The 61,556-nt window shown below is 49.2% G+C and overlaps 1 protein-coding gene across 1 annotated transcript; it reads left to right on the forward strand.

Annotated features, from left to right (window-relative positions):
• The first annotated feature begins 7,578 nt into the window (after positions 1-7,578).
• LOC308465777 (sodium/potassium-transporting ATPase subunit alpha-2) lies at positions 7,579-52,594 on the forward strand. Its single transcript, XM_080986001.1, has 23 exons — positions 7,579-7,828; positions 16,588-16,692; positions 17,952-18,011; positions 19,144-19,347; positions 22,766-22,879; positions 26,713-26,847; positions 28,200-28,317; positions 30,166-30,434; positions 31,771-31,969; positions 33,396-33,505; positions 34,215-34,349; positions 36,554-36,743; positions 37,968-38,143; positions 39,105-39,241; positions 40,773-40,923; positions 41,964-42,132; positions 42,477-42,631; positions 43,808-43,931; positions 45,436-45,581; positions 46,528-46,658; positions 47,828-47,929; positions 50,016-50,107; positions 52,477-52,594. The coding sequence occupies exons 1-23, from the start codon at positions 7,817-7,819 to the stop codon at positions 52,503-52,505; spliced, it is 3,063 nt and encodes a 1,020-aa protein (XP_080842127.1). The 5' UTR covers positions 7,579-7,816; the 3' UTR covers positions 52,506-52,594.
• The last annotated feature ends 8,962 nt before the right edge of the window (positions 52,595-61,556 follow it).

Consider the following 61,556-nt stretch of genomic DNA (forward strand, 5'->3'; position numbering starts at 1 on the left):
GCCTTGCAGGTTCACAAATTGGTACAGGAGCTAAATGGAAGCAGGGCATTTTCTCCTTGCGAAGAACCTCAGGAGAGCCTGGCTGCAGGATCAGGCCAAAGGGGGCCCAGGATCCTGTTCTCACAGTGGCCAAACACCCTCAAGAACCTAGTGTTGTAAACAAAAATCTGCCCTTTTTTCCCTTATGGGGGACGCAAGAGCCCATATAGAGTCCTTACATAGGTTCCCTATTGGTAGGAGAGAATAACAGAGGCCAACCAGAGAATATTGAGAAGCAAAGCAGCTCGTAAGCCTGATCTTTATTGATCTGTTGCAACAGGGTGCTCCCCTCACACGCAGGAGAAGGAGGAGGACCCAGAACCAAAGTGTGTCCGCCCTTATATAGACATTTAAAATTGCCCGCCTTGGAGTCCAAGACCACCCCCAGAAACATCACACCTACATCACAGAAAGGGTGGTCTACAGCAGAAATCTGAGTGCTTTGTTTACCTCCTGTCTGGCAAGTTACCTGTTAATGCTTTCTTGATTGGATACCCTGGGAAGCCTGGCCAGTCTTTTGTAATGATAAATACTTAGTTCCTGAGCCAGGTCACAGCTCACACCCTATTCATATCTTAAATGTGCCCTTAAGACAGGATTTGTGAGGAAAGAGACAACGGAGAGGTTTCCCACTTTGACCTTGCAGAGAAATAATTGAGGTCAGTTTGGGAATCAAAAATGGTTCCAGGTCGGTCTTCCTGTGCTGATCTATGTATGTGCTTGGTTGGTACACTTATGAACATTTAACATATATCTAAGACCTCAAAATTCCTATCACAATAGGAATCAAGATAGACTGCCTCTAGACCTGGAGGCTCCATAGGCATGTAAGAAGAGCCTGGCTGCTGGATTAGGCCCAAGGGGGCCCATCCAGCCCAGCGTCTTCTTCTCACAGTGGCCAACCGGATGCCCCAAAGCGAAACCTGCAAGGCATCCGAACTCAAGTCTCCCCTCCTGCAACCGGCAGCCAGCAGGGATTGAACCGGGGACGTTCTGCATGCAAAGCAGGTGTTCTCCCTCCTGAGCCACGGTGGCCGTTCTTTGCTGAGCTGTTCTGGGCCGGGAATGTAGGGAAGGAAGGACAAGCGCCAAGGATCAAGGTTTTGGTTTCCTAAGTTACGAAACCCCGGGGGCTGAGGAAGCTGCCCACGCTAAGGTCAGTTCAAGGACTCAGGGAGGGGAACTCGGGCAAGAAGCAAAGAGCTCTCACGGCTTGCTTTCGTCCCTCTTCGAGCTGTAGAACTGGAGAGGTGAATGGGACCCCCAAAAGTCATCTAGTCCAACCCGCTGCAAGACAGGAGCCACGGCTAATGTTCGCCTTTCTCCCGAGGGTCTGTGCGTTCAGTGTTTCTGTGCAGAACCGGTCGCTCCATTTTACCTCGGGGACCTTTGGCAAAAATCTGTCACCTCTCGGCCTCCAGCTGCTTTCGAATTCGCGACACCAGGCTCACGGCCGCCTGGCATTTGGGGCAGTGAAGAGGGCTGGGGAGTCAGGCCTGCCCTCTCTTGAAGTCCGGCGTTCTCAGAGTCAGGCCTTTGCCCATCTAGCCCACTCGGACTGGCAGCAGCTCTCCAGGTGAATGCCAATAATAATAATAATAATAATAATAATAATAATTTATTTATACCATGCCCATCTGGCTGGGTTTCCCCAGCCACTCTGGGCAGCTTCCAACAGAATCTTAAAATACAATAATGTATCAAACATTAAAAGCTTCCCTAAACAGGGCTGCCTTCAGATGTCTTCTAAAAGTTTGGTAGTTATTTTTCTCTTTGACATCTGGTGGGAGGGCGTTCCACAGGGCGGGTGCCACTACCGAGAAGGCCCTCTACCTGGTTCCCTGTAACTTGGCTTCTTGCAGGCAGGGAACCGCCAGAAGGCCCTCGGAGCTGGACCTCAGTGTCCGGGTAGAACGATGGAGGTGGAGACATCATAATCATGCCTACCACAACCTGCTGCTGGATTTCTTCTTTTTCCACTGGCTATTCTTAAGTTCTTGTGGCCAAACCAATAGCTGCTTTTCCTCCTCTGTGAATTTGCCCCATCCTCTTTCAAAGGCTTCTGGGTTCATGGCCATCCCTGCGGGAGCAAGTTCCACAGGTTAATTATGCACAGCTCCCAGTTTGGCACTCTAACCACTAGACCACACGCCCTCCCTGGTCTTGTTGCAGGGCGGAGGATCTCGGGCACTTGGGAGGCAAAACCCCACCAGCGACCCACACACCGAGGGAGCGGCACGTACACGCTGAGATCGCCGTGCAAAGGATGGAAAATCTCAGCCTTCCCCGTGGCCCTGGAGGGAAACACATTACAGGAGGTTTTTCCTTTCCCTCCGAAAACACATTAAAAAGAGATTTGAGGGAGAAATAATTCAGCAATCCCTGGAGTTTAATTCCTTGTGGGCCAGCAGGGGAGGATCAGAATTCATTAAGACCGGGGAAACTTCCTTGGCCAAATTCTCTCGTCCTTTTCTTCGCATGAGAAACCGTCTCCGCCCCACAGGGTGCTCAAATTTTCCTTCTGGCTACGGATCTTAGCCTCCTGCCGAAATATGGCCTGCGTCCAGGATCCCTGAGGGACCCCCCTTCCCCCCCAGAACCCCCCCCCCCCCCGTTCTTGTGGTCTATTAGCAGGACCCAAAGGACAAGGCTTTGCCCCTCCACCCCACATGGAGAGTTTTATTCAGCTGAGGCAGTGTGGTGTAGCAGTAACAGGCAAGGACCTAGGAGGGACCAAGGTTCAAATCCCCACTCGGCCATGTCTCAGTGGGTGACATTGGGCCAGTCAAAAATTTATGGTACCAAAGACTTAAAGTTTTGGAAGAAGCCCCCTGGGTCATCTATTCCACTCCCAGCTGAAGAATCTCTGGCAGGTGGCCCCCCAGCTCTGTTTAAAAGCCTCCAAAGAAGGAGAGGCCATCGTCTTCCTGGTGTTTGGCTGGAATCTCCTTTCTTGCCACATTTGAGTCCTGGGTTCGAGTTCTCTCCTCCCGAGCAGCAGAAAACAAGCTTGCTCCATCTTCATCATCAACATCACATATCCTTTCTTAGGCATAGCAAACCACACATTATCAAACAGCCACCGTATACAAATTGTGCGAAATACGAGCTCAGCATAACAAGGTTTTTCCCAGTCAGCTCTTTAACTCCAGATGAAATTAATTTGCATAAATAATACAACACTACCACATCACCGATCAATGAAGAACCACTAAATCTCTTTATAATGGCCCAGTCTTTCTCCATGGACAGCACTCAAAAATTCAGCCACTACTAAAGTCATCTGACCATTCCTGTCCGAGAGCAGGGTCCTGAACCGTTGGTAGCGTAGAAATCAGCCTACTGAGCTGTAAGGCCTCTAATAATTGTCTTGTGGCATAAATGCCAAAATCACAAGAAAAGAAAATATGCTCCAAAGTGTCAGGTTCCTGTTTACTACATTTGCAGAGACACTCTGATTCTGGGAGAGCTAAATATCTTCCTCTCACTCTCATCGAGGGAAACGTATTAAATCTGGCTAACATAAACAGCCTGCACCATTCATGATCCTTCAGATTTGTCATGTATCTCCCTCTTCAATGTGGTGACTGTTCAGAACTTTGAAGACAGGCTTCTCTGCCTGGCCTACCCCACAAGGCTGTTGTGGGGGGCTGTTGTGGGGGGAATTAAGTGAGGAAGGGGAGACCCACATTTGCCATTCCTTGGAGTAGGTGAGATATGAAAGCAATAACGAATTAAATCCTACCCACTGTAGACACATCGAAACGAATGAACCGAAGTGAGCCAAGCCCATTAACTTCAATGGGTCTACTCTGAGTAGGACGAGGATGGAGCACAACCCATAGAATTCAGCCGGACCGCCAGGTGAATGGAAAAACCACCTAATTTTTTAATGAGAAGCTCCCCCATTCGCTCTTCTCAAACCAACGTGTGAACTTTAACACAGCCTTCCTTTGAAATTTGCATTTTTCTGAATTTTGAGATACAGTTCTCCAACCAATGTAGCTGCATATATTTAGGGAAAGTACGCCTAAATATTTTGTTCACACCCTCGTGAAAATTCACCAGCATTTTAGTATGAATTTCTCCTTAACAGACACATCTTCACACACAATTTTGCCTAGGATACTTTTTGCAAAGCAATTTCCCCAAATACACAGCGCATTCCTGGCTGTTGTTTTCAATAATATACGCCTTTATAGGCATGCTTTACCCAGGTGGGTGCGTTTTCGCACACCTTCATCGGCAAGAGAACCACACTACAAAATTCGGAGCAGCGCAAATCTTGATGGACGGCTGCATTTCGGTTCAGGTATTGTGGCGAGAAGTGTGAATGGGGTAAGTCTGCCTTGAAGGTGCAAAGTAGACTAAGCTTCTGCTGCAGGCAGAATTAGGACTGGGCTTTTTTGTGTCAGGAGTTTTTGCTCCAGCCTTGCGCTCGTCTCTGGCAAAATACCTCTGACATGCCTCTCCGCCACCTCCTCTCGCTGCCATTGATAAGAGGAAGGATCTGTATCATCCCGGAGAGAGCTAATCGCTTCCCTCAACCTTTTGCAAGCTCCTTGTCCCCGGGGCCTCTGACTGATCGCTTGGTCCTTATCACCCAGGCAGCGTGATTCCCTCCTGACGCACACATCCCGCTCAGAGCCACAGTCCTTGGTTTTTGAACCTAATCAATTCCTTTTGGAGTCCTAGATTGCCGATCCATCTGAATTCTATTACTGCCTTGAGGATTAGGCTATCTCTGTGTGAAGCTTTTAATGGCGCTTATCTTTCGCCACGGCCTTGTGGGGAAGAGGCCTTGACACGTTCGTGCCTCAAAAAGGGCTTCTCTGACAGCTTCACCAGAAGACACACCGGGCTCATCTCATGCGCCCTGCTGGGCTTTTCCTTGCACCGGCTGTGTGGGCACACAACACTAAAACCATGATTTGTTTTAACCAGGGGTTGTTTCACAGATGAGCATAGTGACCGTCGCATGGATAACTGTGGTAGAGTTGGAAGGGACCCACGGGGTCATCTAGTCCAACCCGCTGCAATGATGGCAGTGGTGATGTGGGCACCGGGTTGGGAAAGGCTGGACTAGAGAGGAGAACTCTGTGCACAACACGGGAGAGGAAGAGAAGCAGGAGACGTTTGTGTGTGTCGTTGGACGGATGTGACGAGCAGCCTTTCCCAACCCGGTGCCCACATCGCCACTGCCATCATTGCAGCGGGTTGGACTAGATGACCCCGTGGGTCCCTTCCAACTCTACCACAGTGATCCATGCAACGTTCACTGAAAGAGAAAAAAAAACCCCAGAAGAACGAAATAATAATTTTTTAAAAAAGAACACACACATACACTACTGTTTTTGGTTGTTGTTTTTAACCATTCATATTAAATTCTTAGTGTGGGATTACTTGAATCCCTCGACTTCCACCAGCCTTTCTCCACCTGTGGGTCCCCAGATGTTGTTGAACTACAACTCCCATCACCCCTGGCTAGCAAGGCCAGAGCTCGGGGATGATGGGAGTTGTAGTCCAACAACATCTGGGGACCCACGGGTTGAGAACCGCTGCCCCTGCCTGGTTCCATTTTATTATTTTCATTTATGCACGTCCAAAAAATCTTAACTTCTGTTTTCTTCCATTTTTAAGTCATTGTCTGACGTGAGAGCAAGTTTTGACCACGCCAAGTGTTCAGCTGTTTGGGGCCTGAGTCGTTGAGGACTTTTAAACACAAAGGTGAGCACCTCGAATTGGGCCTCGAAATGAACCAGCAACCAGTGCAGCCGTTTTAATAATTCCTGCGTCTGAAAATGTGGAGAGTTCCTGCTAAGGGAATCCTGGGCAGGAGCAGCTGGTGCAATGAGGTGAGGCTGCGTCTGTTCATCTGAAGCTTGCCCACAGCACCGCACAACAGCTGACCTGGCCAGCAAATGGTCTTCGGCAGAAAAGCGCCAGGAGGTTTCCCTTTCTTGCTTTTCTTTTAGCGTGGGCTCTTTGACAAAACAGGGACGCGGGTGGCGCTGTGGATTAAACCACAGAGCCTAGGGCTTGCCAATCAGAAGGTCGGCGGTTCAAATCCCCACGACGGGGTGAGCTCCCGTTGCTCGGTCCCTGCTCGTGCCAACCTAGCAGTTCGAGAGCAAGTGCAAGTAGATAAATAGGTACCGCTCCGGCGGGAAGGTAAACGGCGTTTCCGTGCGCTGCTCTGGTTCGCCAAGCGGCTTAGTCCTGCTGGCCACATGACCCGGAAGCTGTACGCCAGCTCCCTCAGCCAATAAATCGAGATGAGCACCGCAAACCCAGAGTCAGCCATGACTGGACCTAACGGTCAGGGGTCCCTTTACCCTTTACCTTTGGCAAAACTGTCACACTCACTTTCTGAAGGCTTTGGGGAACAGCTGGGGATCCTTTTACTCTTTTGATCAAGATGTGCTTGAATCACCACCTTCTGAGGTAATAGAATCAGAATTGCAGAGTTGGAAGGGACCTCCACAGGTCATCTATTCCAACCCCCTGCAATGCAGGAATCTCAGCTGAAGCCTCCAGGACAGATGGCCATCTGACCTCTGCTTAAAAACCTCCAAGGAAGGAGAGTCTACCACCATCTTGTGGGAGACTGTTCCACTGTCTAATAGCTCTTATCATCAGAAAGTTCCTCCTGATGTTTTAGTCGGAATCTCCTTCCTTGTAACTTGAAGCCATGCGTTCGGATTCGTGTTGGAAGATTTCCTGCCCTGCTTATATCCCAACTTTGCCATCCGAAGCAGCATCAAGATACAGTCTGTTGACGAACATCTCAGTTTTAGAACGCCAGAAGTAAATGCTTCGGTTTTCGAATGCGCCTCGCAAGTCAAACATGCCATGCAGCTCCGGCTAAGTGCAAGATCCTGTCAGCTATTGAGTTTTCGGTTTTCGAACGTTTCAGAACTCGAACGGTCTTCCGGAACACATCACGTTCGAAAAACCGAGGTACCACTGCACTCAGTCTCATTCACTTCACGTAACAAACTGACCTTTCTTTATTCCTCTTGCATGAGAACTTCTTGCGGGCATAAGGGCAAACGTGTGGTCATAACAAAGGGCACATTATAATGCTAGCGAAAGGTCCCCAACCTCTCGGTGTGTGTGTGTGTGTGTGTGTGTGTGTGCAGGACGACACTTGGCACGCTGGACATGCACGCGGGTTCAGACACACACCTCGCAACAGCAGCTGCGGAAAGGACAGGTGTGGCAGGGACCCAGAAAGTTGGCATGGGTCACCTGCCTTGGAGATACGCCTCTCACAGCTCCCCAGCGCAAGGGGGAAAGAAATAGAGGGGCACTTTTTGCACAGCTGTCCAGTTTCTCCTTGGCCAAGGGACTGGCAGGGGGTGCCGCTTGGCAAGTCTCCCCTGGCAGAAGCAACTGCTGGTGGGCAGAGAGCCCTCCCGCCTGAGGAAGGGAGGTGGGGTTTCTCTGCAAAAGGAGGCTGGGTCTATGGGGCAGGAGAGCTGGGGAAAGCAGGAGGGAAAAGAGGGAGGTTTCTGGGAGGAGGGGCTTCCCTCCCTCCCTCTCTCTCTTTCTCCCCTCTCAACTGGAGATCCAGTTTCAACAAGTGGCTCTGTCCAGAGAAGGAGCGGAGGAACCGAGCCGTCTATTTAAAGACAGGAAGGGCCCACCCCTCTGAATGTATATCTCCTACATGTGCTCCCTATAGGCTACCCCCACCCCTTTTGTTGTTGTTGTTGTCGTCTCCCCCTCCCCACCCCCTTTGCTCCTGTCCCCTCCGTCTCCTGCACCAGCAGATATGGGGAAAGGGGTAAGTACCGCTGCTTCTGGGGCCCCCAAAGGCCATCTCTGGGGGTGAGAGAGAGAGAAGTGGGCCTTCAGGGGTGCAAACAAGTACTGCAAAGGGAAAGTAATGGGGGGCACCTGCAGGGATCCCTGAGAAGGCCAGGGTGTGGGTGAGTGCCTTGTGGGGTTTTGTGGCGCGCAAGGAGGAAGGGTCCACAGACAGAGAAAAAGCAAGAGTCGGAGGAAGGAGATCGGAGCGTGTTTGCGCAGCCTTCTCTGGAAGATCAGAAGGTGCGTTTGGTCCCAAAGAACCGTTTCCATATCTCCCACCCACCTTTGAAGGCAGATTAGCCCCACAGGCCGTGGCTGGGCTGGGCAGATTGCGGTCCTCTCTGGGCGTGGTCCGCTTTGGCAGAGAGGGGAGTGCAGGATCGGGTCCACGGGTTGCATTTAATAATTTTAGCTCACATAGACTGGCCTTGGGCGTCTTGTTGCTTTGAGCGGAGGAGCAGGGCTGTAAATGTCATGGTGCTGAAATTCACCAGAGTCCAGCGTGCTGCTTTCTGCTGCCCTCTGTCTGTCGTACTTTGAGGAGAGGGGTGTTTGGGCTCCTGCTTTGAGTTCGGAAAAGTTTTTTTTCCTCGCCCCTGGCCAGGAGGTCTGTGCTGTTGTTCTTGCGCCTACAAAGTGTGGCCTTCGCTTTGAGCCTCTAGGGAGAACCTCGTGGCCGGTGGCGGCGGCAGCTGGCAAAATCTGCCACCCCAGCTGTCAGAAAAAGTATTTCGCTGTCAGATTTTGCAGGGTGGCAGAGAGAGGTGCAGGAGAACAAAGTTTGTTGTTACATTCATGTCACAGGATGTGCTGGTTTCTCACATTCGGTAGAAAGGCATATTTAAACATAATATTCTGTAAGACAAAAGCGTCTGTTGGGGTTTCTTCCTTTTAGACTGTTGATAATTCCTTGGGAAATGTGACTGCCAGCTTCCAGCTTCCACAGAACTGTTTGCTGAGTTTCTCTCCTCCCTGATGCAACGTTTGGTGCAATTTGGTGGTTGGGGGAAATGCTCCCTTCTCTGCACCCACAAAACAGATAAAAGAAAAGGCACGCATCTGCCTTCGCTATAGATCGCTTTTCCCACAGTCATGGTTCTCACCCGCAAAGGAAAGAGAAAGGGGTGTTAGCATTTGTTGACCCAGATGTTTGGGACGCCGCTGAGGATTCACCTGTGATCTAGCGCAGCTGGGACTCCTGGGGTTCATTTTCAGATGTATAATTCAGCGCAGAACTCCCGGGGTTCCTATCAGTGCACATGACTATGATCCTGTGTTCTTTGTCGGAAAGGCAGATGGTGAAACATCGCTGCGCGGTCACTCTCCGTCATCTTCCAGGAGCGTTTGTCGTCATTCACTTTTAATCCTCTCCTAATTAAACAAGATCTTGTCGCCGTGGGAAGATCTGAATCCGTGTCCGGTACAAGCCAGGGGGTGGATTAGTCGGTCTGGATCCCATTCAGCGTCTTCATTTAGAATCGAGCCATGCAGGGTAGATCCCACAACCTTTCAAAACCTCAACCGGAGAAAGAAGATAGTTTTTGTTTGGATTCTGAATTGTAGGTTTTCCGGCGCAACCTTAGGGTCTAGAAACTTGAAACAATACACCATCTCCTGCCACTTCATGAGAAGCCACCAGGGCAGAGAGGGGTGGCAGGAGGCCCCCCAGCTCCTGTCAGTCACTAGGCACCAGCCCTCCCAGAATGGGGGCTCGAGCTCAGGGATTTGGGGGCCACTGCAAGGTTGTTGTTTTTTATGCAGTGGAAGCCGGAAAGATACAGAGAGGATTGGAAGAGACAGAGGCTCTGGCTTTCTTCATTATTCTGAATAGTTCTTTTATGCTACTTGCTTTTTCCTATGTGAAGTCTCATGAGGAAGAAAAAAATCAAAACAACCAAAGCAATATGAATGTGCCAGTCTTTATTGATGGTCAGATTTGGGTAATTAGAGCAGTGGGTGTTGATTGAGAGAGATTAAAGCTTTATTGATCATACACACCATACTTGGCTGATTGGAGGTATTTCTCCAGTGCAATTAACCTCTTTTTTTCTTTCTGCTGCATAGCTACGCCCTGGGCTGGCCACCTGAATAGTGAATAGTGAATAGCTTGCATTTTATTCAGTTTATTTTTTTTTCTTTGTGTTAATTGTACTTCTTGACATGTATCTTTAATGAACCTCAGTAAAATAATTTTTTTGGGGGGGGGGAAGAAAAAGAAAAAGAAAAAGGAAGAGACAGAGGCTGATTTCTGCCCCCTACATTCAGTGGAATGAAACATGAGCTGTGATTCCTGTGGGGGGTTGGGCTGGATGACCCTTAGGATCCCTTCCAACTTTGCACGCCTAGGATTCTGTGATTGCCCCCTGTCCCATTTCCACGCACCCTTTTGCCACAAAGCGGGGTGCAGCCAGGGCCAGGCTGTGTGAGCAAACTGGACCCCTGTTGCCAAAGATTTCTCAGGGCTTGTTCCCCATAACCCGCCTATTGAGGGTTTGCCCCTGCCTTTCTTTGCACAAAGTTTGCTCCAACATCTCTGAGGCTTTGCCGCAAGCAGGAGGTATATGATTCCTGTGAAATAAAACAAAGGTCTGGATTGGGATCAGAAAACAGTCAGCTGTTCATCAAGCAGTGGTTCTGATTTGCAGACCTTCTGAGTGTCCCTATTTCCCAGGGATGTTTCCAGATTGACAGAAGCTGTCTTGGTTTCTGATTTGATCCCAGAATGTCCCACTTTTCCTTAGGACATCCCTGTTTCAGTTGCAGAAATGTTGGGGTTGTGGAAACCCCGAGCCACGGAAATAAATAACAACACAACTTTTAGAAGAAATCTGAAGGCAGCCCTGTATAAGGAAGTTTTTAAACGTTTAAGTTTTTATGTATACTGGAAGCCACCCAGAGTGGCTGGGGCAACCCAATCAAATGGAAGAGATGATGATGATGATGATGATGATGATAATAATAATAATAATAATAATAATAATAATAATACAATAATAATAATGGAATAGGATGCCCCTATTTTCATTGGTGACATGTTGGAGTGTATACAATCCACTTTTAAAGCCATTCAAGTTGATGGTCATTGTCGCCTCCTGTGGCAGGGAGTTCCATAGTTTAACGATGCGCTTCATGAAGAAGTTCTGAGACCCTGGAGGCCCAGTGCCCGTCCGTGTGGTCAGTCCTGAGCTAGAGAGACCAAGTGTCCAACGTGGATTAAACTGCTTCCCACTTTCCCATGTTTGTGTTCCAAAACCAAGCCTCTTTCGGTCCCTGGCCTGAGAGGTTCTGTCAGTGGAGCCTTTCCAAAATCAAACGGTCTCGTCACACAGGCAGTGGGAGAGGGGTTCCCGACATCGTTGGACTGGGCCCAACCCCTCGCTGGGACCTTTTGGGATCGCAAGAACCGGGCCCAGGAGATGCAGATGTTTATTCAGGAGCAGAAAATAAAAAGAGGACCTCATCGCAACGCTCACGGAAAAGTTCCCCCGTTGCCAATAACAACTCTTGTTTGCCAGGGGTCGTGTTACAGAGAGACCTGGGAACAGGGTGCTGTGTGGCCATGGGGGGGGGAGATGGGGGAACCCCAATCCTCACTGTGGGGTCCCCAGCTCCAGCACCTTTTGCACAGCTGGCCCCCTGGTTACCATGCTGACCTCTATTCGAGGGAGGTGGGAATCGACTTCCTAATCACTTGACCCCTGATGCATTTTCCCTCGTTTAAAAATAGTTGAAAATGTGTATATATAGGACCTGGGGCTTTGGAATGACAAGGCCTGGCCTCGCAGCAGGAGGAATGGCCGGGGGCCTGGGCTGACCGTCGGCTTCTCCATGCAAAACGGGGGCATTGTGAGCAGGTCCTCACACCATGCGCTCAAAGCACATCCATTGAAATGTGCTGGGAAATGCGGCTTCGCCGGGCGCAGAGCTGCCATTCCTGGCAACCTTTGCAAACGAAAGCAAAAGCCGGTGTGCAAATGTGGAGGACAGAACTTGGGAAAATGAGAAAACAGCAGCAGCACATTTGTCCACCCTGTAGTTCCACAAACTGTTATGAAACTGCCGTGGCCTTTGGCTATTTCAATAAACTTATTGATGATGATGATGACGACGATATTTGTCCATTCCTATAGTTTTTACTGATCAAAGGGCAGGTGCTGAAAGCACAGGCCTCCTGGGGCGTGGAAATGAGCAATGCCTGGCCTTTTCTCAGGGAGAAACAACCACTTTGCTTCGTCCACCACAACCCCCCAAAAGCTACCTAGATACCAGCTTTGCACTGCAGGGGGTTGCACCAAATGGGGGTTGGACCCAGCCCAGTTTTCCCTTAAAGCCATCTCTCATTCTGCACTGTGTCCCCAACGATTGATATTCAGAAGCGTGAATTCCCCCAGTCCTCTTTTAAAGCCATCCAGCTTGGTGGCCATAGCTGCCTCATGTGGCAAGGAGTTCCACAGTTCAACTCTGCCCCGCATGAAGAAGCCATTGCTTTTCTCTGCCCTGGATTTTCCAACGTACAGCTTCACGGGATGCCCATGAGTTCTAGCGTTAGGACAGAGGGGCGCAAACATTCCTCTATCCACTTTCTCCATCGTTCTATAAACTTCTACCATCTCACCTCTCCCTGGCTGTTTCCCCTGAAGCAGAAATCCCCAAACGCCACAGCCCTTCCTCGCTCCATCATTCCCTGCATTGTTTTGTGCCATTTGATCCGCCACGCAGTTGTCCCACCTCACCTCAGCCGAGGGAAGGACTTCGCTCAGGGAGTTCCTGCCTGGCCCAATTCTTTCTCTCCCTCCTTTTGGGCCAGGATGGGGAAAACACCCTTTCTCCCTGTCTCCGGGGGCCCAGAGGAGAGGCGTGCCAAGCCCAGAGCCCGGCGGAGGAGAGAGAAGATGTCTCCCTGGGCACTGAATGCCCAAGCAGGCGGAACAGAGGGGTCTTTCTGCCTCTTGAAAAGCCCCGGAGGCCTGAATAGGCAAGACTTGGAACAGGAGTGGTTTCGCTCTCTCCCAGCCTTTTCTCTCGCTCTCCAGGGTCCCTGGCTGCGCCAAGACATGCCCCGAGTGCTAATGACATTGCTCTCCTCTTTCAGTGTTGTGGAATGGTGTGGCTGGCATCCCGTCCCCTTTCCCGGTCAGGCCCCAGCAGTGAGTGATGGTGGCGCAGGGCAGGAAGAGAGGTCCGAGAGTCAGGGTGGCATAATGGTTAGAGCGTCAAACTGCAAGGACCTGGGTTCAAATTACCACTTGGTCATGAAGCTCCCTGGGTGGCCTTTGGCCAGTCACGGCCTCTCAGCCTAGCATCCCTCACAGGGCTGTTGCTATGAGGATTAAATGAGGACTTGGACCGGGGTGAGACCAGAATTCGAATCCCCACTCAGCCACGCGTCTCACGGGATATGACAATACTTTGCAGGGTGCTCCTCCAGCCCAAAGGCAGGGAAAAAATGCATGTATTTGGCTAAAGAGTGCCCCAAAATGCATTCATTATTGAAAATAACATATGAAAAGCTATTCTGGAAAATTGCTTTGCAAAAATGCGTATGTTAGGCAAAATTGCAAATAGGCATGTGCAATCTAGGAGAAATTTGCCTTAAGTGTTGATGGATTTTCGTGAGGACTCTTAAAAAAGGTAAGGGTGGGGGAGAGTTGCATTTTGATGCAGAAACGTAAACAGCTGAAGACAGAAAAGTGAGAAACTGAGAAACTCAAACCTGCAGATTTGCCTGTTCCTATTTTTACTGATGCTGGAAGCACAGATCCTTTGGGTTGGCAGAATGAGCGATGCCTGGTCTCCTTTCTGGGAGAAATCGAAAGCTCTGCTTCCACCTCCCACAAACTTATTCTATACAAGCGAACAACCAGCTGTGTTGGCCACCTTCCTGGTACGTCCAAATCTCAAGAGTTTTGCTGAGGTGGGGAAAGAAACATTTGGCCTCCTGTACTTCCTGCGTCCCCTCAGTCCGGAAATGCCGTGACAATAATAGCTTCCCCTGGCACTCTGTCCAGGGCTGGCCAAATAGGATCAGTAGCTCAGTGATGGTGGTGATGGAGGAGGAGGAAGACATCAAAGCTTTTGCGTCAGGCCATTCACGGCCTGGGATGTTTGGCAAAGGCTGCTTTGCTGTGAGGCCACTGCTCAATGCGCACTCAGGGCTCTAGAAGGAAGGTCGTTGCCTGCTGTTTTGCTGAAAATGAGACTCATGGAGTTGCAAGGGACCCCCGCGGTCGTCTCTTCTAACTCCCTGAAATGCCGGGATCACAAATGAGTCTTCATTCAGGACCTGTATATCTCAGCAGCCGCTGTAAATGTCCCAGATTTGTTCACGATGCTTTTATTTATTTCATAAAATCTATCCACCACTTGCTTGTTTAAAAATGTCCCCAAAAGGCTAACAAAAGAAGAAAAGAAAACAATTACGTTATCAACAAGGTGATAATTCAAGACTTCAAAACATTAAAACAATGTTTGTCTTGCCAGAGTGGTGCATGCTCTAGTTATCTCCCGCTTGGACCCCTGCAATGTGCTCTATGTGGGGCTACCTTGGAAGGTGACCCGGAAACTACAACTAATCCAGAATGTGGCAGCTAGACTGGTGACTGGGAGCGGCCGCGGTACCATATAACACCGGTCTTGAAAGACCTACATTGGCTCCCAGTATGTATCTGAGCACAATTCAAAGTGTTGGTGCTGACCTTGAAAGCCCTAAACAGCCTCGGTCCAGTATATCTGAAGGAGCATCTCGACCCCCACTGAGGTTCAGATCCGAGAGCCTTCTGGCAGTTTCCTCCCTGCGAGAAGTGAGGTTACAGGGAACGAGGCAGAGGGTCTTCTTGGTGGTGGCACCTGCCCTGTGGAACGCCCTCCCACCAGATGTCAAGGGGATAAACAACTACATGACATTTAGAAGACATCTGAAGGCTTCAGGGAAGTTTTTAATGAATGATGTTTTAATGTATTTTTAATCTTTTGTTGGAAGCTGCCCAGAGTGGCTGGGGAAACCCAGCCAGATGGGTGGGGTACAAATAATAAATTATTATTATTATTAAAATAGACTAAAAACAGATTGAAACTTGCATCAGCTCTCAAACAAGGCTTGTCTAAACAAGAGTGTTTTGAGCTGAAAAGAGTATGACGAAGGCTCCTGCTGGATGTCAACAGGCAGGGAGTTCCAAAGTTTAGCTGCTGCCACACTAAGCAATTGAGTTCTTACAAATTCAGAACAGATATGATGTGGCCCCAGGAGCAGTGCCAGTTCCGCCCATTGAAGCAGTCATGGATGGGGTAATAATGGCACAAGCTTATGCATGTCTACTCAGAAGTAAGCCCTACTATGTCCAGTCATGGCGCTTCCTCCCAGGTCAAGCCTGTATATAAAAGGGACGTGGGTGGCGCTGTGGGTTAAACCACAGAGCCTAGGACTTGCTGATCAGAAGGTCGGTGGTTCGAATCCCTGCAATAACGGGGTGAGCTCCCGTTGCTCGGTCCCTGCTCCTGCCAACCTAGCAGTTCGAAAGCACCTCAAAGTGCAAGTAGATCAATAGGTACCACTCCGGCGGGAAGGTAAACGGCGTTTCCGTGCGCTGCTCTGGTTCGCCAGAAGTGGCTTAGTCCTGCTGGCCACATGACCCGGAAGCCGTACGCCGGCTCCCCCGGCCAGTAAAGCGAGATGAGCGCCGCAACCCCAGAGTCATCTACGACTGGACCTCATGATCAGGGGTCCCTTTACCTTTACCTTTAAAGCCTGTATATAGGGCCACAGCGTAATGGTCTCTGAAACAGCCACAGATTACACACTCCCCAATCAGGTGATCTCGCAGGGAAACCGGTCCTTGTATACTAACAGGAGCACCTTAACTTGGGGTATATGGCATGTTAGGGGAGGGGTAGCACTTCATGCTCCTTCTGGGGTCGTTCGTCCACCTTTGCCCCCCCCCCCCGCACACAGCTCTCAATTGAAGCTCAGAGAAACTGTCAGCATGTAAGAGCAGCCACGGCCCGGGAACGGCTTCAACTGGCTGGCTAAACCAGGTGAGGGCAGCCAATGGGTCTCTAACCTTCTGTGATTTAGGGACTTCCCCTGCAGGAGAAGACAGGCTCTAGCACAGGGGTCAGCAAACTTTTTCAGCAGGGGGCCGGTCCACTGGCCGGACTATCTTTTAGAGAGAAAAAATGAACGAATTCCTATGCCCAGAGATGCGTTTTAAATAAAAGCACACATTCTACTCATGTAAAAACATGCTGATTTCTGGACTGTGGCCTTAGTTTGCCTACCCATGCTCTAGCGCATTGAGTGGACAAGACCAAGAGGGTGTCCAGTGGTCAAGAAGGTGGCTTCTGCGTGTGCTGTAGAGGGAAGTGATGGAGAGACGGGCCTCACACACCTGGAAAGGGAACCCCTCTAGGAGAAGGAAAACTCTGAGTGTAAACCCACCAGGTATCCCCAGATCTCCCAGCTTTGCAAGCAGCTTGGATGGGATCTGGTGGAAATGACGAGAAGTTTGGGGTTTTAGCAACTGGTTTTTTGTTCCTGGGAATGCAATGCTACAGAAGCAGCAAACTCATGTGGGATTTCACACACATCCCATACATACATTTATTTATTTATTGTACATGGAGGGTCACGAAACCGACAGATTCGCCCGTCCTTGTCTGAGAGTGCTCTGGGTCTGCCTGGTGGTGCCTTTTCCCTCTTGCCCGCTGGGGCTGCTAATGCCATCTCTGCCCCCTCAGGCGGGACGAGAGTCTGCCCTGCCGGGGGCGACGGCTGAGAATGGAGGAGGGAAGAAGAAGCAGAAGGAGAAAGAGCTGGATGAGTTGAAGAAGGAAGTGAATTTGGTAAGTCAAAGCGCTGGCGGGGTGGCTGTTTGGGGGAGCGCTGGGGTCAAGGCATAAAGACTGGTCAGTGGCCCCTCTAGTCCAGACTCCCCACAGTGGCCAAGTACCCCTAAGGAACTAGGGGTCCAGATAGACTGCCACTGGAGCTGGAGGCTCCATAAGAACAGAAGAAGAACATGCTGGATCAGGCCAAAGGGGGGAGTCATCTAGTCCAGCCTCCTCTTCTCACAACGGCCAACCAATGGGAAGCCTCCAAGCAGGACCTGAGTGTGAAAGCAGCACTCGCCACAGGTGTTTTTCTGACAGTGGAGGGAGAAGATATTGTATTTGGTCGCCTTATTATCCTCCGCGATAAGGCTCCATGCTCAGGGATCTGTCAGGGCCCACAGCAGTAGGCGGGAGAGAAATGAATTTTCACTTGCATTTTAACGAGGAATGACCTTATTTGCACTTCTCAACCAATATGCGAAGCAAAACACAACTGTCTTTCAAAATTCACACTTATCCGAATTTTGCAATGCACTTTCCTACAAAACGAACCAGTGTGCAAAAATTCATATATTGGGGGAAAGCATGCTGGGGTGGGGGTGGGGAATAAATATATATATATACTAGTGAAAACAGCAGACATTAAATTTGGGGGAAATGGCTTGCAAAAAATATGCACCTTAAAATTCCATAACACAAAAATACTGTACATGAAAGAGAAATTTGTACTAAAATGCTAAGGATTTAAAAAACCTCTCTCTCAAAACTGCTGCAGAACTGAAATTAATATTGCAATAATAATAATAATAATAAAGAACAGGGTTTTTTTCCTCCAGCTAAGTCCTGCTCAGTATAGACTCAGTATATGAAATGGATGAAAGCAAGTTAGTCATGCCTGCTAACTTCAGTAGGTCTACTTGGAGTAGGAATAGCACCACAAACAACTCTGAGAGAACTAAGATTGACCACCGCAAGCCGGAAGAAGCCACCCCTGTCCCTGCTGTGATGAGGGGGCAAAGTGATGGAGGGTGGGGGGACATGGAGGGTGGTCGGCCCAAGGACTCCCTCTCTCTGTGTGTGTCCGTCTCCTTCTCACAAGAGCAGCCAGGAGGAGAAAGATGCTTTGTGCGCTGACAGCGAGAAGGAATGTCTCTCCTCGGTTTCCCGGATCCTGTTCTTTTTCCGAGGACGTTCAGCTCTTCTGCCCCCTGTGACTAACAGCCTTTCACTGCCCCCCCTTGTCCTGTCCTTCTTCTCTCTCTCCTTGCCAGGATGACCACAAGCTGTCGCTGGACGAAATCAGCAGGAAGTACCAAGTGGATCTGTCCCGGGTGAGTCCGCTGGGGACATTTGCTGCTCCTCTTTGCCTTGTACCCTCTTTTTGTGACTCTTGTGTTTCTGCATGGGGAGGGGGGGTGAGTGGGTATCAAGGCATCCTGGCTTTCATTTATCCCATGGGGGGGTGTTATATGCCGGCCTTCTGACTGGGGCTGATTTCGCACCCATGTCCGGTGGCTCAATATGCCCAAGAACTTAGGGATCGAGGTAGACTGGCCCTGGAGCTGGAGGCTCCATAAGGACATAAGAAAAGCCCAGTTCAGGTCAAAGGGGGCACACCTAGTCTAGCATTCTGCACTCTCCTCTTCTGCAATTTCCAGCAACTAATATTCATAAGCATTGCTGGCACCATTTTGGCTACTAGCCTACCAGATTTTTTTCAAGGAATCTGGGGACACATTTCAACTTCTTTTTTTAAATACACATAATTTTTTCTTAGTTTTTCAACATATCATTTTCAACAGTAATTAAACATACTTTCATATCTATACCATCTTTTTTTTTTTTTTTGCTTCCACCAATCACATCTGAAAATTTTCCAATCTATTCACTAAATATACATTTCTTACTTCCACAATTACGTTTAACTCATAACTAATATCTCTCTTCTTTCTCTACTTTGCAATGCTTCGTAAATTTCTCCTTACAAAGCTTCTTGTAGTCCTACTGGGACACTTTTCAACTTCAATAGGAATGATAGCATTTTGTATGGGGATTGATTTGTAAATCCGGGGACTGTCCCCAGGAAACGGGGACGTCTGGTAACCTTAGTCTCCTCTGTGAAGTCTTATCCTCCGTAAAACGCATGAATGCCCTAAAGAATCCTGGGAAATATACAGTAGTTTGCCCTCTCACAGAACTACAATTCCCAGGATTCTGGGGTGAGGGGAACAATTTGCTTTAAGTGTTTATGCAGTCGATGCTTCTTGCTTGCTTGTAGAATGGAGACATTTTGTGTCTTTGGAGAAACCTCTGAATTTTGCATGGTTGGAAAGTCAACAGCTGCAGCCATTGGCCCCCAAGAAGTTGCCTACGAGGGAATGTGGCCCTAGGCCTCCCCCTGATTCCACCACACAGGTTAATATGCCCTCTCTTTTTTCCTTTCTCTGTCTCCTTCCATGCCAGGGCCTGACCAACACGCGGGCAGCAGAGATCCTGGCCAAGGACGGCCCCAATGCCTTGACCCCTCCTCCAACCACACCAGAGTGGGTCAAGTTCTGCCGCCAGCTCTTCGGGGGGTTTTCCATCCTGCTGTGGATCGGGGCCATTCTCTGCTTCCTGGCCTACAGCATCCAAGCGGCAATGGAGGATGAGCCGGCCAACGACAACGTAAGTCTTGTGGCCCCAAGACAGGCATCCCTGAACTCAGCCCTCCAGCTGTTTTGGGACCAGGGATGATGGGAATTGTAGTCCCAAAACAGCAGGAGTGCCAGCAGGTTTGGGGATGCCTGCCCCAAGAGGATAGGATCCCAACCCGGGCTGGCAGCAGCTCTCCAGGGTTTCAGAGAAGGGACATTGCCAGCCCTACTTGGAAAAGAGGATTCTAGTCCTCATGGTTCTGAGTAAAAGGTTGAAATAGGAATGTAGGAAGCTGCCTTAGATTGCATCAGATAATTGGTCCATATAGACTAGTTCTGCCTACACTGACTGGCAGCAGCTCTCTGGGGTTTCAGGCAGGCGATGTTCACAGCAGCACCGGGATAATTATTAATTTATTTTACAAATCTTACACACCACTTGGTTTAAGAACAAAACAAAACTCAAAGCAGTTTTTTTTAAAAAAAATAAAACAGTAAAATTAGCAGTAAATAACAGTTAAAAGCAATTATTTAAAACATGCAAAAAACATTAAGATCAACAATAAGCTAAAAAAACCAGGTTAAGGCACATGTCAGCATCCCTACATAGGCAGGCTTGCCTAACTAGAATGTTTTTAGCAGAAGCAGTACAGGGAAGGCGCATGGATGGTGTCAAGAGGCAGGGAGTTCCAAAGTCTGGGTGCTGCCACACTAAAAGAGTGATTTCTTATGAATGCAGAACTAGTGCAGATCAAAGCAGTTGCGTGAGCCCAGATGAGGTAAGGCAATATTGCAAATTGGTCCTTGCATCCTATTTGTAACACCTCAAACTTTGCCCGGTATCACACATGTATCACGCAGGTCAGGATAAGGGCAGAGGAGGCCCCCCTCACGGGTCAGACCCCCATAGGACTGGGGTAGCTGGTGGGGTGCCCTCCGGAAGGGGCTGGACTCCAACAACCCCACAAGTCAACATGGCCGTTGCCCAGGGAGGGGGAGGACAGAGTCGGGAGCCGTCTTCCTTCTTCTTCTTCTTCTTCTTCTGCCCAACAAACTGCCTGATCTTGCAAGAAAAGTTGGGTGGGGCTTAGGAGGCGACTAACCTGTGGCCTCCCAGGTGTCGCTTGACTCCAGCTCCCATCCCCATCCCTGACCCCCTGGCCATGTGGGCTGGGGCTGGGGACCACCCCTGACTTCGAGGGACTCCACCTCTGGTTTTTAAGCAGAGCTCAGAGGCCCAATTGTTAGGGATTCTTTAGCTGTGATTCCTGCATATTGCGGGTTGGGCTGGATGACCTCGTGAGGTCCCCTCCAACTCTACAATTCTATGATCATGCAGCTTAGCCTCAGAGATGTCTGGGATGGGACCCACAAGCTTAACATGAGTCCACAGGGTGATGCAGCAGCAAAAAAAGCTAACACTATTCTAGGCTGCATCCACAGAAGTCTAGTGTCCAGATTGTGTTACTTTTATTGTTGTTAGCTGCTCTGAGCCCGGGATATGAATATATTATTATTATTATTATTATTATTATTATTATTATTATTATTATCAAGGGAAGGAATAGTGCCACTCTATTCTGCCTTGGTCAGACAAACACCTGGAATACTGTGTCCAGTTCTGGGCAGCACAATTTAAGAAGGATGTTGACAAGCTGGAAGGTGTGCAGAGGAGGGAGACCAAGATGATTGAGGGGCTGGAAAATAAGCCTTATGAGGAACGATTGAAGGAGCTGGGCATGTTTAGCCTGGAAAAGAGGAGACAGGAGAAAGGATAGCTTTGGGTCCCTTCCAACTCTCAGATTCCCTGACCCTCCATGCACAGAGCAGCTGCTCAGTCACCAAGCTTTGGTATTTCGCTCTGTGTGGACAGCAGGCCTCAGAAATGGACAAAGGCTGCGTTCGCCCGAGAATGTCCCTCCTGCCTTCTCAGCCAGGCAGAAGAGCGAGGGACGGGGGGTTTTGATGCAAGCAGCGCCATGCGCTCAAAAGGTCTTGGTCTCCGTCCAACACCTTGGGGTGGGGTTATCCCAGGACGGCTGGTCACTCCCTGGGTCATTCCAGAAGCCCCAGCCCACCTGCCATGGAGCAGGCGGGGAGGTTCATCCTGTCCCCAGGGCGGTATTTGCAGCCCTGCATGCCTCCCCCTGTGTAGGGTTACACTGTAAGACTTCCTGAACAGAAGGGGGGCCCAGGCAGGAGCCTCCAAAACAGAAGGCGGAGGATTTCGCGCTGGGCAAGAACGACCATGATGCTGGGCCCCACATTTGTTGTTGTTGTTGTTTAGTCGTTTAGTGGTGTCCACCTCTTCGTGACCCCCTGGACCAGAGCACGCCAGGCCCTCCTGTCTTCCACTGCCTCCCTCATGCTGGTAGCTTCCAGAACACTGTCCCACCATCTCGTCCTCTGTCGTCCCCTTCTCCTTGGGCCCTCAATCTTCCCAACATCAGGGTCTTTTCCAGGGAGTCTTCTCTTCTCATGAGGTGGCCAAAGTACTGGAGCCTTGGCTTCAGGATCTGTCCTTCCAGTGAGGACTCAGGGCTGATTTCATTAAGAATGGAGAGGTTTGATCTTCTTGCAGTCCATGGGACTCTCAAGAGTCTCCTCCAGCACCAGAATTCAAAAACATCAATTCTTCGGCGACCAGCCTTCTTTATGGTCCAGCTCTCACTTCCATACATCACTGCTGGGAAAACCAGAGCTTTTACTATACGGACCTTTGTTGGCAAGGTGATGTCTCTGCTTTTTAAGATGCCATATAAACCTCAAATTAATAAATGAGCAGGCAGATGAGGAGAACCTTGCCATCCACCTTGGGCTGAATCTGGCCATTGGCCCAGCTAGCTTCATATTTTCTACACCCACTGGCTTCAGCTGGTTTCTAACTTTCCCTCAGGAATTATTATTATTATTATTACACACCCCTTTTCCCAGACTGGGACTCAAGGCTTATGCAAATTAAAGCAGGTTTATACAAAAGCTAAAAGCAGTTTCAGAGCCACACATTTGTGAATGGGGAGCTCTTATCGCCAGCTTATTTCCTTTGAGAAAAATCCCCTTTTAAAAAGGAATAAAGGAAGGGAAAGGCTTCCTTCTTCTCTTCCTTCTGACAAAAAATTCCCTTAGCGCCTTAAAAGAGACTCCCCTCAGAAGCCATTTTGGGGTCCACTCTGTGGTAGATGGAAAAATACAGATAAAGGAGGCTTGTTCCCTGAGGAATTCGTTTATTTTATTCATTTCACAAAATTTATATATCTCTTGACTATATCTATCTATCTATCTATCTATCTATATATATATATATATATATATTTCACCTCAGTCACCTCCCATCCGTGAGAGAGAGAATCATGGAATAGTAAAGTTGAAAGGGACCCCAAGGATCATCTAGTCTGTCTGTCATTTTGAGATTTTAGATTTCCACTGATATTTTCTTCCTTCCTTCCCAGCTGTACTTGGGGGTGGTGCTGGCGGCCGTCGTCATCGTCACCGGCTGCTTCTCCTACTACCAGGAGGCCAAGAGCTCCAAAATCATGGACTCTTTCAAGAACATGGTGCCCCAGGTAAGAAGGCCCCGCCACGCGTCCCATGTGTTTGTTTTCATAGAACGGTGGTTTGATGGGACCCCCAAGGATCATCTAGTCCACCCTCCTGAAATGCTCTTGAAAAAGAATTCTCCTCCCCCCACAATGTGGGACCGGAACTGCAGACGACCCCCTTCTCGATTCACACACTTGAGCAGCTTGATAGCAAATATCACATCCATCCCCTCCTCGGCCCTCCAGCTGCCAAATTTCCTTTCATGCCTCCCTTTTTTCACGTCTAGATATTGTATTTTGATATTTTCAGCGCAAGGATGGCTTCGAAAATGGGTTGGAGACTAAAATAGGAGGAGATCAATGGCTGCTAACCTAGAACAGGCATTCTCCACTGCCCTCTTGTGGTTGAGACAAGTTTTATGTATTTAAAACACTTTTTAAAATCTGCTTGTTTTTTGATTAAAATATTGAAGCAGTTTGCACACACACACAGAGAGAGAGAAAATATGATTTCCTATTGGAAGACTGGACAAACACTAGAACACTAGCCGTGGTGAAGTGTTTATCGGTGGTTGCAAGAACCAATGATCCCTATCTTTAAGTCTGAACAAAATGTTTGTTTAACCTGGAGGTAGGCCGTTTGAATTGTGCATAGCTTTGTAACAATTTGTTGGGTCTCTGGACCGTAATAAAGATTGATTGATTGATTGATTGATTGATTGATTGATTGATTGATTTTAGGGCAAGTAAATCCCTCTGGTCAAGGCTGCCTCTTTTGTGCCACCTTCAGTTCTTCCCAGGGATTATAAGTTTTTAATGATCGTAGAATCATAGAAATGTATAGTTGGAAGGGACCACAAGGGCCATCTAGTCCAACCCCCTGCAAGGCAATGCGGGAATCTTTCACCCAACGTGGGGCTTGAACTCTCAACCCTGAAGTTAAGAGTCCCATGCCCCACTGACTGAGCTCACCGTTGTTTTCGTTTTATTTTGTGCTTTGTGTTCTCGTTTTGTATTTTTGTATTGTGAGCTGCCCTGTGATCTTCGGGTGAAGGGCAGCATGCAGATTTAATAAATAATAATAAAGATAATAATTCAGCTTCTTTATTCTAAAGTGTCCTGGTTTTGCCACCTGGGAGGGCGGAGAAAGTCTTCACACACTTCATGTTACTGCAGGAATTTATGTATCGGTTTGGGGGGGGTTGCCCCTCCAGCAGATACCATGCACATGCAGCCCACTACCAAAACCAGCACCATCACTTTTGTGACTTGTCCCCACAAAACACTTCATCACAGTTTCTTCCAATCTATTCAAAGGGCCTTTGCTGCACGATACCAAATGTAAGAATTCACTGATAGATGCATCTATGTACTGGCTCACTGGGAAACTTCAGAATTTCCTATAGACATGTGAGCTCAGCTCCTCAGCAGCCCCTCCGCCTGAGTGATAATCCCTGGCATCCTGATACCTGAGTGCCAGACAGGTAGCCAGTCCAGAAAGAACAAACCCAGATGAAGACAAAAGGGTGGGATGAACTTGGCTGGGAAAGAGGGAAATGTAAAGATCTCTTTTGTTCCACTTGATGGGTGTTTGGTGGAGGGCAAGGGGAACCATGGGGCAGGGTCCAGGATGCTCAGATTACGGCCACCAGACCTCCCCTTTCATCATGTATTAGTGATGTATTAGTGATGTAGTTTGGGGGGTGTAACATGGGGATTAGCAGCTAATAAAAGTTTGGGGGCTCTTTTCTTGGGCGCTTCCATCTTGTTTCACCTGGTGGCAGGTAGGAGTCCTGTCGTGACAGTCTTCTTTTTTTTTTTTAAATGATATTTATTAAGGTTTCAATAAAAGATTGAACAGAAAAACATAAACGAAAAATACACAATTCAAAAATGCACAATACATAATCCAAAAAAGAAAGAAAAAAAAAGAACAAAAAAAAATACAAGAAAAAAAAGAACAATTAAAAACAATATCACCTTTTCGTTTCCATCTTTAAATTTACTTATTTTCTGGACCTCCTCATACCTCCCTCTTTTGTATTCCAGTTCAAATTGTTTGTCCAGCAATTTCTTTCCCTCTTTTTTAATCCCAATCTTTAATCTTAATATAATATAACATTAAAATTTTGCCTCTTAAAAGCCAAATTTCCATTTCCTTAAACTTCTTTAATCCTAATCCTTAATCTTAGTCTATCTATAACTTTAAATCCTGTACAGCTGGAAACCACTTATTTTCAATCCAACATCACTCTAACATTCTTCAATTTTACAGTGTTTCTGTAGATAATCTTTGAATTTCTTCCAATCTTCTTCCACCGACTCTTCTCCCTGGTCACGGATTCTACCAGTCATTTCCGCCAGTTCCATATAGTCCATCAGTTTCATCTGCCATTCCTCCAGTGTGGGAAGTTCTTGTGTCTTCCAATACTTTGCAATGAGTATTCTTGCTGCTGTTGTTGCATACATAAAGAAAGTTCTATCCTTTTTTATCACCATTTGGCCGACTATGCCCAGGAGAAAGGCCTCTGGTTTCTTGGGGAAGGTATATTTGAATACCTTTTTTAATTCATTATATATCATTTCCCAGAAAGCCTTAATCTTTGGGCACGTCCACCAAAGGTGAAAAAATGTACCTTCAGTTTCTTTACATTTCCAACATTTATTATCGGGCAAATGATAGATTTTTGCAAGCTTGACTGGGGTTATGTACCACCTGTATATCATTTTCATAATATTCTCTCTTAAGGCATTACATGCCGTAAATTTCATACCTGTGGTCCACAACTGTTCCCAGTCAGCAAACATAATGTTATGTCCAACGTCTTGTGCCCATTTAATCATAGCCGATTTTACCGTTTCATCCTGAGTGTTCCATTTCAGCAGCAAGTTATACATTCTTGACAAATTCTTAGTTTTGGGTTCTAACAGTTCAGTTTCTAATTTTGATTTTTCCACCTGGAAGCCAATTTTCTTGTCCTATTTAAATGCCTCCATTATCTGAAAATAATGAAGCCAGTCTCGCACTTTGTTTTTTAGTTTTTCAAAGCTCTGCAATTTCAGTCTATCTCCATCTTGTTCCAAAATTTCCCAATATTTCGGCCATTTGACCTCCATATTGAGCTTTTTCAAGGCTTTCGCTTCCATTGGTGACAGCCACCTTGGGGTTTTGTTTTCTAACAAATCCTTATATCTTATCCAAACATTAAACAGCGCTTTCCTGACAATGTGGTTTTTAAATGCTTTATGTGCTTTGACCTTATCATACCATAAGTATGCATGCCATCCAAATACATTGTTAAAACCTTCTAGGTCCAAAATGTCAGTGTTTTCAAGAAGTAGCCATTCTTTCAACCAGCAAAAAGCTGCTGATTCATAGTAAAGTTTGAGGTCTGGCAGGGCAAATCCACCTCTTTCCTTTGCAGTGATAGTCTTCAATCAAGACCAAGACTCCTGGCTGCTGTTTTGCTCTGGTATTCCTGGCTGGTGTCCTTGTTTTCTGTCCAAGGGAGCCCTCAGATTTCTCCGTTAACAACCTTTTGTGCTTTAAAAAGGTGCAAACTTGGGGGTCAAGTACAGGATGGAGAGAGCACCTTGAATGGCATTCACCTACAGCCCTGGTTCCCGGTGTGGGGCACACACCCCACAGGGGGGCAATTTGATTTTTACAGGGCAGCAATTCGAGAATGAGTTATTCACAGTGAATGGCCCTTTAGGCTTCCTCCATGTGAATAGGAGCTCACTTTTTGAATAATAAGAATTACATGTCAGGATGTTAGAGATGCTTAGGTGGGGTGTGGCCACAAAACGGCTGGGAACCACTGACCCACAGGATTAACGCCATCTTGTCCCCACAGCAAGCCCTGGTGATCCGGGAAGGGGAGAAGAACCAGATCAATGCGGAGAACGTGGTGGTCGGGGACCTGGTGGAGGTGAAAGGGGGAGACCGGGTTCCCGCGGACCTGAGAATCATCTCCTCGCATGGCTGCAAGGTGAGGGCGACCAAGAGGGAAATGGCACAAGGGAAGGCCCCGGGGGGGGGGGATAAAAATCCATGATTTAAAAAAATAATAATTTAGATTTATTTTTTTAAATCAGATTTTTAAAATAAAATGCTTTTGGAGGAAAAATATTTCTAGTTTTCTATTTAAGTTACATTATAGTTCAAAGGCTATTCATCAAGAAATAAGGATTTGTTTTAAGTTTTTCATGTGTGCTAAAACTCAGTCTAAGGTATATATATATATACCAGTTGGGTTGTGAATGTGATCCGTGCAGGAGGCACGTTCGCAACCCACAGCATTCACAACCCACAGTAGTGCCTGGTTGCGATTCGGCACTCATGTGCAAAGCGCAATTTAGTGTTTCTGCACATGCGCGACTGCCGAAACCCAGAAGTAACCCATTCTAGTACTTCCGGGTTTCGGCAGGTGTGTAACCCGAAAAAACACAACCTGAAGCAGCCGTAACCCGAGGTATGACTATATATATATATATATATATATATATATATATATATATATTGTTTTACCACATCAGTTAACAAACATGGATACATATGGATACAAAAACATGTATATGTTATTGCTTTAGTTAAATAAATTGTTTAAATTGTTACTAAGAAAATGATTGGTTTTCTCCTTCCGATAAAGTGCAGCAGAAAAGTTGTCCAAATATAAACAGTTAACTTCTTAAACCTCACAATAGTTTAATAATTATCTGTCTATGTATTTCTAATAGTATAACCAAATCAGTAATTTTTGATATAACTGTAAAAACTACTCTGACAATTTATTATTCCAAAAATGAAACCTTCACCTGGTTGTAAATATTAAGATTATACTAGCAAGAATAAGTCTTTCTGTAAAAAAATAATAAAAAATAAATAAACCAAGTCCTACTGACTAGTGATTTAAATTGATTTGATTTAAATCAAATCCACCCTGGAAAGCCCAGCAGTGAGGTGCAAAATATAGAATCATAGAACTATAGAGTTGGAAGTGAGACTCATCTAGTCGCACTCCCTGCAAAACGCTGAAATAAATTAAATCATCAAACCATCGATTCTAGCATGCGTGGGGCCACGTAAATGATATAATTTGGCATCAGAATGATTGGTATTAGTAACTGTATTGTAATTTGGCATTGTTATAATGAGGCTATTATTGGATTCTTGTAATTGAAAGCAAATAAAAATTGTTATTACCGGTATATATAAAAAGAAAATAAATGCATATGTTGCCTCTCATGGAAGGAGGAGCAGGATATAAAACCAGCCGATAAATATGTTCAAGAAAATACACAAAAACCCACATTGTGCAGCTTTTTCTGTTGTCTCGCGCAGGTGGATAACTCCTCCCTGACGGGCGAGTCGGAACCACAGACCCGTTCTCCGGAGTTCACCCACGAGAACCCGCTGGAGACCCGGAACATCTGCTTCTTCTCCACCAACTGCGTGGAAGGTGAAAGGGCAAGGGGGGGATGGAGGGGGCGAGGAAAATCAGAGACCTGATCCACCTCACCCCCCCCCCCCAGGAAGGTCAGACCTGGGCATCATAATCTTTGCTGCCAGGCTGCAGGAATCGCTGCCTCCGCCGTCCCCAGCCATTCCCCATGACACACTGAATTGCACCCAGACCCTGCCCAGCTTATTCATTCATTCATTCATCTATTCATTTGCTAGTTCGTGTCAAAATTGATCCAATAGCATAGTGGCAACATGTCAGAGGGTGTGTGTGTGTGTGTGTGTGTGTGTGTGTGTGTGTGTACACACACACATATGCAAATTTGATGAAGAAATTTACATATTTATGTATACACACACCGTATTTTTCTCTCCATAAGACGCACCTCACCATAAGACGCACCTAGTTTTTAGAGGAGGAAAACAAGAAAAAAAATATTCTGAATGAAACAGTTGATGTATGATTTTTGAGGTTCATGCTGTGGCCACAGACATGTGATCTGATGGTGAATTTGGGGTGACCCAGTGCAAAAATCCTGAGGATCCATGTGCTTTTACTTTCCCACTCCCAGGCAGCCTCCTTTCTCTCTAGAGTCCCTTATCTCTCTCCCTAATCACTTGCCGATCAGCTGCTTCCTTTCAACACCCCCTTCCCCCTTGTTTGCCTTAGTGTCTTTTCCTCAGCTGGCGCAGTTTTTTGCTCCTCCTTTTCTTCTAATTTCTCTCCTCATTGTTTTAGCATTCCTGTCTCCTCTCCTTGCAAGTTTGCTGTCTTTACCTCCCCCCTCCCAGGCAGCCTCCTTTATCACTAGTGTCCCTTATCTCCCTTCCCGATCTCTTGCTGATCAGCGGCTTCCTTTCAACACCCACTTCCCTCTTTCAAAAAAAAAAAAAAAGCATGATCTGCTTTTCTCCCCTGGGCAATTGGGCCCCAGGGACCACGCCTTCGCTCCATAAGACGCACAGACATTTTCCCTTACTTTTTATGCGGAAAAAAGTGTGTCTTATGGAGTGAAAAATGTGTGTGTGTGTGTGTGTGTGTGTGTGTGTGTGTGTATTCAAATTTAATGAAGAAAGAAGTGAAAGAGAAACCAAGGAGGGGAAGGAATAAAAAATAAAATGTTGGGAGAGAAAGATCACCTCTGATCTTGTGGTCTGAACATTCTTTCTTCCTGGCTGATATTCCCCACGGAATTTAGGTAGGTTTCAAACCCGATTCTGACATGTAGCATCAGAATCTCAGGTTTACCTGAGCAACCCAGGAACCAGGCATGCCCCAGAACATAGGAATATAAAGAGAGTCTGGCTTCTGGATCCGGCCATCTAGGCTTGCATCCTGTTCTCACAGTAGCAAAAAGCCCCTCAGAACCCAGGGATGTGGATAGACTGCCTCTGGAGCTGGAGGTTCCATAAGATCTTAAGAGCCCGGCTTCTGGATCAGGCCAAAGGGGGCCCAACTAGCCCAGGATCCTGTCCTGAGAAAAGGCCCCAAAGGGAGCCCTGCAAGCAGGATTCGATCACAGCAGAAGTGGAAGAGAAACAAAGTTTTTAGGGAAGGGAAGTTTTAGTGTTTAGGGAAGTTTTTAATGATTGATGTTTTAATGTATTTTTAATCTCTGTTGGAAGCTGCCCAGAGTGGCTGGGGAAACCCAGCCAGATGGGCAGGGTGCAAATAAATTATTATTATTATTATTATTATTATTATTATTATTATTATATAGCCGTGGTGCCCGGATCCCAGGTTCGCCTGAGGAACACGGGTGCCAGGGACACCCCAGGAACCAGCAACCCCTCCCCAATTTGGAGGAAAAATAGACCTCTTCCCTTTCCCTCCCGTCCTGCGCAGGCACTGCCCGGGGCATAGTCATCTCAACCGGGGACCGGACGGTGATGGGCCGCATCGCCTCCCTGGCATCCGGCCTGGAGGTGGGCCGCACCCCCATCGCCATGGAGATCGAGCACTTCATCCGCATCATCACCGGGGTGGCCGTCTTCCTGGGCCTCTCCTTCTTCATCCTCTCCCTCATCCTGGGCTACACCTGGCTGGAGGGCGTCATCTTCCTTATTGGCATCATCGTGGCCAACGTCCCCGAAGGACTCCTGGCAACCGTCACGGTAGGCTCAGAGCCATAGCTGCCAACTTTGGGATTTGAAAATAAGGGATCAGCAGCCTCTCCTGTCCCGGAGACAGTCTACGGGATATCTAACAATCCGGGATAGCAGCGGGAAACAGCGCTGGAATAAGGGAATTTCCCGCAAAAAAAGGGAAGGTTGACAGCTATGCTCAGAACTAGGTTCTGTGGGGCGCTGTGGAAAAGGAGGGCAACAATTTACAGTGGTACCTTGCAGTGGCGAAGCTGCATGCTCTGCTACCAGGGATGGAGAGCAGGCGCGGGCATGGCTGGCACCCCCAGAGGGTGTGGTTGTGCCCAGGGGTGTGGCGCGTGCCCGGAAGTGTGGTATGCCACCTGCGAGGGCATGGTGCGCCGTCCACAGGGGTGTGGAGCGTGTTCTGGGGGCGTGGCACCCAGAGTGGCTGGGGAAACTCAGCCAGATGGGTGGGGTATAAATAATAAATTATTATTATTATTATTATTATGTCTGTGGGTGCGTGGTGCCTGGCGCCCGGTGGGGTGTGTGGCATTTGTCGGGGGGGGGCCACCGTGATGGCACCCTACCAGAATAGTGGTGCCAAGGGGCTGTCCGCTCCCTCTGCACCCCCGTTCCTCTGCCAGTGGTACCTCGGTTTATGAACTTAATCCGTTCTGGAAGCCCATTCTTAAACTGAAACCATTCTTCAACCGAGGCACGCTTTCCCTTATGAGGCCTCCCACTGCCAGTGCCATTCCACTGTTTGGATTCCGTTCTTGGACTGAAGTAAAGTTCACAAACCAGGATACTACAGTCATACCTCATGTTACATCCGTTTTATGTTACATTTTTTCAGGTTACGTCCCACGGCGACCCGGAAGTACCGGAAAGGGTTACTTCCAGGTTTCGCTGCTCACGCATGTGCAGAAGTGCAAAATGACATCACGTGCATGCACATAAGTGGCGAATTGCAACCTGCATGTGCGCATATGCGCCACTGCAGGTTGTGTTCTTTTCATTCTGTGAACGGACCTCTGGAACGGATCCCGTTCGCAACCAGAGGTACCACTGTACTTCGGTTTGTAAACTGAATCGTTCTTAAACAGGGCTGTTCTTAAACCGAGGTACCACTGTATCTGGAGGGGTGTAAAATGTTTCCCCAAACCTGCCCTAGAGGAATGTTCCCAGAATGGAGGCAGGATATGCTTCCAAAAACCAGTGGCTGGAAAACAAAGGAGGGAAAAGGGCTTTGGTGCTCCGATCCCGCGGACGGGTTTCCCCAAAGGGGCACCTGGCTGGCCACTGTGAAGACTCTCCCTTTTTCCAATCCTTGCCTGACCCTCTCCCCACCGCCCGGCAGGTGTGCTTGACCCTGACCGCCAAGCGCATGGCCCGCAAGAACTGCCTGGTGAAGAACCTGGAGGCCGTGGAGACGCTGGGCTCCACCTCCACCATCTGCTCCGACAAGACGGGGACCCTCACCCAGAACCGCATGACCGTGGCCCACATGTGGTTTGACAACCAGATCCATGAGGCAGACACCACCGAGGACCAGTCCGGTAAGCGGGGACAGGGGGGAGGGCACATGGGGAAAGAGCTGCTGTTGGGAAGCAGGGTGGGAGGGGAGCTGGTCTGGGGTGCCCCCATGACCTCCCAGCTTTCAAATCAGGACTGAACCCCTTTCCCTCCAGAGTGTCTGGAGGTGGTTGGAGGATGGATGGCGGCTAACGGATTGAGGTTGAATCCTGGCAAGACAGAAGCACTGTTCTTGGGGGACAGGAGGCGGGCAGGTGTGGGGGACTCCCTGGTCCTGAATGGGGTCACTGTGCCCCTGAAGGACCAGGTGCGCAGCCTGGGAGTCATTCTGGACTCACAGCTGTCCATGGAGGCACAGGTCTTCCCTGTGTCCAGGGTGGCTGTTTATCAGCTCCATCTGGTACGCAGGATGAGACCCTACCTGCCCGCAGACTGTCTCGCCAGAGTAGTGCATGCTCTGGTTATCTCTCACTTGGAGTACTGCAATGCATTCTATGTGGGGCTACATAGAGTGGCACAGAAGGTGGCACAGAAACTACAACTAATCCAGAATGCGGCAGCCAGACTGGGGACTGGGAGCGGCTGCCGAGACCACATAACACCGGTCTTGAAAGACCTACATTGGCTCCCAGTACGTTTCCGAGCACAATTCAAAGTGTTGGTGCTGACCTTGAAAGCCCTAAACGGCCTCAGTCCAGTATACCTGAAGGAGCGTCTCCACCCCCATCGTTCTGCCCAGACATTGAGGTCCAGGGCTGAGGGCCTTCTGGTGGTTCTCTCAGTGCGAGAAGTGAGGTTACAGGGAACCAGGCAGAGGGCCTTCTCGGTGGTGGCACCCTCCCTGTGGAACGCCCTCCCACCAGGTGTTAAAGAGAATAACAACTACCAGACTTTTAGAAGACATCTGAAGGCAGCCCTGTTTAGGGAAGCTTTTAATGTTTAATAGGTTATTGTATTTTAGTGTTCTGTTGGAAGCCGCCCAGAGTGGCTGGGGAAGCCCAGCCAGATGGGTGGGGTATAAATAAATTATTATTATTATTATTATTATTATTATTATTATTATTATTATTTTCCCCCCTGCCCCACCTCACAGGCACCCAAGAATCCAATAATAACAGTCTAAAACACAGCGTGTTCTCTCCCACCCCCCGTAGGTTAACTCAAATATTTATGGGGAGGCGTGGTGCTGGCAACCAGGCAGCCCCATCCCATGCTCCCACTTTGGGGCATAGCTGTCAACTTTTCCCTTTTTTTAAGGGAAATTCTCTTATTCCGAATAGGATTCCTCGCAAGAAAAGCCAAAAGTTGGCAGCTATGCTTTGGGGACTAATTGTTACCACCTGTCTGAGGACCCAGTGGTACCTGCTCACAGTATCAGCCCCCCCCCCCCCGCCATACTCCGCTCTTCAAATAACTCTAACCCCCCCCCCCCCGGTTCTCTCCCCCCAGGAGCCACGTTTGACAAGCGCTCGCCCACGTGGACGGCCCTGGCCCGGATCGCCGGCCTCTGCAACCGGGCCGTCTTCAGAGCAGGGCAGGACAAGGTCCCCATCTCAAAGGTACGGGGGGGGCAGCAGAGGGAGGTCAGATTCAGCCTCCAGAAAGCCTGGGAAGAACTCGGTGGCCCCCACAAGGCAGGGCTGGACCCTGGGAATTGTAGCTCTGGGGTCTCATCTTCCGTTCCAAGTTGGTGGCGCGTTCATACACTGCGGCTCCGAGCTCCGTGTAATCTCACTGCATACAAGTTGTACAAGTGACAATAAAGTATTTCAATTTCAATTTATTTCGATTTCCTAATGGCTCTCTGCACCCTTAATGAACTACAGTTCCCAGAGATTCTTTGCAGAAAGCCATGACTGGCTAAAGTGGTATCACAGCACTTTAAATGTGAATGTGGCCCTACAGTTCCCAGAGTTCCCTGGGAAGAAGGGTTGGCTGTTGAGCCACTCTGGGAATTATAGCGCTGGGAGGTGGAATGGGGGGGTTTCTTAATGACTCTCTGCACCCTGAACAAGCTACAGTTCCCGGGATTCTTTGGAGGAAGCCTTAAAATGCTTAAAGTGGGGTGGTAGCTCTTTTCATGAGTGGTGCAGATGGGGCTAAGACCTCACCGACCCCTTACTTGCCCTCTTGTTTCAAATTGCACCGCTGCATGTGGAGCCAACAGAGGACATTTCCCTCCAGGCCACAGTGGGGGGGGGCAGTAGACTTCCTCCCCTGACTCCCTTCCTTCCTTCCTTCCTTCCTTCGCCCCTCTTTCTCTGCCAGAGGGACACGGCTGGGGACGCCTCAGAGTCCGCCCTTCTGAAATGCATTGAGCTCTCCTGTGGGTCCGTCAAGAAGATGCGCGACAGGAACCCCAAAGTGACGGAGATCCCTTTCAACTCCACCAACAAATACCAGGTTGGGCGTGTGTGGCAGTGGTGGTGCAGTGGTTAGAGCATGGGTAGGCAACCTAAGGCCTGGGGGCCGGATACAGCCCAATCGCCTTCTCAATCCGGCCCATGGATGGTCTGGGAATCAGCGTGTTTTTAAATGAGTAGAATGTGTCCTTTTATTTAAAATGCATCTCTGGGTTATTTGTGGGGCATAGGAATTCATTCATATTTTTTTTCAAAATATAGTCTGGCCCACCACAAGATCTGAGAGACAGTGGACCGGGCCCCTGCTGAAAAAGTTTGCTGACCCCTGGGTTAGAGTGTTAGGCTAGGACTTGGGGAAGATGCGGGTTCGAATCCCCCTTGGCCATGAAGCTCACTGGTTTGTGACCTTGGGGGGGGCAGCCCCCGCCCCTCTCAGCCTAACCTACCTCACACTGGACACATGAGGGTGGGTGGGGGGCTGTCACAGTCTCCATATCCTTGGGGCTACAGGTGGTTTTCACAGTTTCCCAATTTTATTGCGTCTTCCCCTGTTTTTATACTGCTGGGTATTGGCATTTTTTAAAATCAGGAAAACCCCTAAGCCACTGCAGGGACCTTTGGACTGAACAGCATTTTAAAAAATGAAGTTTGTAAGTTAATAAAGCAAGTCTTTGCTTTGCCTTGGAGCTCAGAGGGGTCAGTCCCCAAAGGCAGAGACTAGGAAAAGCTCCATGAAACAAGATCAGAATAATGACGCCCCTTTTTTAAACTGGGATTTCTCCTGTTAACTCCAAATCTGTTCATTCAACCCAGTGCTATGAGTGAAATGGCTGTGAGGGTCCGCTAGAGGGGGCCAGAGCTCAGCTTAACGGCAGAGGGGGGTTCAGGACCGTCAAAAAGACCCCCACCCCTTTGCAGTCTTCAGTTCACACATGAATTTTTGTCTCCTGGATTCAGCCTGATAGTCAGAGCTGAGGTGGCATTCCTTGTACAGCCACCACCTCTGAAGCCAGGAGGGCCGGGTTCGCCTCACTGGGCTTTTAAGAGCCACTGAGAGCTGTGTTTTCAATCTGGGGAAACTCTGTGCTCAAAGGAAGTCAGACTATCCTCCACCAGGCCAGGGCCTTCTCAGTGGTGGCTCCGACCTGGTGGAATGCTCTGTCCCACGAGACCAGGGCCCTGCAGGATTGAACTTCCTTCCGCAGGGCCTATAAGGCAGAGCTATTCCACCTGGCTCTCAATTTGAACTTAGCCTGATCTTTTATTCCCCTCCCTTTCCCCTTTTTTTGAAGATTCCCTGCTCTGGGTTCCCACAGCTAATTCTCCCCTGGTCTCCTCACTGGCCCAAATAGGACTAATTTAGCCAGCTAGCCCTGGTGATCATCTAATGTTTATTGGATGGATTCCCCCCCCTAAATTGATTTTTGAATCCTGAATTTATTTTAATTCACGTTTTATACTGTATTTTATGCTGTTTTTTGTTGCATCAATTAAGTGTTTTAAATTTGTTGTTAGCTGCCCTGAACCTGGTTTTCTGAACCCGGAAGGGCAGGGTATAAAAAAAAAAATATTTATTATTTATTTAAATGCTGAAGTGCAGCAGGAGCACAGGCACATATTTCACGGCAGGGACAAAGGGCATCACAGACGCCATCCAGAGGAGCTCTGCTAGTTGTCCCCTGTGTGACAGAGGAGTGTTGCTGCTCCCACGCAGAGAGGCGGCAGACACCCTCTTGCTTTTGACTTTCAGACATCTCCCAAATGCCTTTTGGGGCTAACAGGCCTGTCTGAGCCTCTCTCTTTTTGACCACTCATGCTACCGATTGTTTTGTACTGTTTTTAACTCTGCACAGCGCCCTAATATTTCAATACAGTCATACCTTGGGTTACAGCCGCTTCAGGTTGCGTGTTTTCGGGATATGGACGCGCCGAAACCCGGAAGTACCGGAACAGGTTACTTCCGGGTTTCGGCACTCACGCATGCGCAGAAGCACTAAATTGTGCTTTGCACGTGCGCAGAAGCGCTGAATCACAACCTGCGCGTGCGCAGATGCGGCGCTGCAGGTTGCAAACATGCCTCGCCACCCAAGCGTCCACTGTATATAAACAATGGCATAGAAATCCTTTTACAAATAAAAGTTGGTTTTATTCAGGAACCCCAAGTAAAGAATCCCTGGCATTTGGCCACCCAGGAGCCCCTTTGGCTTCAGAATAGACCTCCACTCAGATACCTCTCTTCCTCAGCTCTCCATCCATGAGCTGGAAGACAAGCCCAATGGCTATGTCCTGGTGATGAAGGGAGCCCCTGAGAGGATCCTCGACCGCTGCTCCAACATCCTCTTGCAAGGCCAGGAGGTGCCCCTCGATGAGGAGATGCGAGACGCCTTCCAGAACGCCTACCTGGAGCTGGGGGGGCTGGGCGAGAGAGTGCTGGGTAAGGAGGCCTGGGAGGTGGGGAAAGGGGGGGGGTGGGAGTGAGTGTGCCCCAGAGAGGCAAAGAAAGCACATGATGAATGCATGTGGGTCTCTCAAATGGAGTGCGATGACTATTGTGAGAGTTTAGAAACTAACAGCAACTTCTGACACCACGTTGCACTATTGCTCAGGGAAATTATGGCAGAAATTGCCAGCGTTTGCTCCTTTGTTCTATGCCTGGAACAGAAATCATTCCACTGGATACAACCAACGTTCGCTGTTGTTGTTTTCAAATTGAAACAATAAGTCATTGATTACCGTAGTTTTCGCTCTATAAGACGCACCAGACCATAAGACACACCTCTTGCTGTTCTGGCTTATGGGATAGCCACGCAAAGCCTCTTCCGGGCAGCGGGAGGAAGGCTCCCCCAAGAGCCGCGCTCCCTTTAAAGAGCCATGTGGAGCGTGCATGCGGCTCTTGGGGGCTTTTCCCCAAGGAGGGAGAAGGGCAGCCGTTCTCCCTCTTCAGGGAAAAGTTCCCAAGAGCCACACACATGCTCCACGTGGCTCTTTAAAGGGAGCGCTGAGCAGAGCCTCCCGCCTGCAATCGCTCCATAAGACGCACACACATTTCCCCTTACTTTTTAGGAGGGGAAAAGTGCGTATTATAGAGCGAAAAATACGGTATTTTTCCCTGCATTGCGCTTCATAGAATTGTAGTGTTGGTAATCCAGACCAGCCCCTGCGATGGAGGAATCACAGCTAAAGAATGCTGTATTGTTTTTAACACTCAATTGGAAGCCGCCCAGAGTGGCTGGGGAAACTCATCCAGATGGGCGGGGTATAAATAATAAATTATTATTATTATTATTATTATTATTATTAAAGAAGGATCCCTGACAGGTGGCTGTCCAGCCTCTGTTTAGCCCGTTCCGCTGTTGAACAGCTCTTGCCATCAGGAAGTTATTCCTTTACATTCAAACAAAGGGTGCATAATAACACAATAATGTAACCATAAGGTATTTAATTACATAAAAAAACCCCGCCACTGTCAACATCAAGACAGATAACATTGTTTTATTGCCCAAAGGCAAACTGCAGCACAGTGGAAACAGATGCAGAGGGGGAGATGGCTATGAGGTGGGGTGGGCTGCTGGCAACGGAGCTTTCTCTCTGTTGGGGAGCAGAGTGGGCGAGTTCTTGGGGTCTCACTCTCCCTCGGTCCGTCTCCGCAATCCCACAGGTTTCTGCCATTACAACCTCCCCGAAGACCAGTTTCCCCGAGGCTTCAAGTTTGACGCGGACGAAGTCAACTTCCCCACCAGCAACCTCTGCTTTGTGGGGCTCATGTCTATGATTGACCCGCCTCGGGCCGCTGTGCCGGATGCCGTGGGGAAGTGCCGGAGCGCCGGGATTAAGGTCAGCCATGCTGGGGAGAGTGGCCCCGTCTTCTGCCCTCCTGCTCCCCACCCCATACGCCCCAGAGAAAGAAAAGCCGGACTAAGGCCTAGGAGGCGAATCCCCCACTTGGTTGTTGGCCACCACTGCCTCTTGTGACAGAAGGAGGACTTTAGGGTTACCAGATGTCCCCAGTTCCCGGGGACAGTCCCCAGATTTGCAGATCTGCCCCCAGAAACATGGCAGCGGCAGTCTCAGCAGCCTGGAGCCAGCCTGATAGCGGTGTTGGCTCTGGCTGGCTTCAGGAGCTGCTCGCTGCCGTGGCGTCCGCCATTTTGCCTCACCGGAAGTCCCCATATGATGTGTCTTGTGCAATGGTGCACTGCCTGCCCGTGATTCCCAAGCCTCCCCCGATCTCCTGCCCCCTTCCACCTTTGTTTTGACTGATTGGGGGAGGCTCGGGAGTCGTAGCCGGCCATTGCCCAGTTTTTTAAAAACTCAGTGCATTTATGTTTCACAGGGTGGGGAAGAAGGGCTTTGCACCTTGCCCGGCAGTGAAACCGTGTGCCTTGCACCCCTCCTGGGCAACGGCCACCTGCCCGTGACTCCTGAGCCTCCCCTGATCTGTCAAAACAAAGGGGGAAGGGAGCAGTAGATCGGGGAAGGCTTGGGGGTCACGGGTGGTGGCGCACCATTGCACAGTTTTTTAAAAACACTGTGCATTTATGTTTCACAGGGTGCAAAAAAGGGGCTTTGCACCTTTATACAATATGCATGTGTGCTTGGGCCCAGGGTCTTTTGCCTCACCATCCCCACTACTGGCTCCCTGTTGCTACTCAGCTTCCAAAAAAAAAAAAGTGTCCCCTGATTCATTGAAGAAAATCTGGTAACCATACACTTTATCTCTCCTGCATCTTGCAACCTTTGGCTCCACTGGATGAGGGTTTTGTCCTGATTGCTGTGTCTGCCCCTGTTCCCCCAGGTGATTATGGTGACCGGCGACCACCCCATCACCGCCAAGGCCATTGCCAAGGGGGTGGGCATCATCTCTGAGGGGAATGAGACGGTGGAGGACATCGCTGACCGCCTGAACATCCCCGTCAACCAGGTCAACCCCAGGTAGGCCGGCACTTCCTTTTTTTTTTAAGAATATTTTTTTATTAACCGACCAATCACATCAAATCAAACCAAATTACATAAATTCCAAATTACACAGCCGAATTTTAAATTTTTGTTGGGGGTACCCATATTTCAAGTTCCGAAGGGATCCAATCAACTTCTTGCTTCTTACTGCTGTTTTAATGTCCACACATCTAACCTTATGATGTTCACAGTACTATCCAGTCCTTTCTTATTGTTTTTCCACATCTCTTGTTGTTATTTTCATATATTTTTCCTTTCTCTTTCTCTTTGTGACCTCTGATAGTCTCCACAAGCTGGTTAGAACAGTTTGTAATCCTGCGTGGATATTATTTTTTTTATCCAGTAGCCATATCCAGACGTTTTCCATATAACATTGCTTCCATACATCAAAACAGTCTTAGCGTCATAAATCTTCACCAATCTGCCTCCTTTCTCAAAACCTCTGAGGAGATTCACTAGGAATGCAGTCTGAAAACAAATCCGTTCTTCCTCCCGGCTATAAATCCTTTGGCAAGATGGCGACTCCGAATTAATTGCTGCGCCATTCCCAAAAGCTCTTATTGCTTCTCGATCTCCATAAAGCATACTTTTGGTTAAAGTTTATCTCCACACAGACCTTAATCATCCTGCTTGGGTCAGTTCAACCGATGATTCTAATGAGGAGGGGTTCTTGTAAATCACATAGAAGGAAAGTAAAAAAGGTCCCCCCCCCCCATTCAGTCCCGTTGTCAACATACCCAGCCTTTGGTGTATCTTCATCCTAAAATATTCCTGTTTCTCCAGCCCGTTGTCTTCTTTCGCAGAGGTCACTTAAATTAGCAGACTTCACTCCCCTTCTTCACTTGAAATATGTGCATTTGCTTCTTTTGTAATTAATTATTCCAAATTGTTGCAGCTAGTGCGCGATCAGAGACAGCGTCCAGGAGAGCCGATGTCCACACAGGGGCATTCTGCCTAGGGCCCTCACCCCCTTCTTTCTAATTAGGAGGTGATTTATGGGCACAGCAGGCAAGGGCAGTGTTCCCCATTTCCTTGGGGCAACAAGGGAGGCTGCCTACTCCCATAACAGCCTCTTAATTACCCCGTGTGGGTCGGAGAGATGGTATTGTCGGCCATCTTCCAATGCGCCCCCAGTGGCCCCCCAGGTAGGCCGGCACTTCCGTCCCTGGGCAGCCCCCGCTTCCCCTCCGGCCTCCTCCAACCAAGTATCTCGTGGGCTTCCTTCACCAATGTGGAGAGCCAGTGTGGTCTAATGGTTAAGAGCGGTGGACTCATAATCTGGTGAACCGGGTTCGCTACCCCGCTCTTCCACATGCAGCTGCTGGGTGACCTTGGGCCAGTCACACTTCTCTGAAGTCTCTCAGCCCCACTCACCTCACAGAGTGTTTGTTGTGGGGGAGGAAGGGAAAAGAGATTGTTAGCCGCTTGGAGACTCCTTAGGGTAGTGATAAAGTGGGATATCAAATCCAAACCCTTCTTCTTCCTCCCTGGCCCCCTCTCCTCGTAGGGAAGCCAAGGCTTGTGTGGTCCATGGATCGGACCTCAAAGACATGACCTCTGAGCAGCTGGACGAGATCCTCAAGAACCACACGGAGATTGTCTTTGCCCGCACCTCCCCGCAGCAGAAGCTCATCATCGTGGAAGGTTGCCAGAGGCAGGTGAGGCAGATGCTCTGTTTTCGTTTTTTGCCAGGTACACAATAATTTTATTTTATTGTTTACCAATGCTATTTGCCAGTTTGCAAGGGGAACCCACTCTGACTCCTTCCAGGACCTTGCTGTTAAGAGCCTGGATACCTGGATAAGAGTATAGTAATAGTAATATTCTCTCCTGTGAAAAGATTGAGGAAAGCCAGGTCCGGACATTTAGAGATATTTTCCCTAGGGGTTGCTTTATATGACCCTTCAATGATCATCAGAGACCTTTTGCCATGTGCCTCCTATACGAGAGACAGGAGAGTGGCAACATGAGAAGGGGCCTTTTCTGTGGTGGCCCCCCATTTGTGGAATGCTCTCTCAGTGAGACTTGCTTGGCACCTTCACCACATATCTTTAGGTGCCAGGCGGAAACATGTCTTCGGCACCTGGCCATTGCCTGATTAAACAATCATTGGCCTTTTAAATGCATTTGTGGAAGAAGGGTTATTGATTTGTTTCTGTTTTATTAGGTATTTTGTGGTCTCATTTTGTATTTTCATTTTGTGAACTGCCCTGTGATCTTCAGTTAAAGGGTGCATACAAATTTTAATAATAATAATAATAATAATAGTAATAATAATACAGTCATACCTCAGGTTACAGACGCTTCAGGTTGCGTTTTTTTGGGTTACAGACCCGCTGAAACACGGAAGTACCAGAACGGGTTACTTCCGGGTTTCGGGGGTCGCACATGTGCAAAAGTGCTAAATTGCTCTTTGCACATGCACAGAAGCACCGAACTGCAACCCGTGTGTGCGCAGATGCAGGTTGTGAATGCAGTGGGTTGCGTACGTGCATACTGCACGGATCACGTTCGCAACCCGAGCATCCACTGTAATAATAATAGCAACAACAATAATAATAACAATAATATTTGGGTCAGTGCTTCCTGAGCCACTTTCCCCCATGTCTACCACATACATCAGACACAGTAGATCCTATCATTCTGCACCTTCTCCCAATGTCTGGCGCTGACCCCCATTCCCCCTCCTCTTCTTCAGGGGGCCATCGTGGCCGTGACCGGGGACGGGGTGAACGACTCGCCCGCCTTGAAGAAGGCCGACATTGGCATCGCCATGGGAATCGCTGGCTCTGACGTCTCCAAGCAGGCTGCGGACATGATCCTCCTGGACGACAACTTCGCCTCCATCGTTACGGGGGTGGAGGAAGGTGTGTGGAAGGGGCGCCGGGTCGAGCCAGGAGGCCCTGCTGCCCCTCTTTTGCCCGTCCCTCTAACCCCCTTGCCCCATATGTGCCTACCCAACTGATTTATCTGTTTTGTTTAGGCAAGCCTGTCCAGGCGTGTAGAATTGCTGGTGTATGTTTTCATTCATTTTTACTTTATTGCTGATTTTGTCTTTTGAATGTTTTAAAGAGCTGCTTTTACCGGTGGTTTTATTATTTCATTATCTTGTAAATCACTTTGATGGTGGTTTGTTTGTTTTTACAATTAAGAGGTGTATAAATTTTATGAAACAAACAAACGACCGGCGCCTCCATCCTCTGCCCGGCAGGTCGCCTGATCTTTGACAACCTGAAGAAGTCCATTGCCTACACCCTGACCAGCAACATTCCAGAGATCACCCCTTTCCTGCTCTTCATCATCGCCAACATCCCTCTTCCCCTGGGCACCGTCACCATCCTCTGCATCGACCTGGGCACCGACATGGTGAGCGTCACCAGGGCCCAGGGAGGGGGGCAGGAGACAAAAAAGGTTGCATTAAAACAAAATATTGTGCTACATTGGATGCGGGTGGTGCTGTGGGTTAAACCCCAGAGTCTCTAGGACTTGCCGATCAGAAGGGCAGGGGTTCGAATCCCGGCAACGGGGTGAGCTCCCGTTGCTCGGTCCCTGCTCCTGCCAACCTAGAGTTCGAAAGCACATCAAAGTGCAAGTAGATAAATAGGTACCGCTCTGGCGGGAAGGTAAACGGTGTTTCATTGCGCTGCTCTGGTTCGCCAGAAGCGGCTTAGTCATGCTGGCCACATGACCCAGAAGCTGTACGCCGGCTCTCTCGGCCAGTAAAGCGAGATGAGCGCCACAACCCCAGAGTCGGTCACGACTGGACCTAATGGTCAGGGGTCCCTTTACCTTTTTAATGACAGTAAAGAATCATCTCAAAACTTGTTCTGATATAAGTGCTTGCCAGAGAGCAGAGGCAGCCCCATGCTTCATCCCCACCCAAACACTATGAGCGCCGCAACCCCAGAGTCGGCCACAACTGGACATTCCAGCCAAGAGAGGACAAAGGGACTGTCTCCTTATGAGGCAGTTTCCAGGTGTATGTAACTTTTCTAAGCTAAGTCTGCCTTCTGGGATCTGATTGTGAACAGAATGTGAGTGAGTAAACTCTTTTTATGCTTTTATAGAAGACTGTGTCGCGTCTTATCTTTTATGAGGGAATAAGGGGAAAATACCAGAACAGTTATTATAGAGGCTTTAGTCAGCCTGAACAAACGCATCCGCTGTGAGTTTAAAGGGGGGAATGTTACTCTGCTAAATTGTGAACTTGTTAACACAAGTTGGAAAGGCTATAATCAAACAATATATCCTCTCATGCATCCCTGAACATTCCCACATATATTTCATAGCAGCTCATTCCAGTCATCCACGAAACTCTGAAATCGAACCCTAGAGCTTGCAGAGGTTGGGGGGGGGAGAGAGATCTTGCTCAAATGCCGGCTCTGAAAAGAACCCTGTGTGGGTTTTCAGTCAAGAGCACTTCTCCCACAAACACGGGGATCATCCCCAAAATATAAACAGGACCCCCTCCACAGCCTTATATCTGTTTCTGGTTCTTGCTGCCCCACTGCAATTCGCACCCCGCCGCTCCTTCTCCCTTAGGTGCCGGCCATCTCCCTGGCTTACGAGGCTGCGGAGAGCGACATCATGAAGAGGCAGCCGAGGAACCCCAAGACGGACAAGCTGGTGAACGAGCGTCTCATCAGCATGGCCTACGGGCAGATTGGTGAGGGGCCTGGCACATATCAGCAGGAGAAGCCCAGTTTCCAGCCCACAGACTGGGGGATAAGAAGGGGCAGTCCAGGGGAAGCGCTGTAGATGCCACCATGCCACTGTGGTTAGAGTATAGGACTAGCACCGGGGAGAGCCCTGGGTTCAAATCCTCACTCGGCCCTGAAGTTTCCTGGGTGTGAACTTGGCCAGTCACTGCCTCTCTTAGCCTAACCTACCTCACAAGGTTGCTGTTGTGGGGACTAAATGAAAAGGGGGGGAGAACCACACACATCCACTTGAGCTACTTGGAGGGAAAAGGGTGAGGCATACATGTCATAAATCAGTGGTTTCCAATTAGCTAAGCGTTGCAGACACCCTGTTTTTTAAAAGCCAAGCCATGGGCGCCATACTTTTTTTGGGGGGGGGGAATTGATATCTCTGTGGTAGCCACAGACCACCCCGCTGGGGTCTGCAGATCACCAGTTTGGAACCACTGTCCTAAATCAATATTGCAGATGGGGCACTACAGAGACAGACACAGCTGCCAGTAACACAACAACGTTATGTCATAAAAAGCATAATATCACTAGAATGTAACATTATGGCCAAGCTGTTAATTTAGTATCTATCAACATTTAAGCAAAATAGGGTAGGTCAAGAAAAAGAGAGTCCAATGACTTCACACCCGAAAGGAGCCCCAAAGCTGAATACCTTCGCAGGTTGTGATTTAGCTGACTCCTACATTGCAGAGGAAGGGGACGCGGGTGGCGCTGTGGTCTAAACCACAGAGCCTGGGCTTGCCGATCAGAAGGTCGGTGGTTCGAATCCCCACGACGGGGTGAGCTTCCGTTGCTCAGTCCCTGCTCCTGCCAACCTAGCAGTTCGGAAGCACAGCAAAGTGCAAGTAGATCAATAGGTACCACTCCGGCGGGAAGGTAAACGGCATTTCCGTGCGCTGCTCTGGTTCGCCAGAAGCGGCTTAGTCATGCTGGCCACATGACCCGGAAGCTGTGTGCCGGCTCCCTCGGCCAATAAAGCGAGATGAGCGCCGCAACCCCAGAGTCGTCTGCAACTGCACCTAATGGTCAGGGGTCCCTTTACCTTTACATTTTACAGGGGGTTGGACTAGATGACTCTTGGAGTCCCTTCCAAACCTATAGTTCTGTGATTCTATGAACTTCCACACACACACAAAAATTTATGCCTAGCCAAAAACTTGACCATCTCTTTCGAGTTCCTTATTAACTTGAATTCTCTTAATGATTTGTTTTTTATGTTTTTCTTGTGAACTCTTTACTCAGGGTCCCTAGGGCTTGCTATGGGGAGGCAGGTGGAAACCACCCCCCACCCACCCCATGGCAAACACAGACAGCCTCTCTCTCCTGCCGCCTCCGTCCTCCCCTTCTGCAGATTCTGCCCAGAAGGGGCAGGCAGCCCCTGAGGTCCCCTGGCGCTTCCTGCTGGCAGAGCTTTGCTCAGGTGCCCCTCAGGAGGAATGACTCTCTCCCTCCCCCCAGGTATGATCCAGGCCCTTGGGGGCTTCTTCACTTATTTTGTCATCCTGGCCGAAAATGGATTCCTCCCCTCCACCTTGCTGGGCATCCGCTTGGACTGGGACGACCGCTCCAAAAACGACCTGGAAGACAGCTATGGGCAGGAGTGGGTGAGTGGGGAGCCCTTGTTGAGGGGGCTTCTGCATGGAGATGCAGCATCATCCCTCTTCCTCATTTTAAAGATTTTTTCTTTTAATTTCAATTTACATCATAGCTTAGAGGTCCCGGGTCCTAAGGAAGTCAGACTATCCTCCACCAGGGCCAGGGCCTTCTCAGTGATGGCTCCGACCTGGTGGAATGCTCTGTCCCAGGAGACAAGGGCCCTGCAGGATTTAACCTCCTTCCGCAGGGCCTGAAAGACAGAGCGATTCCGCCTGGCTTTCAATTTGAACTTAGCCTGATCTCTTATTCCCCTTCCTTTCCTTCCCTCCCCTTCCCCTTTTTATGACGATTCCCCGCTCTGGGATCCCACAGCTAATTCTCCCCTGGTCTCCTCGCTGGCCCAAATAGGACTAATTTAGCCAGCTGGCCCTGGTGATCATCTAATGTTTATTGGATGGATTTCCCCCCTAAATTGATTTTTGAATCCTGAATTTATTGTTATTCACGTTTTATACTGTATTTTATGCTGTTTTCTGTTGCATCAATTAAGTGTTTTAAATTTGTTGTTAGCCGCCCTGCGCCCATTTTCTGAACTGGGAAGGGCGGGGTATAAATAAAATATTATTATTATTATTATTATTATTATTATGACCAGGCAGGTGCCTTCCCTCTACTGTTCTTGTCACCTGCTAGAAATATTTTTAAGCCTGTCCAGATGTATAGAAAGTCGATGGGGTGTTTTAATCTTTTTTTCGTCTGTTGTTATTTTTAACTTTTTGAAAGTTTTAAATCACGGTCGTTGCTTTTTTATAGTGATGGTTTTATTGCTTTATCCCCTTTGGAGGCAGAGTGGAGTGGCCCCCCATCCGGTGTTTTTGAACTGTGATTCCCAGATTGCAGGGGGAGTTTGAACCAGGTGAGCCCACAGATCTGTGGTTCTTTCTCTCTCTGCAGACCTATGAGCAGCGGAAGGTGGTGGAGTTCACCTGCCACACGGCCTTCTTCGCCAGCATCGTGGTGGTACAGTGGGCCGACCTCATCATCTGCAAGACCAGGAGGAACTCGGTCTTCCAGCAAGGCATGAAGTAAGTCCCAGCCTCACCCAAAAATAGATACGCCTCTGAACTTGGAGGTTCCATGTACCTCTCCTGGGACGCGGGTGGCGCTGTGGGTTAAACCACAGGGCCTAGGGCTTGCCGATCGGAAGGTTGGCGGTTCAAATCCCTGCGACAGGGTAAGCTCCCGTTGCTCGGTCCCTGCTCCTGCCAACCTAGCAGTTCGAAAGCACGTCAAAGTGCAAGTAGATCAATAGGTACTGATCCGGGAAGGTAAACGGCGTTTCCGTGCGCTGCTTTGGTTCGCCAGAAGTGGCTTAGTCCTGCTGGCCACATGACCCGGAAGCTGTACGCCGGCTCCCTCGGCCAGTAAAGCGAGCTGAGCGCCGCAACCCCAGAGTTGGTCATGACTGAACCTAATGGTCAAGGGTCCCTTTACCCTTTACCTAAAGGACTCCTGGATGGTTAAGTCCAGTCAAAGGCGACTATGGGGTTGCAGCGCTCATCTCGCTTTCAGGCCGAGAGATCCGGTGTTTGTTTGCAGACAGCTTTCCAGGTCATGTGGCCAGCAGGACTAAACCACTTCTGGCGCAACAGAACGCTGTGGCAGAAACTGGAGCAGCACATGGAAACACCGTTTACCTTCCCGCCGGAGTGGTACCTATTTATCTACTTGCACTTTGATGTGCTTTCGAACTGCTAGGTTGGCAGGAGCAGGGACCGAACAACGGGAGCTCACCCCGTCGCAGGGATTCGAAGTCCTAGGCTCTGTGGTTTAACCCACAGCGTCACCCGCGTTCCGTACCTTTCCTTTTTTGACCCTGGTTCATAGCCAACTAATCCCTGATCACAGAAACCTAGAACTGTGAAGTTGTAAGGGACCCCCAACGCTTATCCAGTCCACCCCCTGCGATGCAGGACTCGCAGCTAAAGCACTCCTAGCAGGTGCCCATCCATCAGAATATAGGAAACTGCTTTATCCCGCATCACACCCTTGCTATGCATCAAGCTCAGAATGATCTGCACTGACCGGCAGCAGCCAAAGAAAGTCTTTGGGGCTTCAGGCCTCCTGCGTTGTCCCTACACGATGTGAGCAGGAGGAAGCTGGGGGGTGGAGCGTGCCCTTAGTGGCCCTCAGTCCTCCTGAGCTCCTTCCTTGTGACCCCCCACCCCACCCTCCTCTCTCTTTTCCCCTCCAGGAACAAGATCCTGATCTTCGGCCTCCTGGAAGAGACAGCCTTGGCCGCTTTCCTCTCGTACTGCCCTGGGATGGGGGTGGCTTTGCGCATGTACCCACTCAAGTAAGCTCCTTGTCCAGACCTGGTGGGGCTGGATCAGCGGGTGGGGGGGGGGCTTTGTCTCTGCCCTTTACCCCTCTCTAGAGCAGAGCTCAGGCTTCTGGGGTTTTCTAGGGCGCATTCATTCATTTGCACGTCAATATATCTATCTCTATCATCATTCATTCATTCATTTACACAAATATTTGTATACCGCTGTGTCATCAAAAAATGCCTCCAAGTGGTTTAAAATGCAATACCACACAATAAAATCCATTTTTAAAAAATGAATCAGACACCAATGAACAATCGTGGGAAGATGTCTTCTTAAGCAGCTGCAGAATAGAAAATGTTTTCAGCCGGCATTTAAGATGTTAAAGACGGAAGGCGTGCCTGCTTAATCTCTAGTGGCAGGGAGTTCCACAGGGCCAGGCTGATGACGGCACTAAAAGGCCCGTTCCCCCTCGTTGCCAAATGAGCTTCACCACTAAAAAAGTTTCGGAGAAATTTGCACAGAAGTGGTAACGAATTCCTGTGGAAAATTCACAGACTGATGTGGAGGGAGCTGAATTTTAAGATTGGCCGGAGGAGAAAGTGAGAGGCTTTGGAAACTGGCAGATTTGCCCGTCTCCTGTCCTGCACTGTGCTCAGGACCTAAATCCTCGGCTGGGCCCACTTCTGCCCACTAATCCCTTTAAGAGCCAAGTTCTTGAGGCGGCCCCATCTGCCAGGATCTGGCAAGGCCTCAGCGCCAGGAGGGGGCAGCTTGGCAGCTGCTGATCAGGAGAAAGCAGAGAGAAAAGCTCCTCTCCATCTCTCAGGATAACACTGGAACTCACGGGCGCCCATGGAAGCTGAAGACTGGAAGTCCCAGGGCAGAGAAAAGAAAGTCCTTCTCCATCCTGTGTGCGGTGGAACTGTGGAACTCCCTCTCGCAGGAGATGATGATGATGATGATGATGATGATGATTTATACCCCGCCCTCCCCAGCCAGAGCCAGGCTCAGGGCGGCTGACACCAATAAAATAAAATCACAGTAAAAACATAATAGGGGGGAAAGAGAGGGAGGGGGGAACAACCCAATTTAAAATACAGGTTAAAATGCAATTTAAAATGCAGCCTCGTTTTAAAAGTAGCCCATAGATCAAGACCGTAAGGGGAGGGAAGCATAAGGGTCAGACTGAGTCCAAACCAAAGGCCAGGAGGAACAGCTCTGTCTTGCAGGCCCTGCGGAAAGGTGTCAAGTCCCGCAGGGCCCTAGTCTCTTGGGACAGAGCGTTCCACCACGTCGGGGCCAGCGCTGAAAAGGCCCTGGCTCTAGTTGAGACCAATCTAACCACCTTGTGACTTGGGACCTCCAAGGTGTTGTTATTTGTGGACCTTAAGGTCCTCCGCAGGGCAGACCAGGAGAGGCGGTCCCATAGGTACGAGGGTCCCAGGCTGAGATAGTGATGGCACCGAAAGTGGATTAGGGGCTGGGGGAGGGGGGAAGGAAGGCTCCCTGAGTCACTTCAAAAAATTTTCAAAAAATGAAAAAAATGGGATATGATTTATAACGAATTGAAAAAACTGTTTAAATATACCTTCCCCCCAAAAAACCAGAAGCCTTTTTGCTGGGGTTGATAGGAGATGAAATAAGAAAAGCAGATCAGAGACTATTTATGTACGCTACGACTGCCGCCAGAATCTTAGTAGCCCAAAAATGGAAAACTCAGGAAATACCAACACTAATGGGGGGGCAGACAAAAATGGTTGAATATGTAGAATTAGCAAAACTGATCCACAGGATCCATAACCAAGAGGAAACAAAGTTCAAAAATGAATGGAATATATAGGTAATAACTGTAGAAGTTTAAAGACTGTAGTAGGATTAAAATAAATTTTGTGATGTGCTACTAATATCCTGCGAAAAAAGAGAAAATTCAATATGAAAGCCTGTTGAAGGGAGGGAGGGAAGTCTGTGTGCGATAGAGCGTTTTGAAAATAAGTAGACATATGATTGTTGAATTTTAGAGTATTTATTTTGTTTGTGTATGTTAAAGAAAACTCAATAAAAAGCATTTGGGGGGAAAAACCAAAGCGCTTCTCTCCCTCCCTCTCTCCTCTCCAGGGTGACCTGGTGGTTCTGCGCTTTCCCGTACAGCCTCCTCATTTTCATCTACGACGAAGTCAGGAAGCTCCTCATACGCCGCTACCCTGGTGGTGAGTGTCGTTCTGGACCCCCCACCCAAAAAGGATGTGCAGGGCTTCCCTCGGGGCCCCCTGGTTGGCCGCCGTGAAAATGGGAGGCCGGACTGGATGGACCCCCGTCTTAGGCTCCGATGGGCCAGTGACCGGAGGATGAATCGACTGGTGGCTTCTAGCCACAGTGGCTACATCCTCCGTCCTCTGTCGGAGGCAGGGCACCTCTGAATGCCAGGGAACGCTCATGTGCTGGTCCCATGGGTTACCTGAGAGGCGAGGTCCAAGTCCGGTCCGTGGTCAAAGGGGCAACGTGGAGGCAGTCCGTAGTAGCTGAAGCTGGGTGAGGGCAGGGAGTCGGGTGAAGTCAGGAACAGGCATGCAAGTGTTGTAAACAAAAATTGCCCTTTTCCCTTATGGCGTATCCAAGAGCCCGTATAGAGTCCTTACGTGGGTTCCCTATTGGTAGGAGAGAATAACAGAGGCCAACCAGAGAATATTGAGAAGCAAAGCAGCTAGTAAGCTTGATCTTTATTGATCTGTTGCAACAGGGTGCTCCCCTCACTCGCAGGAGAGGAGGAGGACCCAGAAAAATGGCATGCAAGGCCTTATAAAGACTTTTGAAATTCCCATCCTGTAGATCAAGACCACCCCCAGAAACATCATACATATATCACAGAAGGGGTGTAACCTAAGACCACCCCTCAGATACATCACAGAAAAGGCGGTCTAAAACAGAAATTTGAATATTGTTTTTCTCCTGTTGTTGTTTATCTCCTGTCTGGCAGGTTACTTGATTGGATTTCCTGGGGAGCCTGGCCAGTCTTTTGTAATGATAAATACTGTATTTTTTGCACCATAACACTCACTTTTTTCCTCCTAGAAAGTAAGGGGAAATGTCTGTGCATGTTATGGAGGGAATGCCTACGGGTGGCATGCCTACGGATTTTCCTCCTCTAAAAACTATGTGCGTGTTATGGTCGGGTGTGTGTTATAGACCGAAAAATACGGTACTTAGTTCCTGGCCATTTTACAGGCTCACACCCTATTCATACACAGACATACCCTTAAGACAGGATTTGTGAAGGAAAAGATAATGGGGAGGCTTTTCCATTTTGACCTTGCAGAGAAAAGATTTGGTCAGTTTAGGAATCAAAATGGTTCCAGGTTGGCCTTCCTGTGCTGATCTATATATGTGCTTGGTTGGTACACTTATGAACATTACCATATATCTAAGACCATAAAATTCCTATCACACAAGCAGGGAGCCAGGGCGGGTCAGGAGCTCAGGCAGGAAAGCAGGACAGGGTTCAGGCAGGAACTGGCAACCAACAATGTTGCTCCCGCAATCTGGGACTGGGGCTGGCTGGCTCTTATCTGCCCCGAGGCATAGGGCGGCCCCGGTCCACAGGTGACTCGCCTCTCCTGGCCTGGAGGTGAGCACTCCTCCTGCGGGAACTCAGTTCCCTCCACCTCTCTGCCCTGAGCCTCTGCAGCTCAGGAGAGGCTGGAGGGTGACCGGACCCAGAGGCAACCTCAGCTTCCCCTGACGGGGCTGAGAGTGGAGCACCTGCAGGCAATGGGTCCTCCCTCACCTCAGGAGCCAGAGCAGACTCAGCTGGTGCCTGCACCTGAGGATCCAGCACAGGTGAGGACCCTTCAGGCTCAGGCCCCAGCCCCGGCTCAGCTGGTTCTGGAGGCGGGGAATCCTGTGAAGGCTGGGATCCCTCAGGTTCAGCATCTGAGTCTGAATCCCAGGCCATCACACCTCAAGTTGGCTTGATCCAGCAGCCAGGCACTCCCTATGGGGGGCTCCTGTGGCAGCAGAACCTCCAGGCCCAGTGGCAGTCTGCCCTGAAAATCAAGATAATGGGGGGACACAAATGGAGAGGTGTTGTTGCCCTCAGATCCTGCCAGTGGGTTTCCCGCTGGTTGGCCTCTGTGGGAGCAGGAGTCTCCCTTGGGCCTGATCCAGCGGCTCTTTGGATGTTCCTATGGAGCCTCCAGGTCCAGAGGCAGTCTATCTCGATTCCTGGGTTCTCAGGGGCTTTTTGGCCACTGTGGCCCAGGGCTGTGGGGTAAAGGGGTCTCCTTTGGCCTGATCCAGCCGCTGCAACACCCTCCTCATGTTCTCATGCAAGTGTATCTTTTCCCAACTCAACCGTCTGTTCCAGACGGTTTCATGTTTAATAGGTTATTGTATTTTAATATTCCATTGGAAGCCGCCCAGAGTGGCTGGAGAAACCCGGCCAGATGGGCAGGGTATAAATAAATTATTATTATTATTATTATTAATATTATTATTATTATTATTATTATTATTATTATTATTCCACACACACTAACTCTTCTCTCTCTCTCTCTCTCTCTTCTCCCTCTTCCTTTCCCAGGCTGGGTGGAAAAGGAGACCTACTACTAAAGGCAGCAAGCCACCCCCTCCTTACAACCTGTAGTCGAAAGCCAGACGATGTAGTCAGAAAGAGGCAATAAAAGTTAATTTAACCTGTTCTCCAGGCCTTGCCCCTTGCTGTCCCTTCGGAAGAGGAGACCCTTGTGGTGCCAGGAAAAGCGGGGAGTCTCACACCTCTTGCATGCTTGGAAGTGGGGGCTGCGGGGGCAAATCAAAATAATCTGGCGGGTGTTGTGTTTGGGGCCGGCCTGTTGAAACCCAGTGGGTGGGGAGCTCATCGAATCGTAGAGTTGCAAGGGACCCCCAAAGGTCATCTATCCCAACCCCATGCAACGCAGGAATCACAGCTCCTGATTCCATTCCCTGGGCAGGCTAGCTGTATCCCAGGTGAATGCAAAGCAGCGTGCGCCTTCGCCCCGCCCCCCCCCCCGCCCTGCCTGCCAGCTGCCGTTGGCCCCAGACCCGTTCCTAACTGCCCCAGGTGCTAATGGCACAGAAAGGGGATCTGGGCAGCCGGTATAAAAATAAGACTCTGGATCAGCAGAAAGGGCCGAAATAGTGTCAGAGCTCACTTAAGCTGCAGGGCCCCGGGGCGGCATTTGTGGCTGATTAAAATAACAGCAGCTGTCCCCGGCCAAGTGCTGCAGCGAGGGTTAAAAATAGCCCCAGCCGAGGCATCACTGGCCTTAAGGGCCACTGCAGGATGGAAAGGAGGAGGCGGCAGCAGCGGCCCTGGACAGGTCCAGGCGTCTGGGCTGCACTCCGCGTGGTTCCCTTAAGACATTGCGCGGGGATGGACTGGATGAGCTTTGGGGGCTCTTCACACACCACCACCGTTGTGTGATTCCAAGGAAGAGGAAAACCTCTCCTTACGCAGGGCTGGAGCTCCGTGGCAGAGCAGGTGCTGTTTCTGAAACCCTCGAGAGCCACCTGCCAGTCAGTGCAGACAACATGTAGCTAGGTGGACTTGATAAGGCAGCGTCCTACACTCCCTAAAACCTTTTTGTTGCGGCAACAGGGTATGTGTAGCTGTGACACCCACAAACACAAAGGTCCTCTGTTGGCATGTGTGTGTGTTTGTCGCCTTCTGTTCCAAGGTACGTGCGCCCCCACCCTGTGCAGAAACAATTAAAATCCTGATAATGAGGTACAGAGGGGGGTTGCGTCATTTGCAGAGCTGCAAACGGAATTGTCATTTATTATGTTCCTTTCTTGCCTATCTCTGGGGAAAGCATTCCGCAATCGGGGAGCCACCATTGAAAAGGCCCGACTTCATCCTGCAAACCCTCTGGGCCTGTTTGGAGAACTAAGTAAGCCCCCCCCCTCGAAAGGTGGCAATGATCAGGAGTCCAACCAAGGTGTTTCAGCACAGCTGCTGGAAACGGACAAATGGCCCCAGATACAGTCGGCAACAATGAGGCCTAGCAACATGCGTGACAGGTTTTAAAGAAAAGCAGTAAACCCTGTGGAGTCTACAGAAGGTGTTGCTTTGGCCAGGGTCTTTGCACTGTGCAAAGCATCTACCACCCGAGTGATTCGAATCTAGCCCTGGAATGCAGGAGTCACAGTTTACCAGCTCTCGAACGCAGGCCTTTGTCTGCTAAGACTCAAATACGTCTGCTGTCTTCAAAACAGCAGGAGAAGGAATTGCAGGAGCCAGGGGCCTCCAGCGAGAGAGGAGGAGGCTGATATGCAAAACACCGCTTATTCCACACAACCCAAGAGCCCCTCACAAAGGGGGCTATTAATCAGGAATGGCAGGTGGATATTGGCAAACACCAGTGCAGGGAAGAGTTCGTTCCCCAGGCTAATAACAAGACTAGCCAGGAGAAGTAGGGAATGTGGCAGGCTAAGACAGGCAGGCGTGGCCAGAATCAGCAGTCAGCATGTGGTCAGGAACAAACTGTGACCGAACCTTGCAGGCAAACATCAGCATAAATATTTGTACGTGCCACCCCAATCTCTGAGTGGTGAGAGATTCCAGGGGTCCCAGCGCTTACTCAGGTTCAGTTTCCTTGGAATGAGGTTCAGCAGAGACTGTGGTGTCTTTAGAATATCTGGTTTTCTTTACATATATATACCACCCAAGCGTAAGATGGAGAGGCTTTCTCCTCCAGGAAACCCAACCCCACTTCTGACACCAGTGTTGCGCACCGGCCCAGTCTCTGAGCAGCGAGAAAGTTCAGGGGTTCCAGTTGCTTACTGGGTTCGGTTTCTTTGCAGTGAGGGACAGTGTGTGGTGTCTTTAGGATATACGGTTTTATTTGCACATATATACAACCTGAGCACAGGGTGGAGAGGCTCACAGCATCAACACCCCAAAAGATCTCGCTTCTCCATTAGTCTCTGCTTTGGGGCAAACAGGTCTCTGGGTCTCCCACTTCCAGCCTGCTTTCTGAGCAACTCTCTCTCACACAACACTGACTATCACTCAGCAGGTAGGTGAGTGGAGGGTGGGGGCAGGGGAGGAGAAAGACCCACCCATTTTGCCCGAGGGCACAGAACATTTTTGGTTATCCTAGTCTTGGTTGCCTAGACAAAAGGGCTGGGAATGTCCGTAGGTGATTAACCTGGAGCCTTCTGCGTGCCAAGCTCTCCTACTGAGATGTGGCCTTTACCCTAAGCATAAAGTAAGATTCTGGTCCTCATGGTTCTGAATTAAGGGCTGGTTTAAACAGGCACTTCAGAAGCTGCCTTTTCCTGGAGTTTGGTCCATCTAGCTCAGTCCTGCCTGCCTACACTGGCTGGCAGCAGTGGCTCTGCAGCTGGGACACTGTGTGGAAAAGCCACACACCCCAGGCCCACCGACTCCCCAGTCCCCACCCCAAAAAACAAATCCGCTTTGGGTACAAGATGTGCTCTGCAGGCAGGGAGGGGCGTCTTCCAGCAGCCCTGGAGGTGCTGACTGCGGTGAGCCCAAAATAGCGAGGGTGGCGGGTGGGCCTGCGAGGCAGAGCGAAGGTAGAGGGAGAGAGAAGGAGCCGGGCGGGAGGGGGCCTTGCTCAGGTTTCGTTTGCTGGAGGGGCTTAAATATCCACCTGGGGTTAAAAATAAGGATGCTCAGGCTCCTGCGGGTCATTTGAAACCAGCCTTGGCTCTGCAAGGTGTGGAGGGGGGGCAGAGGGGGGTGACAAATTTGGGGAGGGGTTGGATGAAGGGCCTGGAGCCTGCCGGGTGGGTGAGTGGGTGGGTGGGTGGGTGCTGGACATTTCAGGGAGGGAGGGTATTCTTTACTTTCAGAGACACCGCCTCCCCAAAGCCCCCCACCCCAGTTTCCTGTCTCCGGAATTTATTGATTGATTGGTTTCATAATACTTATAAACCTCTTCATTTTTTTAAAAAAACAACCCTCAAAGCAATTCACACAAAAAACAGTGAAATTGCCAATTTGAAAAACAGCTAAAAGCAAGTAATTTAAAAACATAAAAAATAAATATAAGTGTTAAAACACATGACTAGATATAGGCTTTGCCTAAACAAAAATGTTTTTGCCATGCACCAAAAAGAGTGCAGCAAAGAAGATGTCTGCCTGGTGTCCACAGGCAGGGAGTTCCAGAGGGCCATGCAAAAAGATCAGTTTCAAAGAAGTGTGGAACGAGGATTGTGAGACCAGGTCTGCAGGTGGCAGGTGGCAAGGCGATCTTGCGGGTGCACCAGTCCCAAGCAGGTGAGGGGTTTGTAGAAAACACCTTGAACTTGGGAGTTGCCTGTCCAGCAAGCTGCCTGATCTTGCAAGAAAAGGGTTTGATGTACGAACACCTTGAACCTGGCCTGGTAGGTCACATGCATCACACATATTGGGAGGACAACAACTATTTAAAACATGCAAAAAAAAAAATTAAGATGCAACAATAAGCTAAAAAACCAGGTTAAGGCACATGTCAGCATCCCTACATATCTAGGCAGGCTTGCCTAACAAGAATGTTTTTAGCAGAAGCAGTACAGGGAAGGTGCATGGATGGTGTCAAGAGGCAGGGAGTTCCAAAGTCTGGGTGCTGCCACACTAAAAGAGTGATTTCTTAAGAACGCAGAACTAGTGCAGATCAAAGCAGTTGCGTGAGCACATGTGAGGTAAGGCAATATTGCAAATTGGTCCCAAATTGTTAAGGGCTTTGCATCCTATTAGTAACCCCTTGAACTTTGCCCGGTATCACACATGTATCACTCAAGTCAGGATAAGGGCAGAGGAGGCCCCCCTCACAGGTCAGACCCCCATAGGCCTGGGGTAGCCGGTGGGGTGCCCTCCTGAAGGGGCTGGACTCCAACAACCCCACGAGTCAACGGGGCCATCGCCCAGGGAGGGGGAGGACAGTATCAGGAGTTGGCTGTCCAGCAAGCTGCCTGATCTTGCAAGAAAAGCGTTGGGTGGGGCTTAGCAGGCAACTAACCTGTGGCCTCCCAGATGTTGCTCGACTCCAGCTCCCATCCCCATCCCTGACCCCCTGGCCATGTGGGCTGCGGCTGGGGTCACCACGCTGGCCACCCCTGACTTCTACGGACTCCACCACCTAGCTTTCAGGAGGGGCTCCTCTGCCCCCTACCTGCGGATGCTGCCAGCGGGGTTGAACCTAAGTTTTTCTGCTTGTGAGGCAGGTGCTGCACCATGGAACTACGGCCCGCCCCTGCTGGCTGTGCGTCACAGCACCAAAGCGTCACTCTTCCTGTCCAGCCCAGCGCCAGGCGTCAATCAACGCGGCGGCTGGGTGCAAAGAGGAACAGGCGAGGGCCCAGACGCAGTCAGCTCCCTGCGTTTAGACCTTTGATTTATGGCGCCCTGGATTCCCAGGCCTGGCAGGCTCCTTGTGCTGCTCGTCTCCCGTCCACTGAGGGCCTCCAAGTCGCGGCATCCTGCTCTCTTTAAGGACCAAAGAAGAGGCCAGCGCAGAATTAGTCTGCATTGTCTATCTGTGGCTTGCAGCCAGACTGGCTGTCACCAGAGGATGGGGAGAAATGCGGGGCGTTTTTCTTAGTGTCCAGTTTAAGAAGGCCTTGCCTATTTCAAGGGAAACATCGACTCATTCGGTACGAACAACGGGACCTAAGAGCCTGCCGGATCAGACCAAAGGGAGCCCATCTAGTCCAGCCGCCTGTTCTCTCAGTGCCTGTGGGAAACCCGTGGACAGGATCCGAACACAAGAGCAACTCTTGCCTCCTGTGTTTTCCAGCAAATGGTGTTCAGAATCATGGCTGCCTGCGACTGTGGCCAAGAGCCTTCGATAGCCCTCTCCTCCTCCACAAATTTGTCCAATCCTCTTTTAAATGAATGAATTTTATTATTTCGGTCACAGACCAGTTCCAGCCCACATACAATATCAAGGAAGTCATAAAACACCATAGGGATACATTTGAATTTGCAATTAGGTGTAACAGGGACAATACAGATATTTGTTGTTTAGTCGTTTAGCCGTGTCCGCCTCTTCGTGACCCCCTGGACCAGAGCACGCCAGGCCCTCCTGTCTTCCACTGCCTTCCACAGTTTGGTCAAACTCATGTTCGTAGCTTCGAGAACACTGTCCCACCATCTTGTCCTCTGTCGTCCCCTTCTCCTTGTGCCCTCCATCTTTCCCAACATCAGGGTCTTTTCCAGGGAGTCTTCTCTTCTCATGAGGTGGCCAAAGTACTGGAGCCTCAGCTTCACATTATGTCCTTCCAGTGAGCACTCAGGGCTGATTTCCTTCAGAATGGAGAGGTTGGATCTTCTTGCAGTCCATGGGACTCTCAAGAGTCTCCTCCAGCACCAGAATTCAAAAGCATCCATTCTTCGGCAATCAGCCTTCTTTATGGTCCAGCTCTCACTTCCATACATCACGACTGGGAAAACCAGAGCTTTTACTATACAGACCTTTGTCGACAAGGTGATGTCTCTGCTTTTTACACAATAGGGATACATTTGAATTTGCAATTAGGTATAACAGGGACAATAGAGATATAACAACAGTTTAAAAATATATAAATTAAAACTTAGTCACTAACATATAACCTAAAATTATCATTTAAAACCTTAATCATTATGATAGCACGGCTTATTCCCTAAGTTTTATGGCAATCACACAGAATTTGGCTACCCTTAACGTGATCGCAGGATCCTTGTCCTCTACCAGGGATTTATCCTCTTTTAAAGTTATCCTTGGTGGACATCACTGGATGCTGGGAGAGGGGCTTCCATAGTTTAATTATGAATTGCACGAAGAAGAACTTTATTTTCTCTGTCCCGAATCTTCCAACATTCAGCTTCATTGGACGTCCGCCACTTCTAGTGTTATCGGAGAGGGAGGAAAAGTTTTCTCTGTCTGCTTTCTCCGTGCAATTTGTTGTTGTTGAGTTGTTTAGTTGTGTCTGACTCTTCGTGACCCCCTGGACCAGAGCACGCCAGGCACTCCTGTCTTCCACTGCCTCCTGCAGTTTGGTCAAACTCATGTTGGTCGCTTCGAGAACACTGTCCCACCATCTCGTCCTCTGTCGTCCCCTTCTCCTTGCGCCCTCCATCTTTCCCAACATCAGGGTCTTTTCCAGGGAGTCTTCTCTTCTCATGAGGTGGCCAAAGTCTTGGAGCCTCAGCTTCAGGATCTGTCCTTCCAGTGTGCACTCAGGGCTGATTTACTTCAGAATGGAGAGGTTGGATCTTCTTGCAGTCCATGGGACTCTCAAGAGTCTCCCCCATGGCTAAAGTGGTACCTCAGGTTAAGAACGGACCTCCAGAACGAATTAAGTTCAAAACCAGAGGTACCACTGTTCACAAGGCCGTCTACAAGCTGAAGAAACAACAAAATAGACAAAGACCACATGCCTCACAGCAATAGCAATGTCACCTCTGCGAATTTGATTTTATTTGGCGCTGCTTGCCTGTGTACAGCCATTACTGATAGCCCTCTTTGCTTCTACAGACACGATATCCCCATTCCCTGCACAGATCTTGGATCTTTAGATGATCCGAAGTAAGATCTAGCCTTGCCTTATGGATCCATAATGTTAAACCGCCACTTGGTTCGTTGCTTTGCTGTGTTGTGAAATGCTTTGATTATTCAATAATTTCTCAATAAAGGCCCAAGCCACGGGTGAGAGCGCCCAGCGGGATGACATTTGCAGGTGCCACTTGCAGGAATGCCCACGGCGTGCCAGTGAGCCTTCAAAGCTGGTGCACCCCCTGGCTTTGCAGAAATAAAATGGATCGGGCCCTAATGCTTTGCCACGTTCTCAGATGGCAGAGCAAGCAGGCACAGCTGTGAAACTGAGGGGGGGGTGTGGTGAAAGAAGGGGTGCTGGCCCCCAGCCACGCTTCTCCCCTCTCACATCATCCCCCCTGCTGAGCACCCAGAAAGGCCCCCTCCCTCAGAGAGAGAGAGGGAGAGAGAGAGAGAGAGGCTCATGGCTCTGTAATCTGAAGGCAGCTCCAGTTACCTTGGCATCTGCTGACATGCCAGCCTCCGTCTTGCAGACTGGGATGGGCGAGGGGAGCCAGAAAGAGATTACTTTTCCACCCTGCTGAAATGGAAGGAATGGACAGTGTGTGTGTGTGTGTGTGTGTGTGTTAAACGGAAAGAAATAGAGTTATGGAGTTGGGAACCCGAAGGCTCATCTAGTCAAACCCCCGGCAATGAAGGAATCGCAACTAAAGGATCCCTGACAGGCGACCATTCAGTCTCCAATGAACTGGAGAGTTGAAAGGGACCCTGGGGCTCAGCTAGTCCAAGACGACAGGCCTGGAATATAGGAACCATGGGAATATAGGCTCCTTTTTATTATTATTTTTGTGCAAAAGAGGGGAATACTCTCAACACCCCTTTGCAGGGCTGAGATGCAGCAACTTGGAGAAAGAGTCTTCCGTGAACTTGGTGATCTCCTCTCTTGGTGAGACCAAATATTCACGTTCACTGCGCCGTCATTTCAGGCTGGTTAGGATAATTGAGGTTAATTCAAGTAATTTGGGTTAGAGAATTCAGTTTTTTAAAATTTTCCACAAGTCGTACGTTATTGATATTCATTCTTCTTATTGGTAACTTTCCTGTTTCATCTTTCTTTCTTTTTTGTAAACCACTTTGAGATTTGTTCATGTTTCGGCTATCACTTTGGTGTACAAATCTGACGGGGGGGGGGGGGAATACCGTAAATGAACAAAACAGAAACAGGAGAGGTAAATGGACGGTGTCCGCTTTTTCTTCCCCCTTGTTCGAAATGGAAATCAATCTGGTGAATACAATAAACGTTCACTGCTGTTGCTGCTTTGCAGCCCACAAATATCGTGCAAATGATTACGTTCCACTTGGAATAATGTAATGAAAACGTAAGTTACGTAATCAATTGCAATATTTTTCATTCCCCTTTCCAGCAGCTGCAAGTTGCAAATTTCATTCTTCCAAAAAAAACACATTTAAAATTGAGGGGGGAAATTGCAGAAATGTATTCGGGGGGGGGGTTTGATCTGCATTTTTTTCAAAAAGTATGTGTGTGTTACGTTGCCATCCTATGTGCATCTACTGAGAAGTAAATCCCATTGACCAAAAATTGTCCAAGAGGTGCTGCCCCGCCCCCCACCCTCCGAAAAATGCTTTTATTTGCAATTTCTCTGGATGCTTTTAAGTTGGGCGGCAATTCTAGGCGATACCAAGACCTGTTTCTTCTCCACGTGAGAAACCTGCGCCTTTTCCAGCAGGCCAACATTTCCCTCTCTCTGGCTCAACTGCCTGAAAAAACCCCGCAGTCCTCTAAGCCAAGCAGCTAGACCTCTTGAAGGCCTTCTCTTCCCCCCCCCTTCCAATGGGGCACAAGATGGCTTCCACCGCAGGAGGGCCGACTTCTCCTTCAGATGGTGTCTCTGTGTGGGGACGTCGGCCGTACAGTAGCCTCCCCTGACACAAGCGAGAGGCGCTCTCCAGCGGAGCGGATCCCTTTACGCCCCAGGATGAGGACATTGTCCCTGAAACCTGGCATCCCTCCCCATGGAAGGGGTGACGTCAGCTGGCTGGAAGAAAGCGAGGAAGAGGAGGAGGAGGGGCAGGTGGGGAGGAGAGGGGCTGCAGGGAGACCATTCTCAGACCTGGACGCATCCCCAGCGCACAGCCT

The sequence above is a fragment of the Podarcis pityusensis genome, assembly GCF_964106645.2.
Source record: "Podarcis pityusensis genome assembly, chromosome: 16".
Classification (NCBI taxonomy): domain Eukaryota; kingdom Metazoa; phylum Chordata; class Lepidosauria; order Squamata; family Lacertidae; genus Podarcis; species Podarcis pityusensis.

Coding starts and splice junctions, on each gene's coding strand:
- LOC308465777 (XM_080986001.1), top strand. Junction 38,144..39,104: donor GCCGGAGCGCCGGGATTAAG/GTCAGCCATGCT, acceptor CTGTTCCCCCAG/GTGATTATGGTGACCGGCGA. Junction 47,930..50,015: donor TTGCGCATGTACCCACTCAA/GTAAGCTCCTTG, acceptor TCTCCTCTCCAG/GGTGACCTGGTGGTTCTGCG.